At 40.4% G+C, this 65000-nt stretch overlaps 3 protein-coding genes across 3 annotated transcripts; 1 reads left to right on the top strand and 2 right to left on the bottom strand.

The window, feature by feature from the left end:
* Positions 1-17460: 17460 nt before the first annotated feature.
* LOC143288863 (uncharacterized) lies at positions 17461-36793 on the bottom strand. The gene is made up of 8 exons (XM_076597515.1): positions 36337-36793; positions 34846-34936; positions 31731-31789; positions 28768-28848; positions 27927-28009; positions 25706-25789; positions 20956-21020; positions 17461-19164 (listed from the first exon to the last, which is right to left on the bottom strand). The coding sequence occupies exons 1-8, from the start codon at positions 36551-36553 to the stop codon at positions 19092-19094; spliced, it is 753 nt and encodes a 250-aa protein (XP_076453630.1). The 5' UTR covers positions 36554-36793; the 3' UTR covers positions 17461-19091.
* A 259-nt stretch (positions 36794-37052) lies between these two features.
* LOC143289115 (EF-hand domain-containing family member C2-like) lies at positions 37053-52911 on the top strand. The gene is given in 14 exon segments (XM_076597977.1): positions 37053-37199; positions 38637-38825; positions 39455-39605; positions 40427-40650; positions 41677-41862; positions 43003-43173; positions 44363-44377; positions 44379-44502; positions 44863-45174; positions 46192-46388; positions 46918-47067; positions 49144-49325; positions 50714-50806; positions 51794-52911. Coding segments are annotated over 14 exon segments (2244 nt in total). The 5' UTR covers positions 37053-37157; the 3' UTR covers positions 52002-52911.
* A 702-nt stretch (positions 52912-53613) lies between these two features.
* LOC143288862 (uncharacterized) lies at positions 53614-59390 on the bottom strand. The gene is made up of 7 exons (XM_076597514.1): positions 59335-59390; positions 58554-58608; positions 57660-57749; positions 57114-57177; positions 56363-56429; positions 54750-54867; positions 53614-54360 (listed from the first exon to the last, which is right to left on the bottom strand). Exons 1-7 carry the CDS (start codon positions 59360-59362, stop codon positions 54186-54188), a joined length of 597 nt encoding a protein of 198 aa, XP_076453629.1. The 5' UTR covers positions 59363-59390; the 3' UTR covers positions 53614-54185.
* Positions 59391-65000: the final 5610 nt, after the last annotated feature.

The following is a 65000-nucleotide window of genomic DNA, read 5'->3' as shown; positions in this document are numbered from 1 at the left end:
AGGCACAGAGAGAGAGAGAGAGAGAATGTGCTTTTATGGGGGGCAAGGGTGGTGGTGCAGGAGGAGGGTGGGGGGGTTGAGGTTGTTGGGTTTTTTTGGGTGGTTTTTTTTTGTTGTTTTTTTGTTGTTGTTGTTATTGTTTGGGTTTTTTTCTCATTGATTGGTCTTGAATGGAGTGTTCAATTATGCAATAATGGACTTTTTTTTTTAAGACAGAAAAATCCATTCTGAACAATCTGGGAGAGAGAGAGAGAGAAAGAAGGGTTCTGTGGTGTCCGTGCTCCCTGATCGTTTTTTCACAGCCATGTTGGAACATTTTTGTTTGCAATAGATTTGTTATGGATTTTGTGTTATTGTTGTTGTTTGTTGTTGTTGTTTTTTAGATCACATTAAGAGAGCAGGACAGGAGGTGATTGGTGAGTGTGGGAGTGGGGGTGTCGGGGGGGTTGGGGGGAGGGGGGGCAGCTCATACATGCGCAGAGTGACCCGCCCTCTGGCAGTATATCATGGCAATCAACTTGTTATCAGGATATGAACCTTTTTTTTTCTTTTTTCTTTTTTTCTTTTTTTTTTTACAAATCATTAGGAATTGAATAGAAAGGAATTTATTGGTTCGTTGTTTGGTTAACTGATCTGTCTAAAGATCAGTTGTAGATGGTGGATATATTAGGTCAAAGCCTAGCCTTGCAATCAGAGAAACAGAGAGAGGGGTGGGGGGAAGTGCATATGCGTCATCACATGGGTTCTGTGATACTCATCATTGTGCAGCCACTGACTGTGTTCAAGATGCAACAAAAAGTCAATCAGATGATGTGATTTTTTAATAACTAAGAACGAGAGAGAGAGAGAGAGAGAGAGTGTGTGTGTGTGTGTATGTGTGTGTTTGACTAATATTGATACCACATAGAGCTTCCGCCTGATATTCAGGCAAGGAAATTTGAGGTCAAAGTGTCGTATGACAATCTGAGATAGACACACAGAGAAAGACACACACAGGAGAGCGGAGAGACACCGAGAGAAAGTTACACAGAGAGAGAGAGAGAGTGTGTGTATGTGTGTGTGTGTGAGAGAGAGAGAGAGAGTGTGTGTGTTTGTGTGTGTGAGAGAGAGAGAGAGAGAGAGACTAACTTATACCAATGAACTTCCGCCTGGTATTCAGGCAAGATAAAATTTGGGGTAAAGCCTTTCTTACAATCTGTGACACAGAGAGACTCGGAGAGAAAGAGAGAGAGAACTTGACTGACAAACTGATACCAACAAAGAGCTCCCCTCCCCCTGCAAAATTCAAACGCCTTGAAAACCATCCAATGAACAACAGAATGAGCAGACCCACCAAGAGCCGGCTGAAAAGAGGCAGCTTCATCCACCAGTCAAGACGCCTTGAAAGACAAACCCCAGTCTTGATGGAACATGAAGCAAAGCCTATCCCGGCAAATGTCACCCACCCATCTTGGAAGAGGCAGGTGTTCCCAACAGTCGTCACCAGCATTCCCGGAGTGGAGAAGAGAGGAACACAGTCAGACACCCAAAGGAAAGCCCTGGCCATGGAGTACATCTGCAACCAGTACCCCCAGGAAGACTGGACCCATGTCTTTACAGATGGCTCCGCCACAGAAGCAACGAGGGATGGTGGAGCTGGAATCTTCCTCCGATACAAAGACGGAGATGAAGAAATTGCAATCCCAACAGGAAAATACTCCACCAACTTCCGAGCTGAGCGAGAAGCCCTCTGTGAGGCAGCCACAACAGTCTCGCAGAACTCCACAAGAACAACAGGGCAGGTGGTGGTGTTCTCAGACGTTCTCTCCGTGCTCCAAGCCCTCAAGAACTCCCGCTGCAAAGCACAGAACCATCTCACTTCAGCCCTTGTTGCCCTGAGTGCCAGAGTGGAGAAAGTGGTGATACGATGGGTACCAGCACACTGTGGCATCACAGGCAACGAAAAAGCGGACATTCTGTCAAAAGACGGTGCACAGAAGGAGCAGGCCAACAAACTGGTGTCGTACGATGAAATCAAGACAATCATCAAGGCACAGCAAGAAATAAAGTGGCGCCTCCAGCACCCCAGAAGACAGATACCATTTGCTGGAACGACGGGAACAGGTCAAGATTTTCCGCCTGAGGACTGGACACAACCGCCTGCTCCACCACATGCACACAAAATTTGACATTGGACAGAGTGGAGAGTGCCCTTGTGGTGAGGGACCAATTACAACCAACCATATCCTTCAAGACTGTAGGACGCATGCAGCATCAAGGAGGAAGTACTGGCCAACACCGACAGCAGTGGAAGCCAAACTGTACGGCACCCTGGAGAAGCTGTGACGGACGGCAGCCTTCATCGAGGACACCAGGCTGCTCATCTAATTGGAGGAAGAAGAAGATCCACTCCCCCTCTCCCCCCGAGCCACCCCCCCCACCCCTCTCTCCCCTTCCCCACCCCCAGGCCCCTGGTATTCAGGCAATAAAATTTGAGGTCAAAGCCTAGTCTGACAATCAGAGAGAGAGAGAGACGAAAACACAGAGAGAGAGAGAGAGTGCTTGACTGAATAACTGATACCAAAGAGCTTCCTGCTATTCAGGCAGGGAAATTTTAGGGCAAAGCCCAGTCTGACAATCTGCGCGAGAGACGGAGACGGAAAGAGAGAGAGAGAGGCTTGACTGATACCAAAGAGCTCCACCCCCCCCTCTGGTATTCCGGCAAGGAAATTTGAGGTCAAAGCCTAGTCTGACAATCTGAGAGAGAGACGGAGAGAGAGAGAGAGCTTGACTGATGAATTAATACCAAAGAACTTCTTCCTGCTATTCAGGCAGGGAAATTTTAGTGCAAAGCCCAGTCTGGCAATCTGAGATGCACACACACACACACACACACACACACACACACACACACAGATATATATATATATATGTGTGTGTGTGTGTGGAGAAACGGGGTAAAATCTGAGAGGAGGGCGGGTAGTAGGGGTAAGGGTACGATGAGTTAGCAGATGGCGTTACTGGCACATGATGAAATCTCATAGTATCAATAAAAGCAGGGGAGGAGTCAGCTGATGATGTAACTGACGCACAACGAAATCTTATAGTATCAATAAAGGCAGCGATCTGCGAAGAGGCTTAATTAAAACGCACAATAATAAGATAAAATGAAATGAATAAATACAGTGATTATGAAAATAATGACAATGAAATATAAAATAAAATAGAATAAAATGAATAGAAACAATGATTATGATAATAATGACAATAGAGAGTAAATGCGTAGACAAAACCTTGTGCGTACTGAATTCCGATCTTTCAGCGAAAACGTGTGTGATCCGAAACTTGAGCCTGCTACTTCAGTAAAACTCTTTCAAATTCAAAAGATGGCAAGAAGGGTCAGAGTTGTAGGCAACTGAATAGACAATACATGTTTTTAGTGTGTCATAATAATAATAATAATGGTATTTATATAGCGCTGAATCTTGTGCAGAGACAAATCAAAGCGCTTTCGCACCAGTCATTCACACGCATAACTTGAGGCGCTGTGACAGAATGAGTTAACTCTCTGCCAGTCGCATCTGTCTCATGTTGCTTAGAGCATGTAAAAAAAATGCCGGGGTTTTTTTGGGGGGGAGGGGGGGTGTCTTTTTTTTGTATGTTTTTTTGTTTTTTGGGTTGTTGTTTTTTTTAAATCACCAGTAAGTATGGTAACTGTTTTCATGGACTTGAGTATGCACGTGTGTGGGGTGGCGGGCAGGGAGAGAGAGAGAGAGAGCTGTGCATTTGTATCGTGTATGTGTTTGTAATATAAATATATACAGCTGATGGAAAGGTTTTAATAATACCTAATCAGACGGTTTGTGTAGTTCACCTCAAATCACTCAGGCGTTGATGATTATTATAACGGGAATTATTACTTCTTTTACATTCATTCTGAGCTGTGACACGTTATACAATCATGTTTATACAGAGTTCCTGGTGTTACAACATCATTCCCTGTCATTACGATTGTGAATACTAGTTCATGTGGAGCTGAAAGCTGTCATTGTATGATTGTGTATACCGGAACATGTGGAGTTGAAAGCTGTCATTATATGACTGTGTATACCGGAACATGTGGAGTTGAAAGCTGTCATTATATGACTGTGTATGCCGGAACATGTGGAGTTGAAAGCTGTCATTATATGACTGTGTATACCGGAACATGTGGAGTTGAAAGCTGTCATTATATGATTGTGTATACCGGAACATTGTGGAGTTGAAAGCTGTCATTATATGACTGTGTATGCCGGAACATGTGGAGTTGAAAGCTGTCATTGTATGATTGTGTATACCGAAACATGTGGAGTTGAAAGCTGTCATTGTATCATTGTGTATACCGGAACATGTGGAGTCGACAGCTGTCATTGTATCACTGTGTATGCCGGAACATGTGGAGTTGAAAGCTGTCATTGTATGATTGTGTATACCGAAACATGTGGAGTTGAAAGCTGTCATTGTATGATTGTGTATACCGGAACATGTGGAGTTGACAGCTGTCATTGTATGACTGTGTATACCGGAACATGTGGAGTTGACAGCTGTCATTGTATGACTGTGTATACCGGAACATGTGGAGTTGACAGCTGTCATTGTATGACTGTGTATACCGGAACATTGTGGAGTTGAAAGCTGTCATTGGATGATTGTGTATACCAAAACATGTGGAGTTGAAAGCTGTCATTGTATGATTGTGTATACCGGAACATGTGGAGTTGACAGCTGTCATTGTATGACTGTGTATACCGGAACATGTGGAGTTGACAGCTGTCATTGTATGACTGTGTATACCGGAACATGTGGAGTTGAAAGCTGTCATTGTATGATTGTGTATACCAAAACATGTGGAGTTGAAAGCTGTCATTGTATGATTGTGTATACCGAAACATGTGGAGTTGAAAGCTGTCATTGTATCACTGTGTATGCCGGAACATGTGGAGTTGAAAGCTGTCATTGTATGATTGTGTATACCGAAACATGTGGAGTTGAAAGCTGTCATTGTATGATTGTGTATACCGGAACATGTGGAGTTGACAGCTGTCATTGTATGACTGTGTATACCGGAACATGTGGAGTTGAAAGCTGTCATTGTATGATTGTGTATACCGGAACATGTGGAGTTGAAAGCTGTCATTGTATGACTGTGTATACCAGAATATGTGGAGTTGAAAGCTGTCATTGTATGGTTGTGTATACCGGAACATGTGGAGTTGAAAGCTGTCATTGTATGATTGTGTATACCGGAACATGTGGAGTTGAAAGCTGTCATTGTATGACTGTGTATACCGGAACATGTGGAGTTGAAAGCTGTCATTATATGACTGTGTATGCCGGAACATGTGGAGTTGAAAGCTGTCATTATATGACTGTGTATACCGGAACATGTGGAGTTGAAAGCTGTCATTATATGATTGTGTATACCGGAACATTGTGGAGTTGAAAGCTGTCATTATATGACTGTGTATGCCGGAACATGTGGAGTTGAAAGCTGTCATTGTATGATTGTGTATACCGAAACATGTGGAGTTGAAAGCTGTCATTGTATGATTGTGTATACCGGAACATGTGGAGTTGAAAGCTGTCATTGTATGACTGTGTATACCAGAATATGTGGAGTTGAAAGCTGTCATTGTATGGTTGTGTATACCGGAACATGTGGAGTTGAAAGCTGTCATTGTATGATTGTGTATACCGGAACATGTGGAGTTGAAAGCTGTCATTGTATGACTGTGTATACCGAAACATGTGGAGTTGAAAGCTGTCATTATATGATTGTGTATACCAGAATATGTGGAGTTGAAAGCTGTCATTGTATGATTGTGGATACTGACACATGTGGAGCTGAAAGCTGTCATTGGATGATTGTATACACCGGTATATGTGGAGTTGCGTCCTGACACCCACACTGTTCTCCATTCTCTTCTCTGCCATGCTGATTGACGCCTTCCAAGACTGTAACCGGGGCATCTACATCCAGTTTCGCACAGATGGCAAACTTTTCAACTTGCTGCGACTCCACGCCAGGTCCAGGGTGTTTGAGGCACTGTTGAGAGAGTTCCTCTTCGCTGATGACTGCGCGCTTGCTGCACACACCCATGAGGACATGCAGTTCATTATGGACAGGTTCTCAACATCCTGCAGGCGCTTTGGACTCACCATCAGCCTTAACAAGACCGAGTCCATGTACCAGCCAGCTAGCTCACAGAACGTCACCGCGAACTTGGAAGACCCTGCAAGCGTTTCAAGGACACCTTGAAGACAAACCTCAAAGCCTGTGACATAGAAATCGCTTCCTGGGAAACTGATGCCCTTGATCGCTGTCGCTGAAGGATGGTGTGCTCTAGTGGCATAAAGACGTTTGAAAACAAGAGAACGCTGGCCATTAAGGAGAAGCGTGAGCGAAGGAAGCAGGGCTCAGCTTCTGGAGACGTTTTCCCTTGCAACACCTGTGGAAAGTGCTGCGCATCTAGAATCGGCCTCTTTTCCCATATGAGGACACACACCAACAGATAAGTCTGCCTGCCTACTCGTCCGTCGGTCCGACGGGAGACTCCATTAATTCTATGATTGTGTATACCGGAACATGCGGAGTTGACAGCTGTCATTGTATGACTGTGTATACCGGTACATGTGGAGTTGACAGCTGTCATTGTATGACTGTGTATACCGGAACATGTGGAGTTGACAGCTGTCATTGTATGACTGTGTATACCGGAACATGCGGAGTTGACAGCTGTCATTGTATGATTGTGTATACCGGAACATGTGGAGTTGACAGCTGTCATTGTATGACTGTGTATACCGGAACATGTGGAGTTGACAGCTGTCATTGTATGACTGTGTATACCGGAACATGCGGAGTTGACAGCTGTCATTGTATGACTGTGTATACCGGTACATGTGGAGTTGAAAGCTGTCATTATATGATTGTGTATTCCGGAACATGTGGAATTGAAAGCTGCCATTGTATGACTGTGTATACCGGTACATGTGGAGTTGAAAGCTGCCATTGTATGACTGTGTATACCGGTACATGTGGAGTTGAAAGCTGTCATTGTATGACTGTGTATACCGGAACATGTGGAGTTGAAAGCTGTCATTGTATGACTGTGTATACCGGAACATGTGGAGTTGAAAGCTGTCATTGTATGACTGTGTATACCGGAACATGTGGAGTTGAAAGCTGTCATTGTATGACCGTGTATACCGGTACATGTGGAGTTGAAAGCTGTCATTCCTTTCAGGATTATGATTTTGTGTTTGCATTGTTGAATGGTTATCACTTTTTTAGTCACATCATGCAGCCCACCACTCAGCTTATATCACAGATTGACATAAGCTTACAGTTGAGCCAACACCAAGTGAGAGGTGTATGCATGATCAATAGTTTCTCCATAGCAATGGAAAGTCATTTTCAGCTTAGTCTCTCAAACTAGGTGGTAAGACTGCACTGGCTCTTAGTGCTGTAGCCTTGGGAGCTGGTTGTGCCTTTGGAAACCACCCAAACGCCGAGTGTTGTGGTCAAGAGAGTGGGGAATGTAACGTGAGCAAGACGCTCTCCACAATAATCAAATTCAAGCCCAGATAGTCAGGACAGCAGTTACCTCCTCTGCTGTTCTGGTGGTCATTGTCGAACACGACTGACAATCATTCATACACAGTCACATCATTTCTCCCGGTGAACTGTCGGCTGCTCATTTCCAGGGAGAGTGCATGGTCATAATCTGGTCCCGCCTGTTGTGGGAGCGGGGGGGGGGTTGTTTTGTTTTGTTTTGTTTTTTGCGTGTATGTATTTGTTTACCTGTCAGAATAGATTGTTCTACAAAACTTTTGCGTGTATGTATTTGTTTACCTGTCAGAATAGATTGTTCTACAAAACTGAAGCTGAGGACAACTCTCTTGTTGCTGTGGGTTCTTTTACGTGCTGGAAGTGCGCGCTGCATACGGTATCTCGAGTCGGTTTATAGTTTTATCTGAAAGAGTAGCATCCAGCGCCAGATGAGATCGATTGGAGAGGGGTAAAAGAGCGGGGTCGGGATGGTTGGGGCTGGGGTAGTGGGGAGGATGTCAGTACCTGCTGGGCTCAAACTGAGGTGACTATTCCTAGGACCACCGTGCCGCCATGAGTTTCCTTAAAAAGTCGTGGGTTGTTTTGGTTTTGGTTTTGGTTTTTTGATTTGTTGATGTTGTGTAGTTTTTTGGGGGAGTGGTCTTCTTGCTTTTCTTTTCTTTTCTTTTTTATTGCCCCCTTTTTTTTTAATCCACAACAAATTAGAATCAAAATGGTATAAAAGGTGATTTTTGCACCTTTGTGGAAACATCATATTCGGTTTCTGCAAAGAAGCCTACTACATCTGGCTGAGACATCTGTCATTTCTAAATGAGTGACATGCTTAGCTTTACAGTTCACCTTAACACACCATCAGCATCACGTTTCAAGAGAGGGGCATCGGGGAGTGGAGGGGGAGAGAACCCATCTAACGAACCACCCCAGTGGAGTTGGGGGGGGGGGGCGTGGGGGGTTGCAGGTCCGATTCGCCTATTCTCATTTCGCCTACGATTTGATCATGCCACCACCCTCAGTGGCCTTTTGATAGTTTGACTCTTTGTCCCGTTTCGCCTACTTAGCCGTTCTCTCTCTCTCTCTCTCTCTCTCTCTCTCTCTCTCTCTCTCAAATACACACACACACACACACACACACACACACCACTGTTTGTGCCCAGATACCACGATAAACTTTTATGTATACTTGTAATTTTCTCTGAAGAAAGTGAGCTTTTTGGTTGTTGTTGGTTGTTTTTTGTTGTTGTTTTTTTGTGGGTTTTTTTTTTGTTTCTTTCTTTGTTTGGTTGTTTTTTTTGGGGGGGTTGTTCTTTTTTTTGTTCTTTTTTTTTTTTTTTTTTAAACACAGACACACATGCGCGTTCGCACACAACAAGCAACTGAGTACATGAGCGAACTGGGAACAGGCGAATCGGAATCACAATTTTACTATACTGATAGGCGAATCGGGAATAGGCAGAGTGGGAATAGGCGATTCGGGACGACGCTGTTGGAGTGATGGGGGATGACCCATCCAATGACACACTGCCCCACAACGCCAAAAGACAGCACGTGACGGGACGGAGGGGGTTGGGGGGGAGGGGGTGTGGTTGGAGGTGGCATTTCTATATTAGACACCCAGGATTTAACTTTTCATCCCTCTGAATGCGATTTTCATTTCAAAATCGAATGTGAGATCATGTATTATATACAGTCATTAAAGGTCGTGATCAGTTTCAAAATGAATACGAGTGTTTTAGATTTTTTTTTTTTTTTTTTTTTTTTTTTTTTTTTAAAGATCAGTGTTCATTTTAAAACAGCGTTCGAGGTTTTTCTGATCCTTCATTTCGTTTCAGGATTGGTTGCAATATGTTATGATTAGGATGACTTGATAAAGATTGTTCTTTAGTTTGGTTGTCGATTGTCATGATTTTTTTTCATTATAAAATGTATTCTTAACAAAGCCTTTGTAAGATTGTTTTATATCATTATTGTTTTATGTTATTAAACTTTGTTTTATATCATTATTGTTTTATGTTATTAAACTTTGTTTTATATCATTATTGTTTTTTTGTTTTATGTTATTAAACTTTGTTTTATATTATTATTGTTTTATGTTATTAAACTTTTTGACTCACTTGTGTAAACAAAGTGAGTCTATGTTTTAACCCAGTGTTCGGTGTGTGTGTGTGTGTGTGTCCGTGGTAAACTTTAACATTGACATTTTCTCTGCAAATACTTTGTCAGTTGACACCAAATTAGGCATTAAATAGGAAAAATTCAGTTCTTTCCAGTCATCTTGTTTAAAACAATATTGCACCTCTGGGATGGGCACCAAAAAAAAATTAAGCCTAATTATATGCACACTGCATTTACTGTTATATTTATATTTTTTGTATTCTCTAAACTTGGCACTTTGATCTGATATTCTGATACAACAACAAAAGCAATCATTATTATCATTTTTTGTTCAAACAGGAACTTATTTTGCTAAGCATGGAAGTTTTATTTATTTTGCAAACGTTTTGGTGCAGTTAGTAAAAAAGGGAAATTACTCTGTAATTAATGCTAGGGAACTTAATTTGCTTTAAACTAATCTTTCTCATCTTAAACATTACATTTTGCAATTATACTCAATACATAAAAAGCTTGTGTGTTTTACTCTCAGTGTACAGGGCTTTCACTATGTTCATTCGCCCAAGTGGTCTTTTTCGAAAAATACTAAAATCAGTATGTCGAGTGGACTTTACAGATCTGTTGGCTGAGCCCTGAAGGTCATGGGCAAAAATCAATTGCGTACACATATTTATACACATTCAAAGCGCGTGCTCATATTCTTCGCGAACGCGAACGACGCCATTTTGTTTCAAGTTGTTGACCTGCCCGTTCAATCCTATATTCAGTGGACAATACACGATAACATGTGATGGAAAGTTGAAGAAGGAGACCGTTATATATTTATTCAGAGAAAGAGTTGTGAACGCCTCATCACTTACTGGATTATGCCCCAAACTGCCATAAAAATATCCACAGAATCAGTTGGAATTCACAGTTAAAAATTGTAAACCATGCGAGTTAATACCCTTGAACTGATCACGATGAAACGAAAAAATTTCCAGTCTTGACTTTTCTCAAAATGAAGTCCTTTTCACTTCTTACGACGTTTTTAAGTACTTATACTTGGCTTTACATGTTATTAGTTTAACAACTTTAAAACTAGAATGAACATAAAAGAGAAATTGAATCAACCGTGTCGTATTACATTCCCGGCGGGTGTAACTAAACTTGTACATCTATCTAGATCTAGAGAAAACGGCTAAATGTTGCAGTGTGATTGTGGCGATAGCCGTTAAAAAGAATTTTTTATTGCCCTTAAAGATTTTTTGAATGCCCAAGATACACCAGAATAATATGATTTAAACAGCGTTCTCACTGCGAATACCGCAATTGATTTATCGCCCTTTAAAAAAGTATGTTCAAATGTTAAATTTTAGAACGTCAAACGTGAAACTATATAATCAACAGCTAAGGAATCATTAACCCTTTTACTGCTGATGACAAGTATGCTTCTTCAAAGAAGGGCTGTCGCCTCTCGCTGAGATCAGATCGAAATAACAGGTCTGTTTATCAATCACTATGCATTAATCAGATTTCTTTCTCTTTGGGATTTCTATAATTACCATTGTTCAGCGAAAGCAATTATATCGTTAAAGTATACACACACACGCAAAACAAAGTTAGAAATGCGGTTGAAACTGATACCACACTGATCTTCTTTTCTTTTTATCACCAACGTTCAGCAGTCAAGTGGTTAAACTAGCTTCTTCATTGACTTCTTCTTCTTCTTTTTCTTCTTCTTTCGCTTTTTCTTCTTCTTTCCTTTTCTCTTTACCTTGAACTTCTTCTTCTTCTTCTTCTTCTTCTTCTTCTATCTCTTTCTCTTTATCTTGAACTTCTTCTTCTTCTTCTTTTTCTTCTTCTCCTTCTTCTTCTTTCTCTTTCTCATTATCTTGAACTTCTACTTCTTCTTCTTCTTCTTACTCTTTCTCTTTATCTTGAACTTCTACTTCTTCTTCTTCTTCTTCTTCTTCTTTTTCTTCTTCTTCTTCTTTCTCTTGAACTTCTTCTTCTTCTTCTTCTTCTTCTTTATCTTTATCTTGAACTTCTACATCTTCTTCTTCTTCTTCTTCTTCTTCTTCTTCTATCTCTTTCTCTTTATCTTGAACTTCTTCTTCTTCTTCTTCTTCTTCTTCTTCTTTCTCTTTCTCTTTATCTTGAACTTCTAAATCTTCTTCTTCTTCTTCTTTCTCTTTATCTTGAACTTCTACATCTTCTTCTTCTTCTTCTTCTTCTTCTATCTCTTTCTCTTTATCTTGAACTTCTTCTTCTCCTTCTTCTTCTTCTTTCTCTTTCTCTTTATCTTGAACTTCTACTTCTTCTTCTTCTGCTTCTTCTTCTTCTTCTTTCTCTTTATCTTGAACTTCTACATCTACATCTTAGCGTTGTTGTTGTTGTTGTTGTTTATGGAATATTCCAGTTTTCTCATCCATCGTTTTTATTATTATTTTATCTTATTTCAGTATATTCATTTATTTATTTTATGTTTTTGCTGTTATTAAATGGGTAGAATTGTAAAAAGACCTTTATTGTGCCTAATTATTTACCCATTAAAGAATCAATCAGTCTTCTCCTCTTTCTTCTTCTTTCTTCTTCTTCTTCTTCTTCTCTTTCGGTGTACAGGTAGAGCAGAAGGGGGGAAAAGATAGATACTGAGGTCATACACAGGACTTACAGCTGACACACTTTGAATATTAATCCAATTGTTAACTGTCAGCTGACTCTGCGTGCCGCCTATCATTTGTCGCAACCGTTTTTTTCTTCTTCTTCTTCTAAGGTATTGATTTTGAAAGAAAATATCAATGACCTTTCGTTGTTGTTTTGGAGTGGTTTTGGAATAGTTTGTTGTTTTTTTTGTTCGTTTTGGGATTTTTGTTTGTTTGTTTGTTTTAATTATTGAAATTGTTTGGTTGTTGTTTTTTGGGGGCCGGGGGGTTGGTGGTGGTGGGGGGGGGGGGGGGGGTTCTAATGTTTTCGCGAGTACTTCCGTTGTTTTGTGTTTGATGTGTAAGTGTGTTTATCTAAGTGCTGCGCATCCAGAATCGGCCTCTCCTACCATATGAGGACGCACACCGACAGATAAGCCTGCCTGCCTACTCGTCCGTCGGTCCGACGGGAGACTCCATTTTGGTGTTTATCTGGTCTCCTCTTGTCTTGTTTTGCTCTGATAATGACGTCACACGTATCTCTACATTTCGGGTTTGGGACAGGCGTAGTTCATTCAGCCTGATCGGATAACCTCGTGAACTTGATCTTTGACACTGGTGTCTCACGTACCATTGTGTGTCGTATCAGTATTGCTGTTGCTGTTGCTGCCCTGCATACGTAAGGGCTTATAACGGACAGTTAGTAAGTATTAATATTTGCAGAGTGGGGATAGATACTATCTATGACTTGATATGGTACTCTGCACTTGACATAATTATGTTTGTTGTATTTTGTTGTTGTTGTTGTTTTGTTTTTTTGTTGTTGTTTTTTTAAAGATAGTGAATGGCAGCTGAGTCCTTGACGAATGTAGCAAAACATTCAGCAGATGTTTGATAGCTAATTTGCACGTACATAGTTTCATTTGACTATTGATTTTAGAGCCCCGTTTGTTTGTTTACAGTATTGATAACAAGAGGAAGAAAAACAGAGAGAGAGAGAGATGTTTTATTATGAATGTTTTATTCAATATGGGCCACGGCCCCTCATGAAGGGGTGGTGTTAACAAACATTTTAGATAATGATGAATATAGATATATTAAATGATGCAAATGAAAACGAAAAAAAAAAAGCGAAAAGCAATCAGAGAGAGAAAGAGAGAGGGAGAGAATTTTATTGAAGGAAAAGGGAATAAGCACATTATAGTATTTGTTTTCATCCTGTCCTCAGAAGAGAGAGAGAGAGAGATAGATTACGCAATGTGCACCTTCACCCTTTTCCCGAATACACCCTCCCCTACACACCACAGTGTACGAACTCGTTTTATATCATTATTCCTGTGATGAAAATGCAAAACACACACACAAACACACACACACACTCACACACACACACACACACACACCTCAAACCAACAACAAACCTCTCACAAAACCAGCCACCAACGACCACCACCTTCTCCCCCACCCCCAGCCCCCCCACCCCTACACGAAACTTAACCCGCCCCCCCCCCTCCCCACACACCCATGTCTTCTCTCCTCGGCCGCCACCCCCACCTCCCCATTGTCACGTTTTACCAGTCATGATATGTAGGTTGGGAAAGATGGAGTTTCAGTCTTGACGAAGAGTTGGGGATGGCCCTGAGAAAAAAAAAGGAGGGGGGGGGGATTTGGGGGGGGGGGAGGGCACTCACTATTGTTCTCTACAAAGAGCTGCGTTGTCAACGAAGGAATGGTATACGGTGACAGGGGGTTTAGTGACCGAGGGAGACAACACGGTATAGTGTTAGCGATACTGTGTAATTTTACACAAGAAATCCTTACCTCGTTGCCGTCAAGTCCTTTTGGCATTCTTGTGACAATTTAACGAGTATTCTGAGTCACATGCACACACACGCACACACACACACACACACACACACACACACACACACAGAGGGAGAGAGCATATCCCATGTGGCATTATAACCTTCATATCTCCAAAGGTAAAATTAACCTTCATTGACGAATGCTTCTGACTAATTTAAACCAGCACACAAAAACAGGTTATTACTGGTACGGAGTGGTTATTGCCGTTAAAAGCGAAAACAAAAGTTCACGATAGATACATCTTATCTGACTAGAGATAGAAAGTATCATTCCTTCTTATAGGCTCTTGAACATAAAGCAGTTTAATCCAGTCTTAGCGATAGAGACTGATAAAAACGAAGCCTTGTGGTTGTACATCATTATTGTGTGTAAATATGTGTAGGGGGGAAATATCTGTCACAAAATGTATAGTCTATAGTTGAAGTGCACTTTGGATCATTCGTCCTCGAGAATGTTTTATGCGATACTTTCATATCAGCAGGGGGAAAATAAGGGGGGAAAAATTGTACCTCCTCCTCCTCCTCCTCCTCCTCCCCCCCAGTGCCCCTCCCCCATAGCCACGCACACAGGCGTCTGTGTGTGTGAGAGAGAGAGAGAGAGAGAGAGAAGGGGGGAATTCAAATAATGAGTATGTGAGACGAGAAAAGGATAAAGTGTTGACAGTAAATTTGTGTGTGTGTGTGTTCATTTATAAGCCTGTATACAATAATAATAACTCTGTTATCACTGCCGTCATTGTGAACTGGTCAGATCCACAGACCTATACAGACCTGCTTAACTCTGGTGTGTCTGTGACAAAATGGAGTATATCATTGTACGATATGAACCGTCATCGACGCGTGAAGCTGCAATAGTATTGTCATTTATCACTGTCCCCTTTGAAATTCATACTTATTTATCTTCATCTTATTCCCTGTGTCGAGATACCGGGGGTCTTTCAGTATAAATGGAAATTCATACCTATGAATTTTGATGTGTATTAAATTTTGATGTAATCTTTTCCCCCTTGGGGCGCCGGGGGTCTTTCAGTATAATTAGAAATTCATACCTTTTTATCATCATCTTTCTTTCCTTCCCTCCTTCACTGTTGTCTGCTTTTTCTGCCTTTCCAGTCCATCCCTCTTGCGTTTTGGTGTGTGGCTTTTTTTTTCCCCCAACCAGCCTTATACTTTTTAGCCTCTGGAAATTTCATTCCATGATGTGGCCTACTATCTGTGCTGTTTTGCTCTGGCGATTAGGTAGTGATGTTGTAAACACTGGGATGGACACTAGCTGTCCATTCTGCAGTGTCATTTGCTTATATGACCTTTGATGTATTTTTGTGTGGTTTTGAAGTACTTTCAATCTTCTTTTTTTTAACGATAGTTGTTGTTTTTTTAATCTAGGCATAGACACTAATATCTCATTCTAATGTCTACGATCTAGGGATGATTGAGGAGCTGGTGTCATTTGCCAAATATTCTTTGCCTTTAGGAGCTTAATAAAGATGATAATTATGTCATTAGCTGTGTTGTTTTGGATGGGGGTTTTTTTCTTGTTCTTGTTGTTTTGTTTTCTTTTTCAGATGTGACTTTTTGTATTTGGGATGTATATTGTTGTTGTTTTTAAGGCTGTCTTGATATTGGCTCTGTGCGGTTGGTCGGGCTAAATATAAACAACAATTAATATCAAATATGCATCTTTTTTTTAGGGCAGCTATGATTGTGCGTTTGATTATATGACAGGGTTTGTTTGTTTTTTTTGTTTTTTTGTTTGTTTTTTTTTTGTTTTGTTTTGTTTTTTTTGTTTGTTTGTTTGTTTGTTTTGTGCTTTTTTTAGTTGGGCAAAAGTTTGATAATGCCGTGTTGGGCAACGGCTGGCTGAGCAACATGCAACAATGTCAAATAGCATCTTTAAATTTCAAGGAAGCGCATAACTGAACGTTTAATCATACATCAATGATGGGTTTGTTTGGTTGGTTGTTCTGGGGTTGTTGTTTTTTTGTTGGGTTGGAGATTTTTTTGGGGGGAGGGGGCCGGGGGAGATAATACACTAAGAATCGAACCTCAGAGGTTGTGGGCTGGAGGATTAATACACTTAGACTTTATAAGTTCTGTAAAGCTGTCCAATCAGTGGATGGAAACGAAATTGTGGATAAATTATCTTCACCGTGTGAAGTTTTGTAAATATAATTACACTCTGGGAATACTTCCCTCAATTAAATTAAGTCTTTTCTTTTTAAGCTGTGAATGGATATGAAATTCTGATCTTCACCATGTGAAGTTTTGTAAATATGATCATTACCTCACTGGGGAGGTTCCTTCAAAATGACTTTAAATAATTTTCGTTTAACTATTACTTTTGAGTCTGTTCTCTTTGTCTAGAATTGATAACAACGTTCGTAATTCGTCTACACAAAAAGCTGATAGCTTTGATTATAATTAATCATCTTTGTTTGTAAAACTATTTTAGATGATATTGGAAGCAACAGGCTGTGTTTTCTTTGTTGTAATCTCTTTCAATATTATAATGATGAAAAAAAAAAAGTAAATAAACAATGCGTAACTGTTTCCTAGGAAACAGATTACGATGTTTGACTCAGTGTTTTACTGTGTTTTACTTTGTCTGCAAGGATGGTTTCAGAGATGACTGCATTCGTCTCCCTTGTGCACACACGCACATAAACACACATACACACAACCATACACACACATACACATACACACAACACACACACATACACATACACACACCACACACACACTCTCACACAGGTATGCTGAAGCAGTGACTGATAGTCAAAACTGATAGTTAAAACAATGTATTGAAAGCTTCCTTTTTTTTTTAAATACAAATGAATATGAGCTAACAGAGACATAGCACACTTACATAAATTTCAAACACACACACACACACACACACACACACACACAAGTTTGCATACACCACATTCACACTCTGTCATTCTCACCTTCTCTCAAACACACTCTCTCTCTCTCTCTCTCTCTCTCAAACACACACACACACACAACACACACACAGAATTCATGTAAACATGAATACATGCATGTACATGATGTGTATCCACACAGACTGCCAAAGAACAAAACAAACACACACATTTTTTTTATTCATTCCAAAAAGAACAGCCAGACACTGAATGACAGTTGACTGAATCACCAGCTTGTATTTTCAAAAAAATGTTTTTAAACTGACAAATCAAACCGCTCCATAGACTGTCCAGGGAATGTGAACATAAAAACAAAGGGACTAAACAAGCTTTTTCTAAAAAAAAAATAAAACAAATAAAATAACCCACCAAATTGCTTCTTTCAAATATTTCTTGCTGACTTACTAAGTTCCAAAGCATGACTCTGACCACATATTAAACATCAAATTAACAACGAAACAACAACAAAAGAGGGAAACAAACATAGATTTTTTTCCAGTATCGAGACTCATCTGATGTCCATGCCAAAGCAATACATTTCACACACACCCTTTTTTTTTTTGATAAAGTTCAGGGATGCCAAAATTAAATTAACCGTTGATGATTCCCATTTGTAAAAATGATTTTGTTCCAATTCTTTTTTCTTTTTCTTTTGGTTTGTGGGCATGTATGTGCTGTTGTCATTGTTGTTGCTGTTGTTCTTTCTTCCCCATTTTTATTAGCCCCCCAAAAAATTGCTTTCATTCAGATGTCTTCCTATAAAACAGGTATGCAAAAGCAGTAACTGACAGCTGAAACAATGTATTAAAAGCCTTAATAAAAAAACAACAACAAATGACTAAGAGCTAACAGAGACATAGCACACTTGCATACATGTCAAAAGCACACACACACATATGTACATATCCTCAAGTTTACACACACCACATTCACACTTGCTCATACTCTCTCTCTCTCTCTCTCTCTCTCTCTCTCTCTCAGTTTTCATCTATCAGAAAAGTCTGCATTCATGAATGATCACTGAAGCTGCCAGAATAATACATAGTTTTTCTCTACTTTCAAAACGAGCACACACAACTTTGCATTGAGCATGAAATCAATTCTGGGGCACCAAAAATTCTGACAAAACTTAAGTTTATAACCGATTCACACAGCATTCACATGCTGTGTTAATACAATGATATTATTGCTCGTTTACTCTTTTGATAACATATAAAACAACAGAATATTTTCACCTACCAGTAGGGGCAAAGGTTAGTCCACCAATAGTGTTCAACACTGTTTGGATGAAAGTCAAAGTCTGGGTGTCAGGTCTGTGTGGTTGATGATGGAAGGTTTGTGTGTCACGTCAGTGTGCATGAAGGTCAAGGTTCATGTGTCAGATCATTTTGGATGGAGGTCAAGGTTCATGTATCAGGTCAGTGTGGATGAAGGTCCAAGGTTTAAACATCATGTCTGTGTGGATGAAGGTCAAGGTTCACGTGTCAGGTCTGTTTGGATGAAGGTCACAGTTCAAATCTTACGTCTTTTGCTTCAAGTGTCTGTCTGGTCTGTGGGGACAAAGCTCAGGGTTCAAGAGTCAGGTCAATATGGATGAAGGTCAAAGTTCACGTGTCAGGTCAGTCATATTTACCAGTCCCGGTGTCTTAAGTCGGTTAACGTCAGGTTAAAGTGTGTCGAGTTTGTTCCCGTGCTGTTCACACATCAAGTCTTATGTTTGTGTGTGATTTCTGTCATCACAGTATATAAAAATATATCATGTTCTTTGTCAGTTTGACATGTGGGTTCGCACGGTGTATGTGTGTTTGTGTGTGTGTGTGTGTGTGTGTGTGTGTGTGTGTGTATGTGTATACGTGTTTGTGTGTGTGTGTGTGTATTTCTGTGAGTGTGTGTGTGTGTGTTTCTGTGTGTGTGTGAATATCACATCCAATGTCAGTGCACGACTTCAGTTCACAGGGTGTTCCAAGCATCATGTGTCTTCAGACAATGCTCCTTTCCTCTTGGATTCAGCCTCCAACCGGTCCAGAAAAGCCTGGTTAACTCTGCAACAACGAAATACACACACACTTTTTTGGAATGGACACATTCACCTCATTCTACTCGTGAAACAGATTAAAAAAAAACAAAAACAAAAACAACAGGCTTTTCTCCAGTAACAAGCATACATAATCACTTTTCAATTACAAAAAAACAAAAAAAAAAAAACATCTCAAGAGAGAATTCAATTGGCCCCTAACTGCAGTTTTTGAAGGATTTCTCTTACTTTTTTTTTTTTTTTTTACAATTTCTTTTTTTAATCTATGCAAAATTCTTTTGAAGTATCGGAAGGGTTGGTTAAACTGCTGCCTATGCTTGCTTGTTTTCCTTCACTACTATGTTGCATGCATCTCTCTCTCTCTCTCTCTTCTATATATATATATATATATATATATAAATATATATCAAACAGATAAAAAAAAAAAAATTTTAAACATGCTTTTCTCCAGTAACAAGCATACATAATCACTTTTCAATTACAAAAAAAAAACCCATCACAAGAGAGAATTCAATTGGCCCCCAACTGCAGTTTTTGAAGGATTTCTCTTACCTTTTTTTTTTTTTTTTTTTTTTTTACAATTTCTTTTTTTAATGTATGCAAAATTATTTTGAAGTATCGGAAGGGTTGGTTAAATTGCTGCCTATGCTCACTTGTTTTCCTTCACTACTATGTCACATGCATCTCTCTCTCTCTCTCTCTCTTCTATATATATATATATATATATATATATATATATATATATATATATATAAATATATATCAAACAGATAAAAAAAAAAAATTTTTAAACATGCTTTTCTCCAGTAACAAGCATACATAATCACTTTTCAATTACAAAAAAAAAAACCATCTCAAGAGAGAATTCAATTGGCCCCCAACTGCAGTCTTTGAAGGATTTCTCTTACTTTTTTTTTTTTTTTTTTTTTTTTTTTTACTTTACAATTTCTTTTTTTAACTCTCTCCATACGAACGGCGAAAGAGACGACGTTAACAGCGTTTCACCCCAATAACCACCATCAAAATATTGCAAGCGGAACGCTCTTATACTGAAGAGGTGAATGTTGACAAAGCATACCACAATTCTGACAACGGAAGCTAAAGGTTGGGTCATTGAGACACCCACTGGACATTCGAGGGGTCTGTGTAGAGGAGAAGAGAGGACTGGCCGTACTGAGTGAGTTAATCTATGCAAAATTCTTTTGAAGTATCGGAAGGGTTGGTTAAACTGCTGCCTATGCTTGCTTGTTTTCCTTCACTACTATGTTGCATGCATCTATCTCTCTCTCTCTCTATATATATATATATATATATATATACATATATATAATATACACATATATATATATAGCTACCTACCAATCTACATCTATACATATCTATATCAAACAGCCTTGACCTGTCTGTGATTTGTAATGATCACATATTGCTCTGGTTTTTTGATGGTCCTTTTCTTCCCCCTCATTACACATTTGCTGACCATGCAGCTCCAGTCCTGTTCTAGAAAGGAAATTTTCTTCCTAAAATTACGTTTAAATAACACACTTACCGTGACCCACTAGTGCAGACTCCGGCAGGGGTCTGATTCCTGTCCTGTGCAAACTACTACCCGCCTATGCAGAGAAAACGAAAGTAGCTATGGCTGATAACCCCCCCCCCCCCACCCCCCCCCCCCCCGAAGTAGGTTACCTCCCCTGTGCATCCCTGACTAGCGCCCTCTTTTTCCGTCAGCCATCTCTTCATAAACTGGCTTATGCAGCAGAGTAAACACTACGACACATCAACAGGAATCCGTTACCTCTTCATCTCAGACTTCCAGTTGTTGTCCTCTTTGTTGTTCTGCCTCTGCGCGTTAAGACTTGCCTGAAACAAGGCGGAAACACAGCACAATCAGTGGAGAAAGTGGGTGCAAACCCATGTACGTATTGTTGGTAGTGCAAAGTAACATATTTCAACCACATGCTGTAGTGAGATATTTGTTGCCTGTATCCCTACCATCTGTAAATAGGCCATTTCAGGGTTGAGTACCTCTCAGTTCTTAAAAACAATTAAACAGAAACCAAAATCATGTTCAATTATCAATTAACATAATGCAAAAAAAAAAAAAAAAAAAAAAAGACCAGGTCACCCATTTCAAGTCCAGCTGTATGATCTCAGAACTTCATGATTTTATTCTCCAGATATCAGCCGACGCCAATTCAGACATCACGTCAAAAGAAATTCCCCAGCTTTTGTGTTATTTTATAGTTGTTTTGGGGTTGTTGTTGTTGTTGTTTTTTTTAACTGTGATTGTCTAGTTTTTATTGTTTTATAACTATGATAGTCTACATTACAATTTTTAACTCACTCGGAACGACAAGTTTTCTCCCTTGCTTTTCCCCACAGACGGCCCATTTGTAAGGGTTTGGAAAAAAATTACAAAAAATACAAAATACAGATTAAGAAAACGAAACTTTCAGAACTGGCTTATTACGTGCTGAGCTATTACATATTAAAAAAAATCAAATTTCTCATCTTATTTTTACAGTTTTGCCATATGTAGAAAATACTGCCAATTTTTCACCCGAATCACCATACCCATGCTCGCTTTCTGCATTAAATTCACTTTCTTCTTCGTCATCATCCACCTCTTCAATGTCCAACCCTTCAGTTTGTAGCATTTCAAGTACTCCAGCAACCCTAAAACGTTACCGTCGCTGCCTTGTTCACTCCACAACATTTTGAGAAGAGCCCGCTTTGCTAACAGGCTGGCACGTGAGCAGACGACTGGTCAGTGACTTTGTCAGTGTGTGTGTGAGAAGGGCCACACATGGCAGGCTCGCCAGTCATACCATTCAATTCTGGAGTGACCCAGAATAGCGGACTCTGCTTGGCTAATCACAAAATCACGTGTACAGCGTGTGATGGATTTTTATTTCCTGAAAATGCTATTCCATTCCGTCGTCTGAAACCAAATACATTTTATGTAGGAATGCTCAAAATTCTTTCGTCCAGAGAGAGTTAAAAACCAGATTCCAGACCCACCAATAATGATCTTGGCAATTTGTTTCCTCCACAGTTTTTTGTTCTTTTGTTTTTTTGCTGGGTTGTTTTAGTTGTTTTTTCTTCATAGAAAGAGGTAGTAATATCTTCAGTTGGTGCATAAACGTTTTGTCTGCAATCACCAAAGCCATGATGGGGCATCAAATAGAATTCCTGCCCTCTTCCCTTCTTTCTTTCCTTCCTTCCTTCCTTCTACACCTGCATGTTTACCAGCAGAAATTCTGTGTCAGCAGTTTTCCAAAGGAAGGAAGGGTTACATCACTTTATCCAAATTCTGTTCTGTATTCATTCATCCACAACATGATTACACTGGTGTGATCATTGAAACCAGGGGAAGGCACTCTATAATATAAACACACACACACACACACACACACACTATCTCGAAAATTCCTGGATCCTTCTCGGTATCACAACAGACAAACATTTCATAAGAACTGAAGACATACAGTTTTCTCTCTGTGGACCAGAATGTTATAAACAGCATGCACTCATTTTGTTCATGAGAACTGACTGGTCCCATTTGGCTATTTACAGGTTTGGAAATGGTTGTTCCCCCTGCTCACCAAACCCATAAGAAATAATAATAAAATAAAAATAAAAATAACATTAAAAGTTTATATATATATATATATATATATATATATATATATATATATATATAATCCTCCCCCTCATCCACCTAAAAGGCTCTACTGCTCTCATTAATGTTTGAGTTTTGTGTGGCCACTTGCCTCTACTAAGGGCTGGAGAAAAATATGAAATGGTTTGGAAGGAAAAAAAGAAAAAAAGAAACACACATACATACACACACACATGCACATAGATAGATAGACAGAACACATTTCTTTATGAACTGATTCCATATCTGGGTCTACAAAGGGAGAAAACTTTTTTTTTTTTCTTTTTTCTTTTTTGTTTGTTTTGGTCAGCATTACAGATAAAAAGATGTTGCAAATCCCTCCTTCTCCATCTCCCCCTCCTGCCTCCATCCCCCCCCCCCCCCCCCCCCCCCCCCACCCCCTTTTATCCCTCCCTCCCTCGCTCCTTCCTTCCTTCCTTCTTGCCTTCCTTCCACCCATCCCAAACGTCTAACACCATCAGACTTAAAAGTGAAAAGGAACAAAACAAAGACAGAAGGGTGCAGCTTGCACTCTAGATGAACACACTGGCCGAGTGGTTTACACAACTGGACTTTCTTCTTCTTTGTCTTTGTTCTTCTTTTTATCTGTAATGCTGACCAAAACAACAAAAAAAGAAAAAAAAAAAAAAGTTTTCTCCCTTTGTAGACCCAGATATGGAATCAATTCATAAAGAAATGTGTTCTGTTTTTTGTTGGTTTTTTTGTTTGTTTTTGTTTTTTGTTTTGTTTTTTTAATAATTATTATTTATTTATTTATTTATTTATTTATTTGTGTAAGCTTATCTATTATTTATTCACTTTTTTTTTTTAAATTATAATTATTATTTATTTATTTATTTGTGTAAGTTATCTATTATGTATTCACCTTTTTTTCTTTCTTCTTTTTTTTACCTCAAGGCCTGACTAAGCGCGTTGGGTTACGCTGCTGGTCAGGCATCTGCTTGGCAGATGTGGTGTAGCGTATATGGATTTGTCCGAACGCAGTGACGCCTCCTTGAGCTACTGAAACTGAAACTCTTCTTCTTCTTCTTCTTCGTCTTTGTTCTTCTTCTTCTTCTTCGTTCATGGGCTGCAACTCCCACGTTCACTCGTATGTACACAAGTGGGCTTTTACATATATGACCATTTTTGCCCCGCCATGTAGGCAGCCATACTCTGTTTTCAGGGGTGTGCATGCTGGGTATGTATCTGTTTCCATAACCCACCGAACACCGACATGGATTGTAGATTATTGCCCTGTTCAGGGATTACCACAGGATTATAGACAAGACAGGATTATAGACAGCATTACAGAATCTTTAACGTGAGTACAGGTATTTGATCTTCTGCTTGCCTATACACACGAAGGGGGTTCAGGCACATGCAGGTCTGCAAATATGTTGACCAGGGAGATCAGAAAAATCTCCACCCTTTACCCACCAGGCGCCATTACCGAGATTCGAACCAGGGACCCTCAGACTGAAAGTCCAACGGCTTTAACCACTCAGCTATTGCGCCCATCACTGAACTTTCAATCCAAGGGTACTGGGTTCAAATCCTGGCTGCCTCGGGTGGATCAAAGGTGGGAGATTTTTTTTACCAACCTGTATGTGCAGACCTGCTTCTGTCTGTCTGAAGGCCCTCCAAGCGTTGTTGTTTGATTTGTTTTGTTCCCAAGTCTTGATTATAGCGCTTTGTGGTGTTGATTTTTGTAACTATCCCCCACACTACCCCATACGGATATCAACTGTTAACACTCTGAGCCACTGAGCCAAGGAGGTAGAGCACACTATAAATGCCCATTATCATTATTATTGTTGTTGGTGGTGTCATTATCATTACTATAATTATCATTATTGTTATTATCATAATCATGATCATCATCAGTAGCAGTAGTAGTAGTAGTAGTACCAGAAGTATAATTATTACAATTACTATCACATTTTTTCTATAAATTATTATTATTTCTATCATTATTGTTATCATCATTACTGTCATCATCATCATCGTCATACACAAGGAGAACATCTAACATGAGCACTATGCTCAAAGATCTCATTATCCAACACAAGTGTTCGAAAGATTATGGACAAACGAATATATATATCCAGCATGCACACCCCACCCCCTTAACCTCCCAGCAAAAACAAGAGCATGACTGCCTAGCTGGTGAATGGAGGGAGAGAGTGAGGTGAAAAACTGACGTACATACAAGGGAAAGCCAACTCATCGATACAAACTTCTTCTTCTTCATCAGCGTTCCCAGGCCATGTTCAGACGGTTAGTCCAGAGTAGGTTACAAAGTCCGCAGTCCACTGGAGCTCTGTAGTTGTTCCTCACAACTTGCCCTGGAGCGCTGTGCTGTGGGACTGGGCCAGATCTGGCACCTGTGCTCTTTGTGTAGAGGGCAGTCTTGCAGGACATGGGCTGGAGTTTGAGGAGCGGTGTCACACGGACATTGGTCTGTGTGGGAAATTTTCAGTTTCAGTAGAGATGGGAGAGGAACTGGCAGTGGCCTGTGCGCAGTCTGAGGATGATGACGTGCTGAGCTCGACCCAGTTGATGGATACTGTCCTCCTCTGCTCCCAGATGTAGCCTTTCTCGCCATCTGTTTCTGAAGTGGCTGTGCAGAATGGTCTTTGCCTCCCCAAAGCTAAGGGTGTGGGCAGACTGAGTGAGCCTGCTTCCTGCTTTTGGAGAGCTTGTCTGCCTCTTCATTTTCTGCAGTGCCGCAGCGAGAGGGGATCCACAGACATACAAGGAAAAGCCAACCCATTGATACAGACGAATTTGGGAGAGATAGCCCATGACACTGCAAATGATTTTTTTTTGTTTTTTTTTGATAAGATAACAAAATAAAACCAGAACAGACATACACACATACCCGATTCCTGGCAGCCTCTTTTCTGTCCGCCAGTGCTCGGTCCTCCTGCTGTCTCTGTTGGCTCCGTCGTTCCTGCTCCCTCACCTGTCATCAACACACAGGTGTTTTAGTTTATTATTTACTGCCTCACCTGTTGTCCACACACAGGTGTTTTAGTTTATCACTTACTTACTGCCTCACCTGTCATCAACACACAGGTGTTTTAGTTTACTTACTTACTGCCTCACCTGTTGTCCACACACAGGTGTGCTTGTTACTTACTGGCTCACCTATCATTAACACGTGGATAAGTGACTGACTGACTGCCTCACATGGGTGTTAATTACTCACTTACTGCCTCACCTGTTGTCAACACACAGGGGTGTTAGTTTACTTACTGCCTCACCTGTTGTCAACACATAGGTGTGTTAATTAATTACATACTGCCTCACCTACAGGTGTGTTAATACTGAAAAGCTTTGGATTTGGTTGCAAAAGAAACACAAAAATGAGATAATGTAAAGAAGAAAAAAAGAAAAGAAAGAAACCAGCGCACCAGTGGCAAGAAATATCCAACCCCTTTCATTTTCATACTTTTGCAGACTGCCCCTGGGTGATGACAATCATATCCCATTCTGCCAGGATTCAAGACACTGATTTTCAGGAAGGGCAGTTTCAAACATAAACCACTCAAGTATCCTAGTAATGAGAACAAGCACAACTAGTGCAAACATATTCCAACGGTAAAAGGAGTTCGAATCAAATCAGGAAGCACAACTTTCAACATGGGACTGTTGTACTGAAATGTAACACACTGATAAATAACTTCAGAGACCTACATGAAATGTGTTTGGTTTCCGTCACAAATAGCTGTGGTTTTGTTCATACAAAAGACCTTGTTCAGCAGTTTCTTTTTTTTTTTGTTTTCTTTCTTCTTTTTCTCAAAGCAGCATTTCACTTATCTCACTATGTGTGGATGAAAGGGAGGCGACATATATATATATCATATATGATGTAGTGTAGAAATAGAGAGAGTGTGTGTGAGTGTGTGTGAGTGTGTGTGTGTGTGTGTGTGTGTGTGTGTGCGTGTTTTGTATCTGACATACATGCGAGTGTTCAGTTTGTTATTGCAAACAATTGTGATGAGAGGAAGTACTAAACAAATATGCTTCTTTTTTTTCTTTTTTTTAAATAACATTTCCTTGCGCTTCAGGAAATGTTTTTTAACAGCCACAAAAGACGAGTGATTAGAGCATTAGACTTTCAATCACAGGATACTGAGTTTGAATTCCAGATGTGTCTTGTGTGGGTTAAAGGTGGAGATTTTTCTTATCACCAATGTCAACACATGTGCAAACCTGCCAGTGCCTGAAGGACCCCCTGTAAATATGTGCACATTAAAGATCACAAAATCCATGTCAGTGTTCAGTGGGTTATGAAAACACGACCATACCCAGATGCACCCACCTGGAAACTGTAGTATGGCTGCCTAAATGGTGGCAGTAAAACTGGCCATTCACATAAAATCCCAGTTGTATATATGAATGAAACAAGGAGTGAAAGATGCAGCCAACCAACAGAAAAAAAATGAAGGAATCTTTTCATGACAGAACAAGAAAGACAAGGCCTTCAAGACTCGCTTGTGACTGAGAGTAAAACACACAAGCTTTTTATGTATTGAGTATAATTTCAAAATGTAATGTTTACGATGAGAAAGATCAGTTTAAAGCAAATTAAGTCCCCTAGCATTAATTACAGAGTAATTTCCCTTTTTTACTATCTGCACCAAAACGTTTGCAAAATAAATAAAACTTCCATGCTTAGCAAAAGAAGTTCCTGTTTGAACAAAAAATGATAATAATGACTTCTCTTGTTGTTGTGTCAGAATATCAGATCAAAGTGCCAAGTTTAGAGAATACAAAAAATATAAATATAACAGTAAATGCAGTTTGCATATAATTAGGCTTCATTATTTATTTTTTTGTGCCCATCCCAGAGGTGCAATATTGTTTTAAACAAGATGACTGGAAAGAACTGAATTTTTCCTATTTTAATGCCTAATTTGGTGACAACTGACAAAGTATTTGCAGAGAAAATGTCAATGTTAAAGTTTACCACGGACGGACATACACACACACACACACACACACACACACACACACACAGACAACCAAACACCAGGTTAAAACATAGACTCACTTTGTTTACACAAGTGAGTCAAAAATGCAAAAAAAACACCCACCAGCCTGCTGGTCTTGCTGTGCTGAGCCTGGGTTCGGATCTGCTGTTGTCTTGCTTCCTCGACAGACACCTCTTCTCCTCCCCCTGTGGTGGGCAGCAGTATGGTTACACGTTACTGTCAGACTACTGTAAACAGGCACTCGTTTTTTTTTATTTTTGGACAGGCTGGATCAGTTATGTGGATGCACATAACGTGTGAATACTTGTGCACATGTGTGTGCACACACACACTCACACACATATCTATCTGTTAGTTTATATATGAACATATACGTATACACAAACACGCTGACACATAAACACACACATGTACACATACACACATATCCACACACAATAAAATAATCAAAATTATGGTTTCTCACTGCATAAACAAAGTGCATTTGTGGACATGGCTGAGTACAGATGACAACCCACTGCAGTTCCTCAGCAAAAAAAAAAGAGAGAGAAAAAAAAGAAAAAAGTAAAAGATCTAATTCAAAACCTCAATGACTTGAACACACAAACACCCATTCACACTAAGATGCATGCATACATGCAATCACACATAAGCACACACACACAAACACACACACAAACACACACACACACAAACACACACAAACACACACAAACACACACCAACACACACAAACACACACCCACACACAAACACACACACACACAAAAACCACACCCACACACACCCACACACACACACACACTCCACATACCAACACCCACGTTCCACACCCGACCCCCAGCCTAACACACACAGCAGCAGCAGCACCACCACCACCACCACTCGCCCACCAACCAACCAACCAACCAACCATTACCACAGAACCAAGCAGGCAACTGACCAGCCGTGCCAACATAGGAAAAGCTGGTGGGCTTGTTCTGCTTCCTGAACTGTTCATACTGCCGGGCCTCCCGCTCAGCCTCTGAAAGCCAGCAAGCCACAATACATGTAAATTTATATATATATATATATATATATATATATATATATATATATATATATATATATATATATATATATATATATATATTTATATTGTATTTCTTTTTATCACAACAGATTTCTCTGTGTGAAATTCGGGCTGCTCTCTGCAGGGAGAGCATGTCGCTACACTACAGCACCACCCTTTTTTCTTTTTTTTTCCCTGCATGCGGTTTTATTTGTTTTCCCTATCAAAGTGGATTTTTCTACAGAATTTTGCCAGGGACAACCTTTTTGTTGTCGTGGGTTCTTTTATGTGCGCTAAGTGCATGTTGCACACAGGACCTCGGTTTATCGTCTCATCCGAATGACTAGCGTCCAGACCACCACTCAAGGTGTAGTGGACGGGGAGAAGATATCGGCGGCTGAGCCGTGATTCGAGCCAGCGTGTTCAGATTCTCTGGCTTCCTAGGTGGACGTGTTACCACTCCACATATGTCTGACATCGGACAAGCTGTTGTGGTGATCTGTTCAAGGCTTGAAAAGCTACAATAATAATGGTAATAACAATGATAATAACAATAATGATGATGATGATGACAATAATAATAATAATAATTAGTAGTAGTAGTAGTAGTAGTAGTATTTTATTATTATTATTATTATAACAATGATAATCATAATACTGATATCAATAATCATAACAATAATGATAATAATGAAAACAATGATAATACTAATAACAACAATAATAATAATAATGATAATAGATTACAACAGGTAATAGTAGATAGTACTTAATAGTGATAACAATAATAGCAATCATGATACTACAACTAAAAATATTAATAACAATAATAATAATAGTAATGTTAACAACAGGTAATAGTAGATAGCAATTACATGGTGCAAACTCCCCATATAATGGGCACCAAGCGCCTCACATGAAACAATACATATATACATTAGTGCATAATAACATACCTCTGCTCATGAAAAAACACATATATGCATGTCTATATACACGAAGAAAACACTACAAATTGCAGATATGAACAATCACACACACGCACACACACACACACACACACACTACACAAACACACAAACACAACACACACACACACACACACACACACACACACACACACACACACACACACACACACAAAAGGCACAAAATATGCCCTACACATGCACACACACTAAAGATCTAGAGGAGGGGGAGAAAATTCTGATCCCACACACTCGGTTTCTCTCACTTCCTTGGTGGACACTTTCCATTAGACCAACATTTCACTTCCACAGACAGGCTGTTGCATGGTGGTCTGTTCACAGCTTACAAAGCCACAACGCACGAGAACATAGACAGGCTGTCAGTGCATTCAGGGTTACAAAGCCATACCACTCGAGTATACAGAGAGACTGATATGGTGGTCTGTTAAGAGCTTACAAAGCTACAACATGTGTGCACAGATAGGCTGTCATGGTCTGTTAACTCACCCTGGACGACAGAACGCTATACCGTTTCTGACGTAAGGTAGCGTTCCAGACAACGGAACGCTATAGCGGTTTTGACGATTAAATTTTTTTCCATGTTTTCCTCATCGGGTGGAATAACAATCGCAGCTACACCAGGCATTGCAAATGTGTCAATGGTCAAATAGAAAGTTCCGTAACAACACACTCCACAGCCAGCCAGCAAGTTCAGGACCCCACACGACAAACTAATCTGCATACATACTGAAAATGGCATCGCAGGCGATACAAGTGCAAATTTTTTAGCAAACTAGATCACGACAGCGGTTTTTACCACTACTGAATAACAGAAATGCTTTAAACTGAAGGTTTCGACATCGACGAGGATGATGAAGACGTTGAATAAAGTATCTGCAGTGAAGAAAGCTACCAGCAAGTAGGTACTGATAGTGATTCAGCTTCTGAGAGCAGTGAAGAGGGAGGTGGGTGGGCATTCACACGACGTGAGGAGAGGGGTCAGTGGGTCAAGTACAGTGAGTTTCATTCAGTTACTTTATGTTTTGTATTTTTTGTGATTTTTTTCCTAACCTTAACATATGGGTCGTCTGTAGGGAAAAGCAAGGGAGAGAACTAGTCGTCCAGGGTCGTCTGTGTGGAAAAGCAAGGGAGACAACTAGTCGTCCAGGGTCATCAGTGTGGAAAAGCAAGGGAGACAACTAGTCGTCCAGAGTGAGTTAAGAGCTTACAAAACAACAACGTATGTTTGCACAGCTAGGTGGTCTGTTCAGAGCTTACAGAGCAACAACACATGAGCAGTCTGTCTGTCTTGTATTGTTTTCATCCCTTTCCCTTCCCTGCCCTTTTTTCTCCCCACTCTTTTTTTTTCTTTTCTTTTTTTTTCATATCTAATATCACTTAATGTGGATAGACATTAAACGAAATTGAACAGTCTGTCTTGGTCTGTACAAGGTTACAAAGCTACAACACATGTGCACACAGACAGGCTGTACTGGTCTGTTCAGAGCTCCACAACGCATGAGCATACAGACAGACTGCCTTGGTCCGTTCAGGACTAACAGACCAACAACACGTGTACACAGACAGGTGGTCTGTTCAGAGCGTACAAAGCCACAACACATGAGTACACAGACTGTCATGGTCTGTTCAAGACCCACAAAACCACAACACATGTGTAAACAGGCAGTCTGTCACCTGGTGGTCTGTTCAGGATTTACAAAGGCAAACAAATGACAAAACATAACCACACTCACTTGCCAGATGCATTCATATGAAACAAAATCAGTTGATTTTGCCTTCCTGTGACGTTTGATGAAATGACTCGAGCCGTTTTTTTCATCCAGATCATCAAACACTATTTCCGTTATTCCAATGTGATGTACTTACGCTCTGTAACCTCCCGTCGCCGCTTCTCATCAGGTCTGATAACTGTGAAGCCACCAGCACTGAAACATTTTGTTGAGAAGGAGGGGGATGATATTTAAGCAAATACAATATTTACTTAAATATCATCTCCCTCCTTCTCTCTCTTATTCACGGACATGAACATATAATGAACAGACAAAATTTCTCTACAAATACGTAAGTACAAAAACGACATGGCTGAACTGTCTATACAGTCTCGTCTTACCTTTCAGGCGGGCACTGCTACCCAGACGCTGAAAGACACCGAACACAGAACACCGACCGAAGAACACCAAACACTCGGAGGAAAAACTATCCCCACTCACGAGTGCAGAACCGGGCAAACAGCCCTGAAGAGCACAAAGCAGACACGACTGCCTCCTATGCCAGTCGCGGGCAAAAAGCCCAGAATCCTGTCACTGACTGACCAGCTGAGGAAAGGTTGATCTCAGTTCAGTGACAGCCTGAACTGAGACACATGAGATTCCCGTGCAATCAGCACAACCCTCAACGCTCTCCAGCTGAATGGGGTGGGAGAACAATGAGGGTTTAAGGCACACTACCTTGGTTTGTCATGAGATGTGACACATCATGCACATTAGCGAATTGGACGGTGGCACTGGTCAAATGGTTAGAGCAGCTAGATTATCTTCTAGATTATCGACTAAAGTATCTCCTGAGTTTCATCCCCTGGTAGGTTTAGGGTGGAGATTTTTCCGATCTCCCAGGTCAGCATAATTCTGCTATGTGCAGACCCACTAGTGTTTGAACCTCCTCTGAGTGTGTATACACATACAGAAGATCAAATACACTCGTTAAAAGATCCTGTAATCCATGTTAGTGTTGGGTGGGTTTTAAAATCAAGAACATACCCAGCACACACATCAGCAAAAGCACAGTAGGGCTGCCTACATGGCGGTGTAAAAATGGTTCTACATGTACTCGTACTTATATGAATGAATGTGGTAGTTGCAGCCTATGAATGAAGAAGAAGAAGAAAAAAAGAAATGAATCAAATCTTGTACATGTAGATTGTTCACTGTTTCATCACCATCATATCTTAGCCTAGCATAACTGTAAAGGCTTAAAAAAAAAAAAATTTAAACAGCAAACAACACTCATTAAAAATAAAACAACAACAAAAAACTTCCAAAAGCAAAGTTTCAACAATCAGTTGCATGACAAACAGTAATATATATAAATCACAAAAGAAATGTGAATGAAAGAGGTTTCAGCATCCTTTTGTGACTAAAAGTGCACTAGCTCTTTCAGTCTTTGATATTAACCCTTTCAGTCCCATGCTTGTTTTATGCAAAGGGATGTTCTGGTCACAGAGGGTAATAATTTTGAAAAAAAAACAACAATTACAGCATCTAAACTACAAAAACAAATTACATAAAACCACTACTTTTCTGAAAAGAAAATGAACACACTATACGATACGATACAATACACATGCCTCTTGTGGTTTAATTGTGTAATATCGTCACTGAGACAAAACAACCACACATTACAACATCTAAGTAGACTCTTACATGAATCTAAGTTTACAGGGGAAAGTGGCAGAATGGTAAATATGCTTATCTGCGTGAGGGTCTGGGTTCAATTCCCACTCTCCTTTCTCCCAAGTTTGACTGGAAAATCAAACTGAGCGTCTAGTCATTTGGATGAGATGATAAACCAAGATCCTGTGTGCAGCACACACTTGGCACACTAAAAAAAAGAACCCATGGCTACAAAAAAATTGTCCTCTGGCAAAATTCCGAAGTGCAAACCAGTGTGATAAGCACATAAAATACACTCAAAACCTGACTAAGCGTATCGGGTTACGCTGTTGGTCTGACATCTGCCCAGCAGATGATGTGTAGCGTGTATGGATTTGTCCGAATGCAGTTACACATCCTTAAGAAAAGTGAAACTGAAACTGAAACTAGGTTTACAATCATTCATCTCAAATCTGATGATTATAGGTCCCCTAGCCTTTAACAGTGGCCACCATGAACTTGGAAGACCCTGCAAGCGTTTCAAGGACACTTTGAAGACAAACCTCAAAGCCTGTGACATAGACCTCGCTTCCTGGGAAACTGATGCCCTTGACCACTCTCGCTGGAGGATGTTGTGCTCTAGTGGCATAAAGACGTTTGAAAATAAGAGAACGCTGGCCATTAAGGGTAAGCGTGAGCGAAGGAAGCAGGGCTCAACTTCTGGAGACGTTTTCCCTTGCAACACCTGTGGGAAGTGCTGCGCATCCAGAATCGGCCTCCTCTCCCATATGAGGACACACACCGATAGATAAGCCTGCCTGCCTACTCATCCGTCGGTCTGACAGGAGACTCCATCAGCCTTTAACAGCCATCAGGGCAGTGAAATGACATTCACTATGTCTAGGGCTCAGCACAGGAAGGCACGCAGGGCCCAGCCCTCTCTTAATGGCATTTTAGCCTTCCCCAACCAAACTCACGTACCACTGTTCACACCTGGGTGGAATGAGAAAAATCAGAGTAAAGTCACTTTCCCCAAGGACACAACACCAAACCAAAACTGGTCATTGAAAGCTAATCACTGGTGAACATTGGATCAGAAGTTCAATCAACATCTAACCGATCCTACCTCGGGACCTCCTGATCAGGAAAATATGAGATGATGATGCTAAACACACCAAACCAAAATTATAACTGTGCTTTTCAAGCATGCACATTTTTTTTATTGTGATTTTCTATCTGTGCTGTTTACTGAAGTATTTGTGTACGTGTATTGGAGAGTCAGAGTTTATGCATAATTATAGGGAAAAAATATTATTTTGAAGGTCTCATAAATTGTGCTTTTATAGTATTAAAGATAATGCTTTTATAATATTCTTATGATTTATAGTGTTTCTATTTCATCTGATGTATGAATTCAATCCATTTTTAAGTATTGGACTTTTTGTCCCATCTGTAAAACATTTAGAGCTTCCTTGAGCTTGAATTATAGAGCAGTATAAAAATCAAAACAAAAAAAACCAAACATTTATTAACTTATAATCAGAAGCATCACTACTGAGGCCACAGATATGACAGAAGAAAAAGAAAACTATTCCCTAGACTCTTTCACTCACTACGATGTCCGCTCTTGCAGTGTGCTTCTGGATGACGTGGTGCTGTCCTTTCCACCTGTGGCTCCCTTCACACCTGGACCTGTCCTTTGGCCTGTGCAGTGGTGAAAATAAAACAGACATGTCATACGTTTGTGTGTCCAATTCTTCTTCAAGCTTGTAAATATGTACATAATGTTGATCTATCTCCCCATCATGATCATAAATTTCAGTCAGCTGGGTCACATTATAATATCACAGTTAGCAATGCTGATCAGTATGAGACAACAGGGACATTTTTTTTTCTCTCATAAACACACCTGGTCAATTTAGGTCATTCAGCCAGTGCCCGACCATAATCCTAGCATCAAAATTTGTTTCATTGAAATGGTGTTCATTGTGCTACAAATGTAAAAAAAAAAAAAAAAAAATTTAATAAAAAATATTTTAAAAAACCACACACACACAAGCAATGGGAACTAACTCCTTTCTAGCCGGGTCAATTTGGAGGAAAACTTGGTCATTTTCAGGATATTTTCTTCATTTTTCTTCATAAATATGGTAGGGGAACCTGCTATGGCTGTAAAATCCCTTGGGTAGAATGGACTAACAATGAAGAGGAAAAATTACACAATTTTTTTTTTTTTTTTTTTAAAGAACAGGAGGAAGAAAGCAAGACATGGGCCAGGAAGAGAGAGAATTCACACAAATGAAATATGCAAGGAAAATTTCCTTCCATTTCCTTTGACCAGCTCCCTCCATTCACCTAGTTTGTCCACCTCCAAATGCACCATGCTTCTATTTTCTTCTTACTTCTTACTTCATCTTCTTCAGTTCTGATGGCTAACTTAAATGTTCTCAAGGAGCTGATAGCAACAACACTCCCCCAGTAACTCTGTTCTGGGCTGGCCTCTTCAGTTAAAAGTAAAATCAAAGGAAATAAAATTTGTCAGTTTTGGTCATGTTTACCTATATATTACAGGTGAATGCTCCCCTATATTTCTTTCATTTTTTGAAAAAAAAATTGTTAACATTATTGATATTCATTATTATGTCAACTTTACCTATAACACGAAGAGCTCTCTAGCTATGGACGTGGGTGAGATAAGTAAGTAGGGGTCAGGTGTGTCTGGTGGGGTCTGAGACGGGGGTACGGGGGGGGGGGGGGGGGGGGGGTGAGGGCGGTGGAACTGGAAGGGAATCTTCCCAACATGTGCAGACTGGGACATGACCAATATGAGCCCTCTGCTTAATATCAGCATGAATATAATGGAGGTTGTACGATGATGATGGTGATGATGATGATGAGGCTATATCCACATTTCTCCCCACCACAACTCTTTTGGTGTGGCTGGTAGAATGAACGTCCACGCCATGTTGTGAACACTACTCATTAAGTCTTGAGTGGGAAAATTGTGGGATACTGCCGATAATGGTGATGATGATGATGATGGACGCCGACGACGAATATAACGACGACGGTTAAGAGAACAAACAAACAATTAAAAAGCAAACCTCTGTCACCACCACCTCCACGACCACCACCTCCACCTCCACGACCACCCCCTCCTCTGCTTCCTCTTGCTGCACCTCGGGGTGGTTGTGCTGCAATGGACGGAGGGATGGTCGTGCCAACTACAGCAGCTGGCTCGGTGCTGCTGCTCTGTCCTCTTCCTCGACCACGTCCTCTTTGACTGACACCAGCTGGGCGTGACGTGAATGTCTTACTCATGTTTGTTGCCTATTTTCGATTTTATTGCAGTTTTTGACAATACATTCCACAATTCTTGAGCAAATCAGTTCTCGAATGCTGCTGAATCCCTTCCCCAAAAGATTGCACTGACTTTGCGTAAACAATTATATATATTTCTCGTGAAATGAATCGCTTCTGCTCGAGTGTCTTGTGGTCAAAAATAGTTTGCCACGGAATGTTGCAATCTGTTGACAAATTGAAGTTGTTCAGGAAGAGATGTTGCGAGGGGAGAGTATTCACTACATAGCTACCATAAAATTGAAAGTAACTTCCCATGACGATACCCTGAACAGCTTCCGGTCTTTAAGAAAAATAGTCCCTTGAGCCGAAGTGAATTTTTTCCTTTGCCGCGTATTTCATTTTATGTTTTTGCCAATAAGCATACATAAAAGTAGATTTGTATATAAATGATATCATATACTTATACCCATGACGGGCGTTAGATTGGTGTTTTGGCGTAAGAATCGCCACCTGACGACGCCATAGCAACGGCGGCAAGCCAAACAGGACTGGTCGTGTGGGTATCGGTGTACAGCGAAAATTGTGATCTGGGGTTGCTGTCACTTTCCGTGTAACATTCACCATGGCGTTGCCTTTCCTTCCCGGCAACTCATTCAACTCAAGTGTAAGTAGATCTTCATCGTTCTCGTTAATTTTTACTTGATTTTGACATCCGATTATACAAAATTACCCATGATAAGAAAATCGTGTGTACACACACTCGGGTAGCATACCAACCGTTGTTCCAATGATTATTTATGCTGCTTTGCCCAGTACTGTTGGAACTCTGATGAAGTAGTTTAATCGGGACAAATAATCAAAGGTCACTGTGCGACATCTACCACCCCCAGAGGAAGATAATTATTTTAGAACCATATGATCAGAAGCCAGAAGACGACATTGCAAATAACAAATTGCAGACATCGATTTTGAAAATATCCATCGTATGTATGTGGGTAATATGTAAGTGGGCGACATCTACTAACAAGGATTGCAATTACCGAAGGAAACATAGCCACTGCAATAGAAACAACTGTCTATAGATGAAATAAAAGAAATAGTTATATCAAGCAGCACAAATAAGGCCTGGATATGATCTCCACCACCTCTCTCCTTGACTTGTCACTACTTTTCTCTATAATCTGTGTGTGTGTGTGTGTGTGTGTGTGTGTTCTTCAGTTTAACGTCTTTTCACTAAAATGTTATATTTGACAAGGGTTGGAAAAAGAATCGAGGGAGGGAAAAAGTCACTGCATATGTATGTGAGGATGCAAATGTGTGTGTGTGTGTCTGTGTGTCTGTGTCTGTGTGTGTGTGTATGTTGATGCTGAAGAAGTACAGTGACTTTTGTCCCTAGTCAAACAACAAAGCTAAAAACGTCAAGCAAATGTGCCTTTATCCTTCCCAGCAGTTCACATAGAGATAAAGAAGAAAACAAGCAAACTAGGACCATGTATATAACGATCAGTCCAGCAGCTATAATATAATAAAATGGAAAGTACATAGATGCAAAGAGCAATCCATTTGCTAACTAGAAACTTACATTTCTTCCTTTTTATGCTTGTGTTGATCAAAAACATCACAATCCCTATGTTCCTGGTGTAATCATACGTGCAGTAAGATGAGGAAAGGTCTTATGTTCTAAAGTTATACAACTGCATTGGCTTCTTCTTTTTTTCCAAAACATTTAATTTGTTGGTATCATTCTTTTTTTGTCTTTTTTGTTTGTTTTTTTAATGTTATTCTTTCAGACAACCCCCCCCCCTCCACAATCTATATATCCAGTCTTCATTATCTTAAATGATCAAACTATCATAGAAAACTTTAAATGATTAGAACTTGCATTAGAAATATCAGTTTAAATGCTTTTTTCATTGATATATACCATATGTTATTCTGTTCATCTGGTGAAAACATCTATAACAAATCATAAATATACATGCTGATGCCACTTCTTAACACTTTAGCAACTATAACTAATCATAGTTATACATGCTAATGCTAATTCTTAACACTTTTATTCGGTCCTTATTGTGAATGGTGTATACACTATTTTGCGCAGCTGGGAAAAACCAAGTACCACAAGTCTCATCACTTTGATGTTTGCAATGATGTCACCATGATGGTCGGTGAAGCCAAGCCAGGCATTGGAGGGGAGCCTATCCCAGGCCAGAAAACTAAACCCCGCAGCTCCAAGTTCCCCAAGGGGGAGGGTTCGAATCTGCCTGCCTGGGTGGCCTTTGACCGACAGGTAAGGTCCAAGTATGCAGTAAAAGAAAGATGGATAGTCTAAGAATTTTATGTAATTGTGCTGTGTTTTAAACTCTTTTTGTCTCTTTTCTCTGTCTTAGTCTCTCTCTCTCTCTGTGTGGTATGCACACAAAAACAGAAACATGTATGCAATACACACACATTGGCATATATCAGTACATGTTTCCCTTATGTATATATGCCACACACACACACACACACACACACACACACACACACGCAAAAACAAACCTTCAGCATTTATGCATACTACGTCTACATGTGCAGTTATGTTAGTGTTTGAGAGAGAGAGAGAGAGATCCACATATGTGTTTGCATGTGTGAGAAAGTAACATAATAAGAGAGAATGTGTATGAGCATTTATGCAAATGTGTGTGTTTGAACAGATGTGACAGAAAGCTTGAGTGGCTGGCTTGTGAATGAGAAAAAATGAGTGGTGGTAATTTCTTCCACCTTCCTTCATCAATATAGATATTGTACTTACATATTATCAATTACATAAATGGGTAACTGTGTATGTGCTGGAATGAACCTAGGCATGTACATGCAGATTATTTCCAAAGTTCTGGTTGAGTAATGAGCATTATTTGGTTTCTGCATTCATTTCAGGTGCTATGCTTTGATGCATATTACCAAGAAGCAGTGGTGGAGAGACGGGAAGAGCAGTACCGAGTGAGAAACTGCAAGATCTATTTCTACTTGGAAGACGACTCCATCCAGGTCATTGAGCCCAGGTTCAAGAATGCTGGTGTACCACAAGGTCTGTACTTTTGCAGAAACGTGCACTTGGTAGAAGCCTTCTTTCACGCTGTTCAGTTTATCAGGTGTATATTTGCTGTTTCCTCAGGATTCAAAACAGTGTGTGAAAACAACAGAAAACATCACACAAACAAATGAATAAATAGATAAATAAATAAACAAACACCAAGACCAAGAGACCAAAAATAAGTTTTGGTCTGCATTTGTGTTCACATGGTGACATTCACATTGATACTATGTTGAACAGTATATGTATTAAACTATGACTATGCATGGGCTTTAAGTCTGGTGTCATGCATGGACGGACAGTCTTTATGATGATAGGTATCAATATCATGCTTGAACAGAGAATATTCATAATAACAGGTGTCATGTACGAACAGAGAATAATTATGATAATAGGTATTATGCATGAACAGAAAATATCTATGTTAACTGCAGGTATCCTGCATAAACAGAGAATACTTATGATGATTATATGTATCATGCATGAACATAAATCATTTACGATTTTAGGTACTATGCATGAACAGAGAATAGTTATACATGGACAGAGAATATTCATGATAATGGGTATTATGCATGAACAGAGAATATTTATGATAATAGGTATTATGCATGAACAAAGAATATTTATGTATGAACACAGAATATTTACAACAATAGGTATCACACATGAACAGAGAATATTCATAATGATAGATATCATGCCATGCATGAACAGAGAGTACTTACAATGACATAAGGATGTGTGAACCTGGTACCAGATCCAAGAGATCAACATTACAACAACTTTCCTTCTTTGTTTTAAATTCCACACAGGTACCATCATTCGTCGTCACAGGATCCCAAAGACTCCGCCCAATGATGATGATTTCTACACAGTGGAGGACTTCAATGTGGGCTTGGAAATTAACCTGTACTCCAGGGTGTTCAAGATCATCGGCTGTGACGAGTTCACGCACAACTTCCTCAAGAAGCTTGGCGTGCGGGTGGGGACAAGTGAACCTAGTCCTGGTGATCCTTATTCTTCCTACCGCAAAGCTGTGAGTTCTGTGTGTGTGTGTGTGTGTGTGTGTGAAGAGGATGGGGGAATGATGGAGAGGGGGCGGGGGTTGTGTGTGTGTTTGTGTGTATGTGTTTGACTGTGAGTTTGTGTGTGTGTGTGGTGTGATGTGTGTGTATGTGTGGTGTGTGGGGATGAATCAGGTTGTGTGTCCTTGTGTGGCATGTGGAGGTGAATGTGTTTGTTCGTTCATTCTTTAATTTAGCATCTTTTCACTATCAGTGATATTAGATTATTTTTTTTTTTTAAAGGGAGGGAGGGGGAAGGGTGGGTGGGGGGCAGGGAGGGAGGGGGGGCGTGGGATGGGAGAGGGATGAATAAAACAGAAAAGGTAGAAAACTACCAAAATTGCATAACTAACATGCAATTACAATTAACAATAACAATTCAATAATGAATAGGTGAATCTGTGTGTGTGTGGTGTGTGTGAGGGTGAATGGATGTGTGTGTTGTGTGTATGTGCTGTTATTGGGGTGAATGTGTGTGTGTATGGTGTGAGGGTGATGAATGTGTGTATGTGTGTGTGTTTGTGGTTTGTAGGGGTGAATGTGTATGGGTGGGTGTGTATTTGGGTGGGTGGGGAGGAAGGAGAGGTGGGGGCGGGGCAGATGAATGTTTATGTGTATTTGTGTGTGAGTGTGTGTCCATGTGTGTGTGTATGTGAGTGTGTGTGTGAGTGTGTGTGTGTGTGTGTGTGTGTTTGTGTGCATGTGTCTGTGTGTGTCTGTGTATATGTGTGTGGTGTTGTGTGTGTGTGTGCATGTGTGTGTGCGTGTCAGTGTGTGTGTGATATCTTGAGTGTGTGTGTGTGTGTGTGTGTGTGTGTGTGTGTGTGTGTCTGTCTGTCTGTCTGTCTGTCTGTGCACAAATGCATGTCTATGAACATGCTTTAGTGTGTTGTCATGAAAGAACTGTTTGTTTTTGTGGTCATTGCTGTATATGTGTGAATGCTTTTGTTTTACACATTCACATCAGTGTCTGTCCATCTCTCTCCCTTCATATTCAGATTGACGAGAGCATGCAGCCTCTGAGGCCGTACGAGAAGTACGACACACTCAAACAGTTCTTGGACCATGACCGTCACGTGCTGCGCTTCTACTGCTACTGGGACGATACAGACAACATGTTTGGGGACCAGCGACAGATGGTGCTGCACTATTTCCTGGCCGATGACACCATGGAGATCAGAGAGGTCAGTGTGTATGTTGTTGGAAAGCTGGTGTGTGTGTTGTGTGTGTGTGTGTGTGTGTGTTGCGTGTGTGGGTGTGTGTGTGGGGGGTGGGTGGGGGGCATCTAGGGGAAGGGTGGGGGGTAGGTGTGTGTGTTGTTGTGAGAGTATGAGTGTGAGTGTGTGCGTGTGTTGTGTGTGTGTGTGTGTGTGTGTGTGTTGGAGATAGAGAAGTCAGTGTATATGTTGTTTAAAAGCTGGTATGTGTGTGTGTGTGTATGTGTCTGTATGTTGTGAGTGTGTGTTGTGTGTGTGTGTGTGTGAGGGTGTGAGTGTCTGTGTGTGTGTGTAGAGGGAGACGTTGGAGATCAGGGAAGTCAGTGTGTATGTTGTTGAAAACAGGTATGTGTGTGTGTGTGTGTTTGTACATGTGTGTGTGTGTGTGTGTGTGTGTGTGTGAGTGGATGTGGAGGGACAGTTGGACATCAGAGTAGTCAGTGTGTTTGCTGTTGAAAAGCTGATGTGTGTGTGTGTGTTTGTTCATTTGATAGTTTAACATTTTTCACTGTAACAGTGTAAGTGATGTTTGATGAGGTTAGGGGGAAAAACTGCTTGGAAAGGAAAAAAGTCACTCCTTGTGTTTGTGATTCAGTAGATGTCTGTTTGTCTGTGTCTGTAATTTGAGTATGTCTTTAGTGTGTTTGTGTTTGTCTGTGTGTGTGTGTGTGAACGAGGTGGATTCACTGTAGAAAACTTCAACACTGTTAATTGTTTTAATTAATAAACAAGAATGGTCATATTATGTTGTACAGTGACATTCATTCATCTTACATACCCAGTATTAAGGAGGAAGAAAATGCACGCACGCACACACGCGCGCGCGCGCACACACACACACACACACACACACAAGGTGACCTGTTTTTACTCATCCCCCATGGATCCTTGCACAAGAAGATAATGGGAAATGACATAATAGATATGAATAATCATGATCATGCCCACCCACCACCACCCCCTGTGTTGGTCTAAAAAAAATTACCTTCTCTGGTTACAGATCAGGTGTGGTTTGCTTTTAGCTTTCTCTCTCTTTCTTTCATTTGTTGTTGTTGTTGTGAGCATGGATGCCGCTCATTTTGAACAATGCATCCTCTCTGGTTGCAGGTCATTCCACCCAACTCTGGCCGCGACTCTTTCCCAGTGTTTCTGAGGAGGGGCAAAATGCCCAAGAACATCGAGTCCCTCAAACAGCCCGGCGTGTTGACAGACAGAACCGTGCTTAACGTCTTCGGTCCCATGGGGCATGGGGGACGCTACATTCTGGACAGCCTGAAGGTCAGTGGACTTTTTTTTTTATTATTATTATGAGCATTTACGCTTATTTGGAAAATAAGCCCTAGGCGTTTACAAATAGAACACATATGTAAATATCAAAAAGGAAAGATTGAACACAAGATACCAAACAGTATTAAGAATTATTCATCCTCTACATATATGTGCTTGCTTATTCATGCATGTATGCAGGCTCACAGAGGGGCATATATATGCACACATACAGAGACATACATGCACCCATGAGCACACATGCACCCACAATGCATGCGCACACAAATGCACACACATATCTATATATATATGTATATCTATCTATCTAAATACACACACACACACACACACACACACACACACACACACACACACACATATATATATATATATATGTATATGTCTATGTGTGTGTGTGTGTGTGTGTAGATATATAAACACAAACTCCAATTGTCTACCAATTCTCTTCCTGCTCCACAGTTTTTGTTTTCTCTTGTGAGAGCTATTCCTCATCTAATAACGCTCTCAGTTCCCAGACTTGAACCCAAGAGATCAACCAAGCAGCGCACACACGCTTTACATGAAAATGTGAACAAAAGATGTTACTTTCATGATGGTTTCCATCTTAATGGGACATGTCTTCTTCACTAATTACATAAGTAATGGATAATCCCAAGAATTCAACACACACACACACACACACACACACACACACACACACACACACACACACACACACACACACACACACACACACACACACACATTGTATAAGAATATTAACAAAAAAAAATGTTAATGAATACAAAAATCCCAGACTGATTTTTGTAACTCTCTATTTTGAATGACATGTCTTCATCACTTATCACATCAAGGAATAGATAAACCTAAGAAATCAACTAAATCACACACACACACACACACACACACACACACACACACACACACACGATGTAAAAAAGCAATTGTTGCTTATTCAATTTACCATCAGAAATAAAATCTTGACTTGACTTGACTTGACTCACACACACACACACACACACACACACACACACTTTGCATAAGAATACCAAAGTTGTTTTGTTTTGTGTTGTTGTTTTTTCAAACTTATTTTATGATTTTTTTTTCATTTCAAATGCCATGTCATCTCCACTAATCATAATACGAAAGTGAGGAAAAAGTTCATTTTTGGTTTCAGACAGGGGCAGTTCACCCCTGAGTTCTACAAAGACTCTGATCTGACCATCGGGACGGCCCTCAACGTGTGGGGACGCAAGTTCATCCTGTGTGACTGTGATGACTTCACTAAGGAATACTACCGCACCAAATACGGCATCAGTTAGTATGCCTTCCTATGGACTGACGTGGTAGAAAATATGTATATAATTTCTTTTTAAGAAAACTGGTAAACCTTATGCACTTTCTGCCAACTGAATACACACTAAAAGTTTAGAAATTTATTTACTTACAGACAAGTAATAATGTGTCTATCATTATTAATAATGATATTGTTGTTGTCATTAATTGAGTTTTTAGTATCATTACTGTTATTATCATTATTGATCTTGTTGTTGTCATCAATAGTACTTTCAGTATTATCATTATTACCATTATTGTTGTTGTTTTCATTATCATCATCATCACCAAATCATCAACATTATCATCACAGGTTTTTTTTTTCATCATTTTCACACACAGCGGAGTTCAGCCCGCTGGCCACTGGCAACAGGAACGGCGGCAGCCAGATGACCCGGGAGTTCCCCCCGTACAACGGGTTCGGGTCCGAGGAGGACTCCCTGTGCTCCTGCATGGGGCTGCTGCCCAAGCCACCCAAGCGCGACTTCATCAAGTTCATGGAGCGCGACCGCCGGGGGCTGGACAGCAACGTGCTGCGCTTCCTTGCGCGCATGGACACGGAGAAGCCCATCGACAAGGACCGCCGCTTCATCATCTCCTACTTCCTCAGTGACGACACCATCCTGGTGTTTGAGCCACCCGTTAGGAACTCAGGTAGGTCTGGTTGTTTTTTGGGTTGTGTTTTTGTGTGTGTGTGTGTGTGTGTTTCTTTTCTTTTCGTTCTTTGTTACTGTCTGAGTTCATAGGCTATGACTCCCCCACATTCATTTTTATTATTGTTTTCAACTCTTTTGACTCTGTTAACAGAGTGAGTCTACGTTATAACCCAGTGTTCAGGTTGTCTGTGTGTGTGTGTGTGTGTGTGTGTGTGTGTTCATGTGTCTGTGGTGAACTTAAACATTGTCATTTTCTCTGGAATTACTTTGTCAATTGACATGATTTAAACAGCATTATTACTTTACATACCGCAGTTGATTTTTCACGTTTGAAAAATCATTTAAATGTTGATTTTTGAATGTCACTGGTAATTGCACAATGGGGCTGTGACAACAACTATCACTTTCCACCCTAACGTGCTTGGTTCGAAACAGCTTTTATGCCTTTTTTTTTAACCCAAAACTTGAAAATAACAAATACAGAACACATTTATACGATTAAATTTTGATTTTGATTTTAAGTGTGTATCAAAAATGAGTCTTGAAGGCCTTGCCTCTCTTGTTTATACTTATATAGTGCCTATCCTGTCAGTCTGAGACTAAACTCTAAACACACTTGCATACTGTCTTGAGTGGGCGGTGATGTCAGCCATAGTGGGGTGTGCATGATGGGTATGTTAATGTGTCCATGAGCCCTCCAAACACTTGATTTGGATAAGGGGATTTTTAGTCTGCATGTTTGATGTCAGGTAAGCGAATATACATGAAGGAGGCTCAGATGTAGACCTGGGAGACTGGAAAGCTCTCCACCCTTTACCCACCAGGTGTAATCAGGGATCTGAATCCTAGACATTCAGATTGAAAGTCCAAAGCTCTAACCTTTTGGAGATTACATCTGTCACTGATGCAAGTGATGGTGGTTACAGTTTAATCCTAGAAAATTTGAACGTCTTAAAAAAAATGCAACCAACCAGCCTTAATTCTGACTTTGTGCACTGCATCGGTCATTGTTCAGGCATCATTGGAGGTAAGTTCCTGGAGCGAGGGCGGGTGAAGAAGCCTGACCAGATGCCCTACAGCACGGAGCTGTCAGAGTACTACATGGCCCATGACCTCTTTGTGGGCGCCCTGGTCAACTTCAACAAGCACAAGTTCATCCTGATTGACGCCGATGAGTACGCCTTCCGCTACATGGAGGAGCACCCTATGGAGGTAAAGGGGGTGGGGTGGGGTAGGGGTGTCGGCGAGCATTTGTGGGATTGTCTTCCCTTACTTGTGTGGTACAGCTTGGCAGTGGCATGCAGGGGTGGTTGTTTGCTTTGGTGTATGTGGGATTTTTTGTTTGTTTGTTTGTTTTTTCCAGATGTTACAGGGTTTTTATTTAACACCGTTGAATTTTTAATATTAATTTGGCAGTCCTGACATGTACCAGTGTGACAGTCAGCTAGACTATGGGCAACATTGTCATGTTGTAGGTGGGATTTTTTCCCCCATATGTGACAGGCTTTTGTGTTTAGTACAGTTGAATTTTTTAAAATTAAATTTGGCAGTCCTGACATGGCCCTGTACCGCAATCAGCTGGACTATGGGCAACATTTTCATGTTGGTTGTCAGGGCTGATGATGGGAATAGAAATCATACAGGGATGGTTTGTGTTTATGGGCTGCAGCTTTCCATATTCACTCACATCTGTGACAAAGTCATATTCTGTTCTATTCAATTCTGTTCTGTGTGTTGACAGTTCCCCAAGTGCAACATGCAGTTCATCCTGGAGAAGATCCGTGCCAAACTGAGCCAGAACATGGAAGATGTGCGATCCTTCTTCTCCCGCAATGACTCAGCAGGCAGTGGGGTCACCAGCTACGAACAGTTCAGGCAGCTTCTCATGCAGGTACGGTTTGGAGGTCTTGGACACTCCGACCCAAATGTGTGGACTTTTTTTCTTCTTTTTTTTTTTTTGTTATTCCTGTGTTTGTCATGTATGGCTCTTGATTAATAATGAAGCTGTTGTGAGTGGCAGGTTGAGTTTGCTTTTCTTGAGTCATTTGCAAACCTGCACATTTGTTTAAATAATTGAAATATTGTCTAACTGATTAGTTGCAATAATCACATAACAAAATAGTGTTTCGTTTGTTTGCGTTGTTCTTTTACAGCTGTTGACATAAAATAGCATCAGTTATCAATTTGTTACTATGGTTTGATAAGAACATGATTTTGTTTCCAGTATGGGTTGGCTAAGAGGTATGGTGTGTGTGACCAAGGCTATGCTAAAATGTTAAAGGAGGTAAGTTGTTCAGTTGCCAAAGCATAAGGTCAGGATGCTGGTTCAAAATGATGAGTGTTTTTGATTTATTGTTTCCTTTTTTATGGGTGGATCTTTTTTTTTTATAAAGTTAGTTCATCTTTTGCATGTGAAAATGTTCTCTGACAAGTTGTTTTCAATTTCTTTATCTTGTGTTCTTACATGTTCTGATTCGTGTTTTTTTAATGACACTGACAGTTAATATTTCATTATTTTCAATTCATATCTGAAAGTCTTGTTTTCTTATTGTGGAATTTCTTGTCAGTTGTAATTCATATTTATTGTTTTGTTGGAAATATTTTGATCTGTTTGAATGTACTTTGTCATTAGGGTTGTTTCATGTGTGAATCCATACAGTTTAGAAGTCTCTGGGGCGATGTTGTTGTTGTTTTTACACACCCTTCCACCCTTTCCCTTCAGCATTGTATTTGTTAAGGCAGAACATTATCTTAATCATGTCACAAAAGGCGCAGACACTGTAAAAAAAAAATATATATATATATATAATAAAAAAAATAAAAAAGTTGCACTGAATATTTTTCATTTAAAAGATTTGTAGTTTGGTAATGGTAGCACAGTGATAAGAATCTTTCCTCTCAACTTAAAAAAAAAAAAAAATGTGGGGCAGGTAGGGTAGGGTAGTAACTGTGTGTGTGTGTGTGTGTTTGTGTGTGCATGTTCATGTGTGTGTGTGTGTGGGTGGGTGAGGGGTTGCCATGACACTCATCTAGGTCTCCTAGTTTAACCTGCTGTGTTTACATGTTTCACAGTTTTGGTAGGCATCATTACTGACATGACAGAACAGATATCACAATGGTTATTTAGTGAAGGTGGAAAGACTGACAAAGCAACTATGTATTGATTCTTTATCTATATAAGTGCATCAAGTTTGGTTGTTGTTTTTTTTTTTTTGTGTTTGTTTTGTTTTGTTTTTTGTTGTTGGGGTTTTTTGGGGGGGTCAGGGGGTTTGGGTTTTTTTGTATATCATACTGATTATGCACTTCTTAGTCTCAAAGGAATGTGATAAATATTTGTGAAAATCTTTGGAAATGACTGTTGCTTCCATCTAGAACCATTTAATGGCAATTCTCTTCTTGCTTAATTAACTTAGGTCTTTTTGTTAATCTGGGAAGAATAAATCAGCAAAGGGCAGGTATCCTCACTGCACACAGCCTGGTCTTATTTGCCTTTAAGGAACTTAATGATTTAAGATAATATGTTATGATTGTGTTGTTTTGCTGAGTATGTTCTGTTTTTGTTGTTGTTCTCCAGATGAGGTTTGCGTTTAATGTCATTTAATTTTTTTTTTTTTTTTTTTTTTTATTCAGTCAAGTAGTCCTGACATATATAAATATATATGGCCATGTGTAGTCGGTTGGACTGAAAGCAACAATACATGGGAGTGATACCACTGAAGTGACACAGATGGGACCAAAAACAAACAAACAAAAAACCCCATAAATACAGGTAACAAATAAGATAAAATAGAAATAAAACAATGAGCAACTAAAAAAAACCCACAAATACAGGCAACAAATAAAATAAAATGAAAATGAAACAGTGAGCAACTAAAATAACACAGAGGCAACAACAACAAAAATAAATAAATAAATAAAAGAAATAAAACCAATGAGCAACTACATTGTGAAATGTGTGCACTGTCAGGTGGATGGCAGCCTGACGGACCAGGAGATCATGACGGTGGCCCGCCACTTCTCCAACCAGAATCAGATGGAGGGCGTGGACGCCCAGAAGCTGGTGGCCATCGCCCAGGAGCAGCTGCGCAAGAGGAACTACGAGAGCTTCAACAACCTGCTGGATAGCCTGCAGCACCAGGACAAGACCAAGTGAGTCCTTCTCCTTCTTCTTCTCTCCCTCCTTCTCCTTCATTCTTCTTTTTGTTGTAACATCATCTTTGTCATCATCTCCTTCTTCTCGTCCTTCATTCTTCTTTTGCTGTATTATCATTACTATCACCTTCATCATCACCATCATCTTCTTATTCTTCTTTGTATTCTTCTTCACATGTTTACTTTTATGAATGAGTGGGCTTTTATATTTATGACTGGTTTTACCTTGCCATGTAGGCAACCATACTCAATTTTCAGGGGTATGCATTTGGGTACGTTTGTGTTTCCATAACCCACCAAATGCTGACATGAATAACTGGATCTTTAATGTGTGTATTTGATCTTCTGCATGTGTTTATACATGAAACTCAAAGAAGATTCAGCACTTGCAGGTCTGCACATCTCTACCTTTAATCCACCAGGTGCACCTATGGCGACTCGAACCCAGGACTCTTAGACTGATGCTTTAACCACTTGGTCGCTGCGCTCATCAGAAAGTCATTCATTTAATTCATTCATCTTTCTTGCTTATGGTCCAGATGATCATTCAGGGTGGTGTATCAGAGCTGAAAAACTACTGTAAATATTGATCCTGCCGGACATGGGGGTGGGGGGAGGGGGGAGGAAAGAACAGAACACTTTTTTTTTTTTTTTACATAAACATACAACTTGCCTGTAGTACTGACTGTTCCATGAAATGTTTTCAATCAAGGATTAAAAAAACGGGCACCTGAGCATAAACATAATTATACATGATACACAAAATAACATATAATCTGTATGTATAATAGGTATTCAAAACCAATATTTGTGAATGGGCACCTCACACATCCATAGGTGCAATAAAGATTGCAATATATTAAAGAATGCACATTATTTTCAATTCCAGAAAAAGACCAACAACAGAAAATTCAAGGCTTTCTAGAAAACAATTTAGATGAATGGTCCATCAAGGCAGGAAGAAACGACAGAAAGAACAGGAAAAAGGCCAGAAACAAAGAAAGCAATATTTCTTTTTTTAAAGAGAGAGAGAGGAAATTTCTGGCACAGTAATGCTAGAAGATTGGGATTCAAAGAGGATTTTTTTTAAGAACATCATGCTGGTTTCACTGTGAGAAGAACAGGTAACAAGGAAAGCTGACACTTCCACCCATTCCTGCATGTTTCAACAGGTAAATCCTTCATAAAAGCACACGACATAAAGCTCAGGCTTGTTGTTGCTCAAGTTTTCCTTTTTCTTTATTGAACAGTGTATCTTGTCTTGTTTCTTGATATTAAAATGATTAAACCAGATCCTTTGTGCAAGAGCTTTGGGGTGGCCATCTTAAATAATCATTTATCATGGCAAGTTGTCTGATTGATGTGGTGTGGTGTGGTGTGGTCAGGTGCGGATTCATTGGAACTGAGGCCCTGCGCACAGTGTTCTTGTCCCATCATGTACCTCTGCCAGACGACATGCTGAGAGCTCTCCTTGCCTGGTGAGTGCTGCTTCTTTTCTCTTCCAGACATCTACAGTAATTTGTGTGTGTGTGTGTGTTTGTGGGTGTGTGTGTGTGTATGTGTGTGTGTGTGTGGTGTTTGGGAGGGGTGTGGGGTCTGCATCTGCTTTTAATCGTACTTTTTTTTTTCTTGTCATCAGTAATTATGCAATTCACTTCATGCACAAAATAATGTTTATTTGTAACAAAAGTCACTGCATTGTTGCAATGGGCAGTGAAAATTGTTGCATGTCAGAACAGGGAAACCAATCATAAATCATTATATCATTTGAGGAGTAATGTTCATCATGTTTGAAAGTGTAATATGTTCTTAGATCAAAGCCCTCACTTCCACAGTCCCATTAAGCCCCCCCCCCACCACCCCTTCCACCCACCCCCACCTTTCCCTGTACCATTTTGGCTTCATTCTGAGAGACCATGACAGAACTGTCAAGGGTTATTTTTTTGTGTGTTTTTTTTTGTGTGTGTTTTTTTTATGGGGTTGCTGTTTATCATATTATATTGTATTGTATTGTGTTGTGTTGTATTGCATTGTTTTGTATTGTATTATACCATATTGTATTACTCTTTGTCACAATAGATTTCTGTGTGAAATCTGGGCTGCTCTCCCCAGAGAGTGTGTCACTACAGCGCAGCATCATCCTTTTTCTTTTCTTTTTTTCTGCCTGCAAGTGTATTTGTTTTCCTTTCTGAGAGGATTTTACTACAGAATACTGCCACGTACAACCCTTTTGTTGTTGTGGGTTATTTTGCTTAAGCCCATTGTATGCTACAATCCAGACCACCACTCTAATGGAGATAGCAAGGAGTGGGGGGATGGGGGTGGGGAATTCTGTTAAGTGTGGGATTCGATCCCGCACCCTCAAGATTCTCTCACTCCATAGGCAGACGCATTACCATTCACTAGACCTCCACTCCACATTTGTTTGTGTGTTTGCTCTAACAACATTGTGTTTGTGCATGCAGCGCTCCTTCCAACGACAAGGGGGAGGTGGCCTATGCGGAGTTCTTGAAGCACCTCAACTGGAGGGACTTCCCTGTGCCCCCCATGCAATACCAGCCTGTGCACCCCGACGAGGACTGGAAAGGAACTCAGGCCAAGAACGAGGTCAGCTCCGTCAAGTATGCCTCTCTCCTGGAGGCCCTCTTTGGCCAGCCCATCAGAGTTGAGTAGTGATGCCACCACAGCACAGCACAGCTCACACATACACACAGTCGTGACTTTGTCCAGTGGGGTTGGAAGGAAAGGCCTAACAGACATTTTGTGTTAACTGCTAAATAATGGAACGCTGTGATCGATCAAAAAGTGATGTTGTTGTTGTAAGGAAACCTGAAGCATTCAAAGAATGAGAAGCACATGTTGAAGATTTGTGCCACTCAATAATGAGCATTTAGGTAACTGTCGGCATGAATGTTTTATTCTGTGATTTTTTTTTTTTTTTTAATAAAAAAACAGTGACATTACTGAATCTGATTTTTCTCTTTCTTTTTTGAAAGTGCTTTTTTGTATACTTGAAAGTTTTTAACTGTACAAAATACATCTAGATGACTTTTTTGTTAATCAGGGGGAAATAAGATGGAAAGGAAAATAATGTGCTCCACTTCACTGCAGCAGTGTGTGCATTATGGAATAATGTCACCATTTTGTTGGTGTCTAGGTTAACGTAAACCAATTTTCTCACACATTTTCAATTTGCATTGTAATGGAGAACATGAAACGGATGATTTTCACAGAAGGTCAAACTGGAGATGTATTTCTACCGCAGATATCATTCAAACTATTGATATACTGCAAGTTGATAAATGTTTGTGTGGTGATATTTTGTACTGGTAACAGTAAATTGAAATATATATTTAGGAGCATCATGACCTATGAGTAATTCTTTTCCATGTTTGTTCTTTACATTCGTCAGCACACAAGATGTCTTTTCAGTACCGTCCGCCTTTTCTCCTGGTGCAGTGCGTTTCCAAACATGTTGCATGTGATATCCTTTATTGTGTTGTATATGAGGAAACAAATTACTTTTGCCAGTGACATCACCATTTGAAAATAAAGTATTTTAGCATGATGACAACAAGAGTTGGTGCGATTTGGTTTTTATGTATGGCGGATGGTGTGGTGCCATTTTCACACATGGATTCATGTTGAATGATTTAAACGCACACACATGCACGCACATTCATGCGTGTTTGGTGATTGCTGCAGAGGTAAATACTGTCAAATGTGCTAGATACTCTCACATAAACAATCAATAGATGATTTAAGTTCTACTCTTTTTTTTTCTACATGTGTATTTGTGACAGAGTCAGTGTGTGTTTGGTGGTTAATTGATCTGATATTTAAGCTAATTCATTACTGGTGATATTTCTATTAGTCTTAAAATGATTTTTTTTTTTTTTTTTTTTTTTGAGGAGGTGGGTGGGCATAAGATTGGGTAGGAGTATGGTGGGTGCAGGGGTGCGTGTGACAGAAAGCAGTAACCATGTTAACAACAGCAGAGAAAGTGTGTGTGTGTGTGTGTGTGTGTGTGTGTGACTGTGTGTGTGTGTACATTTGTGTGTGTGTGCAAATACAAACAGGTACATCAGCGCAAGTACTGGCATGTATATATGTGTACAGAGTTGTTGTTGTCCCTGTTTTTGTTTTGTAGTGTCTTAACTGTTTTGTAATTATAAAAGGTAAATGAGAAAAAACATTTCCTTCAAGTATGAAAGCACAAAATGTCACGTCTCGAACACAAATTATAAACAGAAACCCTTGTGACATATGTATTTCAATCAAAACACACAAACAAAACTGCAAACCGGAAAAAAAGAAAGAAACAGACATGACCCACCCCATTAATAATTAACATTTTGAACTTGATAAATTAATGACAACAAAACTGACCTAATTCAAGCAACCATCAAAATTGACAATCAACAAAGTTTTATCCCAGAAACCCTAAAATACACCACGCTCCCCTTAAACACAATTACAAGCATTAAAGAACACATGATTCCACCTAGTATGTGTATGGTGAAAGTTTCATTTAGAGAACAGGAGTGCTAATTGACACTATCTTGTTGTATGTGGGTAGGGAAAGTGTCACACAGAGAATGGAAGGGCTGATCAAACTTATCCTCTGTATGCGGATGGTGGGAGCTTCACTTAAGGAACAGAAATGCTGATGGACTGACACTACCTTCAAGTATGTGGATGGTAAGAGTTTCACTTAGGGAACAGAAACGCTAATGGATGCTATCCTCTGTACGCAGATGACGGGAGTTCTGCTTGAGGAGCAGAAGTGGCGATTAAGACCTTTTATTCTCAAAACAGCGAGGTGAGTGGGAAGGGCATGGGGCCAGGATAGATGTCTTACTGACTGGGAGGGGCACCGCCATCGATGGCTGAGTGGCTGTGGTTGGGGGTGGTGGTGGTGGAGGTGGAGGTGGAGGTGGATTCCTGAAGGAGGGTGCAAATCTCCTGCTGCTCTGCCTGCAGCCTCTGTAGACTGGCCTTCACCTGCTGCTCCTCTTCCTCAAGCATGTTCCTGTGCACACAGAATGCAGAATGCTTTATCATTATCTCAGCAAGAGAAACTCACATGTGATGTGTGTGCTGCACAAACAACGCATGTGAATTGCAGTCATTCAATACAAATTCATAAAAGACATAAAATCTTCAGCCTGTAACATAGCTAAAGGAATGGTTAGCAAAATAAGCATGTTTTGAGATTGATCTTAAATCAAATCAGAGTTGGAGCGTTACACAGACTGGATGACAGTGAGATCCAAAATTCTGGGGTACAGTGAAACTGATACCCCCAATTCCACAAGCTTTTTTTACATTTTTGGAAGTTTAAGAGCTTTTCACTGAAAGAGCTGAGTGTTATGCGTACTGGATGGCAGTGAGTTCCAAATCATAAATCCAAATACATACCATACAATGACACGTGTGTGGTGGGGTACACCTTGGTCCAGCGTGCAGCCTGGAGGTGTCAGCTGAAGGCTATCCATCGTGCTGATCAGGTTGTTCACTTCTTCGCTGTCCTCTTTGGCTGCGGTGACCAGTGGGCATGTACACACGGGTACAGAGAAGGACAAGTTAGTACACACCAAGCATACACCGTTGTGCAAGAGTGCTCATGCATGCACATAATTATGCGCATGCAAATGACACATGCATGTTTAATATCACATGTGAAAATATGCAAAATGTAAGAACTGCCACTGCACCAGCCGCCGTGGCTAAGTGGTTAGCATCGCGGACTGACAGCTGGGAGGACGCAGGTTCAAATCCCAGCGGAGGTGGGTTTTTCCACCTGTGGCTGGCTCCTACCAAGAGGTGAGTGTGCTATGGGCTTAAATGGGGAGACTGGGACCACACAGTCGAGTGTCATCCACTTCACAGATGCATCTTTAGGTGTGTTGCTCTAATTACCTGACCAACACAGCAAGTGTCTGTATCTCTCGGGGCCTGGTTAATGCCGGAGTATCATTATGACAGGAAGCATAGAGAACAGCCTTGGCACGCAGTCCCAAACCAAAACGGACCTCCATAGCAACATCCTCCTCCTCCTCCTCCTCCTTCATCATCATCAATGTAAACAAAACAGTCTCAAAGTCTGTGGCCTTTCATGCCCTGCTCTCATGGTGACCTCAGTTTCGATTCCCCTCCACTTCTGTGCTTGGGGTGAGTCCTGTCGATGTCTTCAGTGTCGGCAGATTCATGGGGAGCTGTTGTTTGGGGGACATGGTAGCGGTCTCCACTGTGGGAGGGACGCCCACTCAGTCTGGCTCTGCGACTAATCCATTATTGTTGTTAGTATGGGGCTTAGTAGGTGGTGTTCTAAGTATGTTAAATCCAAACAGGCACCACTGAACACCACAGAAGTGACTCAGCAGCAGTGCAGGGTCTCCTCTGGAGTGTGGCCTCCTGGCGACCTAACATCAATGGTTCCCTGCGGACTGTCAATGCTGGAACTGTGACAGACGGATGTGACCGTGTATGGTGGAACCTAAATGAGCGGCGTGGGAGTAATGCCACTGAAACGGTGAAGATGATGGGGCAAGCACACATACAAAATGTGTAAAACATGAAGAAAAAAAAGTATACAAGAAAGGCAAGGCCTTCCAGATTCATGCGTTGATACACAGTTAATCCAACAGAGATGTATCAGCACCAAAAAAAAAACAACAGAAAAGAACATTACAAATCAGATCATTATTTCAGTTCGGGCATTTTTCAAATCACACAGTTACGGCCTTCACCTTTAAGCTTGAAAGCATTTATGTTCTGGCAATAACCAATCACTGTACAGTTTCGTGAATACTGGATGAAATCTTCCCCAAGTTCTTTTACATTTTGTTTCCCCATGTGCCATTTGGCCATTGCCCTATATTGTGACAATGAACTTTAAGAGTCTCCTGAATGACCTCAACTCTCTAAAGGGCTTTTGTTTTTATTATGCTGGATCACTATCCCAACATTACCATACACGCAAGCATTCACAACACACAGAGGCCTAAAACGGTATCTTCAAAAACACTAACCTGCAGCTTCGTTTTCTCGGATTTTGTCAGCAATGTCCCTGATTCGTTTGTACAGTGCCTCTGCCTTCTGTGAATGTGAAAAGAAACAGTCATACACATATGCCACCACCCATGCTCTTCTTTTTTTGTTGTTGTTGTTGTTGTTTGTTTGTTTGTTCGTTTGCTCTGGGTACACACAAATACACACTCACACAATTAAACATAGACTCACATGCGTTTTACCAGCGCGAAAGGTTGTCACAAGCAAAAAGCAAAATAAGCAAGTCCTTCAAGACCACTTTTAAATACGTCAGGAATCATGGAATAGGAAAACAAATCCTCGTCTCTTTTGTACTCACAAGCTCTTCCTATTATTAAAGTGTGCCATGTTGAAACCTTGACCTGTGCATCTGCCCTTGAATTTCAATACGGATGATGCTGTCATGATGGCCTGTCAGTATACAAAGTTTGATGAAAACTGAATGTAAGACATGAGCTCTGACCTTGATCTTTGAGCTTTCACCCTGCCGACTTCAAAATCATAAAGAGGATGATTAGAAACGTCTTATGCATACCTGCCAAGTTTGGTTCCTATACTACATGTGGTTGCCAAGAAAATTTGTGTGTTTAAATTTACAGCACACACACACACACACACACACACACACACACACACACACAAAACCAAGACTGGGCGAAATATAAACTGTGATTCGTATGCTGATGCACACAATAATCTCCTTCAAGTAAGTGAACCTCGAAGCGAACTTACGTAAAATTTCCTTGCTGTTATCAGTTTTTCTGCAAGAGCAGACATTTTTTCCTCAAAGTCCTCTCTGCAACATTCATAAAAAATACCACACACACACACACACACACACATACTCACACGCATGTATGTGCACGCATACACTAATACAAAAAACACGACATAGGATGAGAAAACAAAGATACACATACATACTCCTTGGTGTAAGAAGAGAGTTTTTTCTTTATCTGTAATAAGAATGAACTATATACAGGAAAAAAAATCACAGAATGAAGATCTTATTAAATCTAATTAAATCTAGACAACGAAACAACTACTCTGCATTCAAACATACAGTTCTGGGGATAAGTTTCATACCATACATCCAACCACCATCCTATGAAAGCAAAGAATGAAGACATCACACTCACACATAATTATATCATAATTATAGTTGACAATGTTTCTAATAAGACAACTGCACTGCATTCGGGCAGTTCTAAGGATACAGTTCACACCATCCATCGAACCACCACCTTGCAAAAGCAAAGAATGAAGACATGAACTCACACAGTTTTCAGACTACTGTCTTTCTCCTGTTGAATCAGACTGTTCAGTTCGTTGATCTTGTTGCTCTGAGCCTGGTTCAGCTCATGAAGACTGGAAAAATCAACATAAATAACAATATACTCGACATTTTAACGGATCAGCTATTGTCTGTGTATGCTGGAAAAAACTACCATAAATAACATAACACATGTTATTTTAGCAGACCAATTAATCAATGTTTGTGAAAACTGAAAAAAAAAACAAAAAAAACTCAGTAGCACTATGCATGTCATTTTCACTGTTCGTAAATATTGGAAAAATTAACATAAACTATACTAGACACATCATTCAGACGAACGATAATGTTTATGAAGACTGCAAACATCAGCATCATAAATTAACACAGTACACGTCATTTTAAGGCAGATGCCTGACCTTCGCATAAACCCAGTGCACTGATCAGGCATTGTGAGCCTATCCTAGGTTTATGTAAATACATAAACATAAATCGAAATAAAACGATTAAACATAATGAACAGATAATTCAATACAAATGTTCGTGTAGACTGGAAATATCAACACCGATATTATACAAGTCATTTTAACAAATGTATATGTTTTGTGAAGACCAGGAAAATCGATATCAACAACGTCATTCTAACAGCCAATACCATTAAAAAAAAAAAAAAAAAAAAAAAAAAAACAGCTGCCTTTTTAACTATGTTATAATATTTTGATTAACTGATGAATGGCTGCACTGACTGGGGGATTTACTGTTGGACTGACCGTGATGATCGAGTGGTTCAAACCTAACATGCACCACGCTGATTTTTTTTTTTTTTTTTTTTCTGGCTCTTCAAGGTAAACATCTTTTCGAAGGTTCATCATATTTCATTATATTTCAAAAGTACCAACCTGTCTACTTGTTGTTGCGTTTGCTGCACCTTTTGCACTGCCACTTTTTGCATCTCTGCAGAACACACCACGCAGCACCAAAACAGAATGCGAGCACGTGTCCATGAAAGTAAGCTGTGCGCCGGTGCGCGGGCACGCATTTGTGTGTGTGTGTGTGTATGTGTGTCCGTCTGTCTGTGCGTGTAGGTATGTGTGTGTGTTTGTTGTGTTTCTGTCTGTCTGTCAGTGTCTGTCAGTATATGCGAGTGTGTGTGTGTGTGTGTGTGTGTGTGTGTGTGTGTGTGTGTGTGTGTGTGAACATTTATACAGACAATCGTAATTAACACACCTCAAGATTCTACTAAAAAATTTAAAAAAATAAAAAATTAAAAAAAAAAATATATATATATATATAAGGTTGTTTACATTCATATGCGTGGTTACATTCCATACAACTTGATGTCATTCACTTGAATGTCATTCATTTGAACACATTATAAACACATCTCAGGATCCCTCTCTTTCCCATAACACACACACACACACACACACTGGTACACACACTGGCACACACACATATAGGATATACACCCTCACACAAAAACACACACGCACGCATGCACGCACACACACACACGCATGCAAGCACACACACACACACACACACACACACACACACACAGTGATACACGGACACAAAAGAGAGATAGAATGCGAGAGAGATGGGGTCGGGGGCGAGGGGACTGATTGAGAAAGACAGGCAGACAGACACTGAGACAGAGAGAAAAGAACAGACATATACCAGACAGTTTCTGATGCATTTCTCGCATCTGTGTCAGCTTTGTGTTGCCTGAAAAATAAAAATTGAAAAGCACAGTCGGTATTCATTCCTCTTCTTTCTTTTCGGGTGAAAGAGTTATAACTTTTTTTCCCCTGATTAATCTGGAATTTCCATTCACATGCAACCCAGGAAAAGGTGGTGGCACAGTAACGAGAGTATTAAATTTTGTCTAAAAAATCAGAAGCCGTTGGAAGCATCGGAGCTTCGCAAAGGACTATTGTCTGTGGGAGGGGTGTGTGTTGGGAGGCTGGGGGAGAGGGGAGGAGACAGACAGACAAAATTAACAGACAGGAGAGAAAGAGACAGACAAGCAGTGATAAAGATTTGTTGTTGTTGTTGTTGTTGTTGTTTTTCTTTTCTTTTTTGTTTGCTTGTTGTTTGTTTTTTTGGGGGGGGTTTGTTCGGGTTTTTTTTGGTTTTTTTGTTGCTTGTCTGGTTTTTGGTGCGTGTGTGTCAGTGTGTGTGTGTGTGTGTGTGTGCGTGCCAGTGTGTGTGTGTGTGTGTGTGTGTGTGCCAGTATGTGTGTGCGCGCGCGCGTGCGCATGTGCATGCGTGTATGCGTGCGTGTGTGCATGCGTGGAAGAGAGATAGACAGACAAACTGACATACAGAACGTGTGTGTGTGTGTGTGTGTGTGTGTGTCTGTGTCTGTGTGTGTGTGGTCGATGAGATACTGTCGGAACCGTGACTAATCTTGAACGTGATCTCTGGCCATTAAAGGTCTCAGATGATAAAGTGAAGTTCCGCCCGCGATACGCACTCAGCATGCTTAAATAAAAAGATAGCACACACATAGCAACGATACCGTTGTCCGTGGCTAAAGTCAGTGCAAATATCTTTTTTCATGGGTTATCAACATTAGATGCACAGGAACCAAGGTGGTGATGTGGTCTATATGACAACATTGAGTCACCTGAGTTTCAAACGAAAAATGGAAAATATGTTGCCACAAAAGAATAAACAATACAAAATTCACGAAATTATCATTTTAGAAAAAGGAAGAAATAAAGAATGCAATGAAGAAGAAAAAAAAAGAAAAAAAAGGAAGGGAGAAAGAAAGAAAGAAAAGGAAAAGAAGATAATGGTGATGAAAACATAGAAAATGAGAAAACCCCACCACCAGATACCAGTATGCTATAACATTTTTTTATTGGAAAAAAGCACACACACACACACACACACACACACACACATACACACGCACGCACTCACGCACGCACACACACACGGACGCACGCACGCACGCATACACACACACGCACGCACGCACACACACACACACACACACACACACACACACACAGAATGAGAGAGACGGAGATAAAAAGACAAAGACAAAAGGACAGTCAGAGAGAGAGACATGGACGTAGAGACAGGGCACAGAGAGAGAGAGGTGTAGATACGGAATCTTAAATTATCACGATAATCAATAATGAAAAGCATCATTTTCAACACTTCTTACAGTTGTCTACTCGTCTCTCCAATGCCTGTGCTTGACATTTTCTTTCGTTGAGTTTCAGTTCCAGACATTGTTTTTCTGTAACATTAATCCAACAGACACAGAAACACTGTTTTAGGGCTGATAACCTTTAGTAACCACCTGATTCCGTTTCCAGAATGCAGTTTACAATAATAATAATAATAAAGAATAGATAAATAAATAAGTAAATTAAAAAAACAAAAAACATTTGACTGTTGATACTCATGCTGACACCGACTGATAGAGACTGAAAGACAAGACACAGTCAACGGCGAAAAAGACTTAATTCATCAAAGGCAGCGCCAGGGTTGGTTTGTTTATTTGCAGTTTGTGTGTGTACACGCACCCCCGCGCGTGTGTGTTTGTGAGAGTTTTATGCTTTGTGCCAATTCCGATAGCATAAGTACCATCAAAGTCAGACAAGTCGGTACCTGTTTAATTGGCAACCATGTGTGTGTGTGTGAGTGTGCGTGCGTTCGTGCGCGCGCGCGCGCGCGTGTGTGTGTGTGTGTGTGATTATCTCTCAGCTTGAAATCCTCAACCTCTATCCTAGACATGTCGGCACATTTCCACTCGATGTTAACATACATTTCTTTTCTCTCTTTTTTTATGCCTTCAAAATTAATGGACCCCCCTGCAGCCCCCGCCCCTCCTCCCCTCCCCTCCCTCCTCTCCAAGTTGTATCGTGGTAATCCTTTTAAAGTCTACTTTTGATGTTTAAAGTCAGGGCATGGGATCTGGACTGTCCCATGGCGCAAGTGCTTGTGCCGATTCAGTTACACACACACACACACACACACAATAAATTCTGATTGTCGATGTTGAACCTTTGTAAGTTTGTAATACTAATAGCCAGAAAGGATTGGCATACAAAGATCAATATCTGGGTAAATGACTTCCGAAGTTGAACCTTTTTAGCATGAAAAGAGCGAGTTAGAAGATACTGAATATGATTATGACCAATTATCTGTCGTTTACAAATGTCGCAGGACGACGCCGGCAGTTGCTGCTTAGATCTAAATCTCTGGAAATACTGCAATCTGTTCATGTGTTGAGGTAAGGGGTTTAAAGATACGCCCCTTTCTCCTCCTTCCCCTCTTTCCCACCCAGACGAACTCATCACACCCACCACGTTTCCTTTACAAGTTAGATTTGCATTTATGACACGTTAATTTGTGAGCCGCTTTGAGTTTAAGAATGATTCATTCAATAAAAACTTAAGACGTCCAGTACTCGTACGTCGAATGCAGACCTGGTGTTCAGTCCAGTTTGGAATTTTTGCACTGTTTTTGGTTTAAATACCTATGTTTATATCTGTAAAATGTAATAAATACTTACATACCATTTTGCAGTTCCTTCAGGCTATGCAAAAGCGCATCAATGCGAATTGCAGTTGCAGACGACATTTTGTTGTTTTCGACGGCGCTCGGATTTAATTACAGAAGAACAATAACTCTCGCAGTAGGCCTTTCAAGATTATTTCTCTTGAAGACGAGAATAAAGGTTATGACCCCATTAGCAGCAGACAATTATGACCAATCCGACAGGGGTGAAAAGAGTTTCGTTTCACTTTTATCGAAATGACGGAAGTGTAAAGTCTTAGACTAAAGACTTTTTTTCTTTTTTTTTTAAAGCATTATAAACTATTGATTATTCTCTTACAAATTTGATTATTCCACACATGAACTTTTCTTTATTATTTCAATTTTGTTTTTCTTTTGATCTTGTAAAACCAACAGGCAAATGGCGCAAGCAAAACATCACCCACAGACGGGCGGCCAGGACATCATCCTCAACAATTATTGTTTCTGTACCTCTGCGACCTCTACTCCTCGGCTTAACAACATCAAGACCCCAAGCACCTAACAAATCGACATGAAATGGTGAAGCAAGAGTAACACACACACACACACACACACACACACACACACACACACATCGTGCTTGAATAATAAATTACATTGATAACCCTAAGATCGTTATTATCCTCCCCTTCGTTCATATGGTTCTTATGATGGCCTGTACAAACTGAACACATATTTTTGTATGTCACACACACACACACACACACACACACACACACACACACACACACACACACCTCTGCTCATGAAAAAACACACATATATGCATGTCTATATACACGAAGAAAACACTACAAATTGCAGATATGAACAATCACACACACACACACACACACACACACACACACACACACACACACACGGGGACACAAAACTATACATATTCGCCAGGCAGACAGATAAGACGAGAAGAATACTGATGACCTATCACCGTACGGTCACTAGCAATGACCGATCAGCTGTCTATCAACACCACAAAGAGACTGAGAGAGAGAGAGAGAGAGAGAGAGAGATGATGATGATGATGATGATGTCCTGTTAACATGCGGTCATCGATCATGGTGTCTGACAAAACAACACACACACACACACACACACACACACACACACACACACACACACACACACACACACACAATGACAGACACCGACAGACAGAACGAACACACACACATACTTGCACGCGCGCACAGTATCAGTATCGATATACACACACATTCTGTATGTCAGTCTGTTTGTATGCATTTCTCTCTCTCACGCACGCACACACACACACACGCATCGCGCGCGCGCACACACACACACACACACACACACACACACACACTGGCACACAAACACACATACCATACACCCCACCTCACCCTACCTCCCTGTTTGTCGTGTCGTATCTTGTCGGATTTGTATTGTACCATCTTCTCTTCTCTTCTCTTGTATCGCATCGCATCGTACATGAGATGCAGTACTCTGGACAAATGAATATTGACTTTGAGATTCTGTGTGTGTGTGTGTGTGTGTGTGTGTGTGTGTGTGTGTGTGTGTGTGTGCGTGTGTGTGTGTGTGTGCAATGCATCGCAATGCAATGCAATTCAACACACTGCAATGCAATGCAACGCTTCGCAATGTTATGCAACACAAAACAACACAACAACGCAACGCAACGCAACGCAACGCAACGCGGTAGGGCTACAGTGCAGTGCAACGCAAAGCAATACACTGCTGCATTCTATTATTATCATCATTGGCCTATCAGATCCCGTTACCAGCTACGAGCTCGGAACTGAGCTAAATTGAAGCCTACTTTTAAAATGGATAGGATATTTCTGTGAGCGGTAATCTGATTTTATAACTGATTCTGTGCAAGTTCACTTCATCTCTACCCCGTTCTCTTGGGCACGACAGGGTCAGTTTCCAATGCACTGTATAACTGGGTACATCATCGTTCAGCTTTTAGCTGCTGTGCTCAAAAATAAAAAGTCAGGAGCATCACATTTTTCATAAGTTATTACTCGTTTCCCATTTATAAAAAAAAAAAAAACAAAAACAAACAAACAAACCTACAACAAACAAACAAGCAAAAAAACGTACGAGTGTGTGTGCTGTCACAACTGCAAAACATAAATACACTATCCTGATGTATATATATTTTCAAGATGTCTTAAAGAAAAGAAATAACTAATGAGCTACTGTCATTTAAACACGTTTATGAACACCAACCAATTTACATAGTTTTACTGCTGAAACCCTCTACGTGTTCAACGTAATAGCCTTCTCTCTCTCTCTCTCTCTCTCTCTCTCTCTCTCTCTCTCTCTCTCTCTCTCTGTGTGTGTGTGTGTGTGTGTGTGTGTGTGTGTGTGTGTGTGTGTGTGTGTGTGTGTTTGTTTAAATTCTGCTTACTTTTTTTTCAAGTGCCAATGAATCTCTTTTAGTCAAGCTGTCTTATTTCGTTTTCGAAGCAAAGAATGTGCGGATACATTCTTAGTCTCTCTTATATATCTGTCATTCTTTCTGTGTCTCTTCATATGTGTCTCTCTGTCTTGCCCCATCCCTCCCCACCACCGAAACCTCTCCACCCCCCTCCCCCATCCCTCTCTCTCTCTCTTTCTCTCTCTCGCTCGCTCGCTCGAACACCAAACCGCCACATCAAAGACACAGACTGCGATGGTCGACATCCTTCAAAAGTGACAAGGTCGATCCTGTCTACCAATGTCATTCAATGGGCAGTTTGTTTCAAAGCGTCAAAGCGTGTAGACTGATCCCTATTATTCGCTTCACCACACAT

Source organism: Babylonia areolata, chromosome 13 (genome assembly GCF_041734735.1).
Source record: "Babylonia areolata isolate BAREFJ2019XMU chromosome 13, ASM4173473v1, whole genome shotgun sequence".
NCBI classification, from domain to species: Eukaryota; Metazoa; Mollusca; class Gastropoda; order Neogastropoda; family Buccinidae; genus Babylonia; species Babylonia areolata.
Note: the sequence above shows the minus strand (reverse complement) of the source record. Positions and strands in the feature narration are given on the sequence as shown.

Coding starts and splice junctions, on each gene's coding strand:
- LOC143288862 (XM_076597514.1), bottom strand. CDS start 59,362: ATGCGAGAAATGCATCAGAAACTGTCTG. Junction 56,430..57,113: donor TAACAGCAAGGAAATTTTAC/GTAAGTTCGCTT, acceptor TCACATTCACAG/AAGGCAGAGGCACTGTACAA. Junction 54,868..56,362: donor CCGAGAAAACGAAGCTGCAG/GTTAGTGTTTTT, acceptor TGGTCACCGCAG/CCAAAGAGGACAGCGAAGAA.
- LOC143288863 (XM_076597515.1), bottom strand. CDS start 36,553: ATGAGTAAGACATTCACGTCACGCCCAGCTGGTGTCAGTCAAAGAGGA. Junction 28,849..31,730: donor GCGACGGGAGGTTACAGAGC/GTAAGTACATCA, acceptor GCTGGCTTTCAG/AGGCTGAGCGGGAGGCCCGG. Junction 21,021..25,705: donor AAGAGGCTGCCAGGAATCGG/GTATGTGTGTAT, acceptor GCCTTGTTTCAG/GCAAGTCTTAACGCGCAGAG.